This window comes from Eurypyga helias, unplaced genomic scaffold (genome assembly GCF_000690775.1).
Source record: "Eurypyga helias isolate BGI_N326 unplaced genomic scaffold, ASM69077v1 scaffold15948, whole genome shotgun sequence".
Classification (NCBI taxonomy): Eukaryota; Metazoa; Chordata; class Aves; order Eurypygiformes; family Eurypygidae; genus Eurypyga; species Eurypyga helias.
In genome coordinates, this window is record NW_010266468.1 from 19,496 (window position 1) to 75,335 (window position 55,840).

The following is a 55,840-nucleotide window of genomic DNA, read 5'->3' on the forward strand; positions in this document are numbered from 1 at the left end:
GGTGAGCCGGGGGTCATTGTTTCTGCTTGCTGAATACTGTGTGACCTTGTCTGCTCTGCCAGCCTTCCGTAGGATCCCAGATGCTCCTTGACTTAGTGATTAACTCAGCTTCTCCCTAGAAGCAGACAGCTTGGCCCAATTTAAGATCAACTCAGTAAGACATTGATGATTATTCCTAATTCAATGAACCAACGGCATTTGGGAGAGTACAGCAACCAGCAAGATCCAGACCTTCCTTCAGGGTGCTGACAGACAAGTTGGGTCTTGGTCTACCTGAGAAGAATGAGAATCTCTCCTAAAAAAAAATGCTGAGGAGACCAGGCTGGACCTAGAACAGACCCTGTGATCAGCTTGTGTTATTGCTTTTTCTGGAACAGTTTTAAATAAATGTAATCTGGACCACCACTCTCATGGAATTACTGTCTGAAGCAGTACGCATATTTGTATGTTTTATGAGAATGTAATGTTTTGGAGACTGTAACCTGGGGTGATTGTTTCACCTGTATTTTCTGGAGGATCTTACAAGGAATGTTTGAGAGAAAGGACATGTGGCCGTCACGTCTAACTCCCTTGCTGTTTTAAACCCTTGCCACAACATCAGTTCCAAAATTAACATAATTTCTGCACCATGTTTTTCATTTGACACGTCTTCTGTGCATCCTTTGCCAATAACAACAACAGCCTCTGCACTAAGCAGTCTGAAGCCTGTTGCCTGGAATATTGTTAGGAGACAATTGCCAAGTGTCTCTTTAGCCCACAGAAACAACCCTGGGCAGGGACAGAGGTCAGTGTATCATCCCCATTAGGGCTGGTCCTCATTACTCTTTCTGTAGATGAAGAGATTCAGTTCTCAGCTGTGTTCTGCCTCAGTGTACACAAACACCAGGATATTTTGTAAGCCAAAATTTAATGGGTTTATTTTATGCTATATTAGGCCATTAGCCAACAATTATTTCTTAGCCTTATTAAACAAATCAAGGTTCTGACTTCTCAGGTTGCAAGAGATTTGATTAGTCAAATACAAACCCTTTGGGTAACAACTGGTACTGACTAGTTTTCCTCTGTGGAGGGGAAAAGGATAAAAAAGTGTCAGGAAAAGGATAAAAAGGTGACAGGAAAAGCGCTGCGCCAGTCTGTTCCTTGAGGTACAGCTCCAGCCTTGTGGGTATGGGTGATAAAACTCCCATTCCTTACTGGGAGGGGGCAAAGAACTGTGCAAAGGTGCTTTGGGGTGGTAGCTCTGGGGAATAAGGGATGGAGGGAGGATACAGTCACTGGGAAAGGAAGTAAAGGGAGAGTGAAATTTCTTTGCTGCTACAGGGAAAGTCCCTTCAACGCCTCCAAGACTTTGGCACTTGAATGTTTTCCAGCCGCGAGAAGGAAAAAAGAATTGGCCTATTCCTGTGAACTCACCGCCTCCAAATCACTTTCTATATCCACCACCTCATTTGCAGACTGATTTTCAACAATTTTCCCCTGGCAGCTTATTTCTCGTTATTACTGTGCCACGCTGCATGTGGCATCCACCAACGCCACGCTGACAGCGAGCAGCTGGGACTGTGAGAAATGAGAGGCAAAGCTCAGATTGAAGGAAGATGAGTGTCTTTTGTACAGCACAGAGACTGTACTTGTTATCTTCCCTGCCTCATCCATTTGGAGTAAGATTAGCAACGGCAAGATTTCGAGAACATTGCTCTTCTTGCTCATCTTCCTGCTTTTAAAGTACCAGACTTGCACGGATCTTCACACGGGTCAAATGTGCTGCTGCACGGTTTTTGAAAAGTGGAAATAGAATGAGCAAATCAAAGCAGCCCTCCTGACCTCAATGGGGCTGATTATGGTTAAAGTGGAAGTAAAGCAGAGGCAGTGAAAGCTTTACATACCCCTCAAACAACAGCCACCCTTCAGTTTTGTCAGGATGGTTCCAGCAAGCATTAGGAAGGTTTTACCTGAGCGACAGCTTCAAGGAGTCTCAAACTTTTTATTCAAACTTCTTACTCTACAGACAAGAGGGTTTTGGCCTAACAAGTGGATGGATGAAACCCATTTTCATACATTCTCTGCCACACAAATCCGTGCACTGAATGCTGATGTGAATGTGATTAGTTTTGTGTTTTCCTTCAGAAAAAAAGAAAAGACAATATCAAATTTTAGATCAGAAAAAGTCCACCAAGACTGTCATATGAGAAGATGATTTTTTTTTGTTGTTTTGTTTTCAAAAATAGACATATTTTTAGCTAGTTTTAATATCCCAGATAGAAGATCTAGATTTGCAAAATAACTTTTTTTTTGTGGGGAAGATTTACCATGCCTAATACATAATAAAGCTTTCCCTTTTTCTGTACTGAATTGAAATTCTTGCAAGTCATTTATTTCCCATTAGAAAAATTTTCTCTGTAATTTTGGAATTGGATTTGTCAAGTCAAATAGAATCTGGTATGAATTTAAATGCATCTGTCGGAAAACCCTCAAGCATTTTTTAGACAGAGTGAGGAAAGCCTCACTCTGAAACACCCCTCTAACTCTGACTTTAGCTCAAGAGCAACTTTATTCTGGTACTGAAGCTGAGGCAAGAGGCTGCCTTGTAAACAATGCCGAAGGCATAGCTGTAATTAGTCTGGTGATGGGAAACCAGGGTACGGCTCATAGGCAGTGGAGGCCTTGTACATCAAACAGGTTCCAGGTCTGCTGAGCTAGACCTGAAGTCCTTCAAACTCCCAGAGCAACCCAGGACAGAGAAGGATGCGATAAGGCATTTTCTACTTGTTCTCCAGAGGCTGTAAGTTTTGTACACGGCCTCTGAAAGCCTTGCCTCAGGCAACTGTGTTAGGGTGAGGTCAGCTCTAACGCCCAGATGCTAGTCCATGTCTTAGTGCGTAAATGAGAGTTTTAGCTTGAAATCTAAATTTATTTGCAGTTATTGGTTTACATCTAGCTTCTGTCACCACATACTCAAAAGGCGTGGGGTTTCTTTTTCCTGGCTTAATCAAAAAAAAAAAAATAAAAGCTTAATCACTTTCAGCAACCACATTTTCCTTGCATGAATCAAGACCCCATGCTTCCATTTTACCCACAACAAACAGTAATAAAATGGGTATATTTTGCCTTAAGACTTGAGTTTATTCTTGCTGCTTTTTATCAGCCTCCTCTTCTTAATAACAAGCATCTGGTTCGGGACTGCTGCTGCAGATTGCTAGTAGCACCTTTACCCTAGCTAGCTCAGAGACACAGTTTTCAGCAGCTGAGCCTGCAGGATGAGTTTTTCTGAGCTGAGCCTGTCATACTTCAGCCCTGTATCCAAGACAGATGCAGTGATCTCAGCTGACAGCGTCAAAACAAGGGAGAGAAAAGTCTTCCTGCAAGTGCTGTGGACTACAGCCGTCAATGATATAAGCCTCATAGCAAATCTCTAGGGAAAGCATGTTGGGTTCATTTTATGTTTTGGATCTACTCACTGTTTTGGCTTTGTTCAAGAACTGGCATTGCATGTCTAAATGCTGTCAGTCTGTCTGTACCCTAGCGTGCAACTATGGGGGCTTTGTTGTACTGTAAAACTATTTTACAATCGCCCAAGCAATTAAGCATGCTTTGTTTTGCATCAGGCTCACCAGCGGAGACAAGTTTATAGTTATCAGGTACTTCCCTGCAGTTCCTCAGGGAGAGGGGGGTGAGGCACTGGAACAGGTTGCCCAGAGAAGCTGTGGATGCCCCATCCCTGGAAGTGTTCAAGGCCAGGCTGGATGAGGCTTTGAGCACCCTGGTCTAGTGGAAGGTGTCCCTGCCCATGGCAGGAGGGTTGGAACTAGGTGGTCTTTAAGGTCCCTTCCAACGCAAACCATTCTGTGATTCTGTGATTTGTTTGTGGTTCATTTTCTAGTTAATGTTTCTTTCATTCCTCAAGAGAAAGTCTGAAGTGAACTCTAGGTAAGGATGCTTATTTGTTCAGCTAGTGCCTTAAAAACCAAACTCACCCTTTGTTCAATAATGGTGACTACCCCTGTCCTAGGCAGAGGACAGGTATAAGGCCTATGTGTTGGTTACATGGCAGTCAGAAATGGGAGAAACCAGGTTCAGAGACAGCTCAGTGGGTCAGCCTGCTGCTGCGTATCTGCCAAGGTGTGGATCTTCCTCAGGGAGCCTTTTTTAAAGCAACTTCCATTCATATGGAGTAGTGCCTTCACAAAACATCGCTGAGAAATAAGCTAACAAAGCTTACTTGGTCCTGTTGATTTAAGTAACACTGGTAACCTACGTGAAACTGTGGAATTAATTTTGAGTGAACTTCCTAGTCCAGTCCCACTTCTTTCCCCTTAACAGATTCAGGAGTCAGCTCTTTTTTCTCTCTTGCACACCTCCACAGCAGCATTTCTCAAGTGGTATTTGTGGACCACGGTAGAGTGATTCATGGAGCACCTTCGGGCACTCCAGTAAGGAAACAGCCAAATGGAGGTAGATCAGCCTTAAAACATCTATGGGAAAGGCAAACATATTCTTAGGTCAGTCGCGAGTGAGAATATCTGTGAAAGACAGACCCTAGGTTGCTTTTCTAAATACTCTTCTTGTACTACAGAAGCAGAAGCACCATAAGCAGCCCCTCTGGCTCCCACCCCTGCAAGTTTCAGCGGGTAGCAGTCAGCTTTGTAATTTATCTGTCTATGTTTGCTTATCGCAGCAGAACCTGCCTGCCTTGCTCATGCCGCAAGGACCTGATCTCGCTTGCAATCTCGTTTCCTTCCTGCTCCCGCCGTAGACGCAGAGCCCTTTGGTGGCATGCTGTCTGTGCGAGGTGCAGTGAAGATGCCCCAACGTCGTGCGCCCGCACAGGGCTCTGCACAGCTCGGGGGGGGCTTCAGCAGTGCAGCGGCACTAAACCCTGCTGGGGTATTTGTACATTCTTGCAGTGTAAGTGCTTGCTGTAAATAACTCCTGCTAGCCCCACTAAGTGTCATTTGAATTGTTGTTTTCCTCCTAAAGCACTGTAAGTTGGGGCCACCTGCTTCCTTCATATCCTCGTCCTGTTTACCTGCACTCATAAAAAGGAGAAAACTGTTTAAGGTTTAGCAGCCCTGAAGTGTTATCTCTTTCTTTCAGGCTTGAGAGAGGATACAGACTTATCTCTTAATATGGGTCAATGATTGACGACTCACTGTCTTTTATAGCACCTTGTAACAGATGCTTTCCCGTAGGGAGGGACACATTCCAGATACAAAGACACTCCCGAAATAATCCTCTTCTCTAAGGCCAAGTGCATGGAGAAAGAGGGGCATGCAAGGAGCTGGCAAGGGCTTGGAGAATCAGCCTTTAGGGTATGTATTTTCAAGAGAGACAATGTCATGTAATTGCAGAATTGGGTCCTGCATGGGTTGGGTTTTTCAGGTCATTCTCCCTGTAATGTTGCTTTGAAAAAAAGGAACAAAGTTCAGAGTGTTGAGCCTTCCATTTCAAACTTTTTGGCATGATGTGTAACAAAAGAATGACCACCTTTTACGGAAGGAATCTGAATGTACACAGTGCACATAAAATATGTGAGTGATGGGGAATCCTGAGTGCAACAAACTCTGGGGGGAATTTGACGCCAGCAGTGTGCATTTATTAACAATGTTCGTTGATGAGGCCGGACCAGGAGCTTTCTGTCTCCGGTCGAGAGCAGAAACACGGTAGAGAAATGGCAGCAGGCAGTCAGGGCCTCAGATTTATCTGTTGCCCAAAGATATTCCTAGCACAGGACTCGGTTCGTTACTGACTCAGAGGGCAGATTGCCAGCTGAAGCGCTGCCAAAGCTGCTTTCTGCTGGGCCTGGTTTTTCTATGGAAACTTCTCAAGCGGATGCTGACCTTGGATAGGTTAGTGAGAAGAGCCCAGGGCTGTGTAGACTGTTAAACCTCACTGGGTTTCAGTTATGTGCCTTGATCACACAACAGTCGTTACGCTATTTCCGTGATGTGTGCTACGCTGAGCATCAACATCGGGGAGCTTTTTTAGCAGCCAGGGGAGGGAAGTAGGTTTCTAAAGCAACTGCAACCTTTGCACTGTATCCTCCTACTCTTCTCATCTCTCCTCCCACTTCTCCAGACTCCATTGCCAAGAAATGTAGTTAGTGCATCCTGGCCTTTGTGGCAAATGAGCTCAGTGTCAGCCAGCACCCTGGAATATTTGGAGGAGACAGTGAGGGGTGAGATTTCTAACGCTTGGCAAAGTCAGGTCCATCTTCTACCCTGCCTGCAGTTTACAGAACAGGCAGCCTCCCACATCAGAATGCTTTACCTGAACTCCGACCAAAACATTCCCATACGGAGCCCAGGCAGACATTAAAACTCACAGCCATGAAAATTATGAATCGACATTTATTGATGATATGTACATAAGAGGTACAACACTTAGTGAAATATTATATTCATGACTATTTCCAGTACAGAAAGAATGTCTAGTTTATTTTATACATGAAAGTTACAGAAATCAGTTCACACCGTAAGAAAGCATCAAAAGCAAATGACTACCGATCGTTGTAAGGAGGAAAGGATCTGAACTACAAAATTGGGTTCAGTCTACGAGGCATTCCAACTACAATATACAAGAACAGAGCTCATGCCTAGTCACTTTTAAGAGGGGGCAAGGGATGACGAATAGGCAGCACACGGTACCGCTGTGTGCAATTCATACTGGAGCATCATAATGGGACTCACCAAGCAGGGTACTTCCTGTGCTTTGGGGCCTGATTCAGATCTCTTTCCATTTCCAGGTGATGACTGTATTTATGAGATCTAGGCCCAGGGTATCTAGGAATGAGCCAGCTTCTTCTTGCTGTCCCAAACTCTTTCAGAACCACCTTCAGGTTTTGCCCCAGCAAGGTTTTATTTTCTCACAGATCTGAACTGTAGCCCTGATTTTACCAGATTTTTGCCACTAACTATATAGTCCGGATGTCTGTTTTCAGATCAGACATACTTTTTGTACATAACAGACTTGTACAACAACCACAGTATCTCAAGAAGCATTTAGCTTTGCGTTTAATTTCCAGTAACTATCAATAGCCTTTTTTTAACAATGAAAGAACAGTGCACCTTCACCCATGAGTGTATCCACCTTTCTCCGTGACTGTTCCTGCCAAAGAGATGAAGCAGAGGTTCCTACTTTGACTTCTCGAGGATGCCCCGCGCTGCCTGCAGCCTTGCCCAGTCACAGCTGTGTGACTGTACTTGCTTTGCTGGTGCCTGTGGTCAAGGAGGAACTGGAAGTGACTCAGAGCGATCCTGCGATGCCATGACGTGACTAAGAGCTGACTGATGCGCAGTGCACAAAGAGTCAAAAGCAGGTGCGGCATCCAGCGGGAATGCAGTCAGATGGATTTCCCCTTATTCATTGTGTCAATTTAAACAGTGACTTACTAAACTGGTGATAGAGAGTCTGAACATTTTGAGCAAACAAGAAGACAGCAAAACAGAAACTAGTAATTCTAGGTGAACATTAATAATTAATGCCGTAACCACTTCATTCACAAGGCAGCAAATCTATGCTGGGATCACTTTCACTCACTGCCAGGGAACTACACACATGCTGCCACTAACACATACCACACTGCTTAGATAGCTGAAACCTAAAAATAACATATTTACAGTAAGTTGGCTGCATACACGATTCTGAATGTTATCAGAACAGGATACTCCGTAACAGACAGAAAAAGCAGCTACTAAGCTTGGAACCTAATCAGTTGAATGGCCAAAAGGAAACACACCCAGATACAAATGAAAAACAGAAAGTAGAGCAAAATTTTAAAAGACAGTCTAATTCACTACTATGGCTCAATACACAGAAACTGATTAAATTAAAGCACTGCTACGCATACTGTATACACCATTTCACTGAAATTACATGTTGATAGCTACATTATCTACACTAAGTGCAGAGAGGCACTGGACATCATGCTTCAACAAAATGTCAAAACTGGTATCAATAAGGTTTTACAGCAATTAGAAACTCAGCACTATTCTACCTGCAGTTCCTATTAAAACAATACCTGGTACATCTGATTTAAAATACAAGAAAGAGATTAAAACACAAGGGTATATCAACACACTTCCTACATGTATCGCTACTAGAAATCTAGTCTCCAAAACCTCAGCAGAATAACATGGCCCCACAGATTTCTGAATAGTTGAAGAGATATCCAGTATCAGTCACACTGGGACAATAGTACTTGCTATTCAATGTTTTCTTTCTTTTGAAACACAAAGAACTAGTAGGCCATAAAATATTTTTTTGTGATATAATTGTTATGAATATTTATATTAATTTATTTTTATTCCTCTAAAAACAGTTCCTTGTTAATAAAACAGAAATTATTATAGACACAGCCTTAACACCAACAGGTATTTGCCTAATGGGAACAAATGACCATAACAGAGAAGCAACTTTCATTTTTTCTGGTCAAAAAATATAGTGGTTGTCCTTTTTAAAATACATAAGAAAGCAGGAGGTATTTGTACAGATGCTACCCAATTACATTGGTCCCATGGTGGTTCTCTTGGTCCCTTTTCAAGAAGGCAAAGGTAGGTGGCAAAATCAACTCTTTCCACAAGCTGAAGTCATATACGCTATACTGTAGCGAGATGGACTGAGTACCTGATAACATATTTTCTGCCTACCCAGATCTCCAGTTTTCTCTAAATTGTATTCTGAGCCAGTCAATTATGTATGACCAGATCCTAAGAAAGAACTGCAAGATTTGGCAAAGGTAACACCAGGAAAAATGACAAAAATGAGGGACGATTGCCCAAGACAGTCAATCTAGAAGATTGTTCAGATTATTATAAAATTGTTCCATAATGAACTGCAGCATTTAAGGACATCTGAAATTCCTATTTGCTTCTTGCATTTTGTGCTTTGTTTATAATTCATCACTAAACATAACACAAAAATATTTCATCGATCCTAAATGGTGTAAGAAAACTGGTTTTGTTCTAAGGTACAGATCACCTCTAAAGGATTATCCCCCTACCTTATACAGTCATATAGAAAACATTGTAAGAAAATATTAGTGCGTCTGTAAATTACAGATACTAGGTAATTTAGTTCAGTCTACACTGTAGTTTCCAGAGAACAAGTAGAAACCCCTAAAACCTGTATTTATAACTAAATCGGTATTAAGCATAGAATATTTAACAATATAAATACATATGCAGTTTTTTCTCGTGCATTCTACAAGCTAGAGTTCACACCAGATCATAGGAAATGGGATATATTTAAGTAAGGAGCAGGCTATGTTGGATGGAAGCGTATGCAATTGTCTTTAAGAAGGAAGGACAACCTGTAGTACACAAGAACTCACAATCCCATACAGAACACCAGAATGGAAATGCTATCATCTACAATACGGACTGCAAAATCAATTTGTAAACACAGTTTGCATACAGACTTTGAAAAACTGTAGAAAAAAAAATCTAAAAGAATGATACAAAAATCCCTGCAAACTACACTGTTTATGTACAACTCAATATACAGGTACCAGACACTCCAGGTTGTGTGATGCTGCCTATGACAGGTTCCCTTTCTGCAACGGTGTGTGCCACAGGGCACCATTAAAAACAACTGCAGGACTCCTGAACGGTGAAAAATCAGACTGGAAGGATTGAACACTCTGGCGTCGATGAGCATTGGCTCTGCAGCAGAAGGTAGGTAGAAGTGAAACGGGACCAAAGGTTGGGTGAAGTGAGAAAACCCACATGACTTCTTGCCTCCCCAAATCCTGCACTAGCCTGTTGGCTATTTTCATCCTGGACTAGTAGAGACCTACTCAGTGGCTCATACATATGCTCTAGGTTTTTTCAATGTTTGAGGCCTGGGTTTTATCAGTTAGGTTTTGTATCGGCCCAGCAGCGGGAAGTCACCAGATTTCCCCTGAGCAGGGAAAGATGTGTCTGGAACGGTGGGCACACGCGAGGGATGGTTCCTCAGAGCCTTGTGCCAGGGAGCCCACTCATACAAGAAGCGAAAGAACTACCACCACCTGGGCATCAGCAGCAGTTTGACGCATTCAGAGCAGCAGGCATCACTTCGACATCAAACAGGCTCAGGAGGCAGAAACGCGGGAGACACCCATTGTACGGCCTGTACCCAGGCCCTGTTGCTGGAGTCCTGGACTAGGTGTGCAGAACTACCTGTGCTCTGTCCAAGGCCCATAGAGAGCCACAGCCTGGGTATCTGCGTGGGAAGAAAGATCAATGACTTTGGAAGGAATATGCACATTGCTTCGGGTAAATCGTGAGCAAGAACATAACGCTTTCAAAAACAACGTGGCGAAGCCGACCGATTTGTTTACAGCTGGACTGCCACCTTGGATGCTTCAGTATTGTAATCCCTTTTATTGGCAGTACTTGCAGTTACGGTCTATAGATCATTATTCAAAGGAAATTGGGTAAATATTTTCCCTTCAAAGTCATCAATATGATTGCAGAGAAGAAAACAACTCATCTTCCTGAGAGTGCTTTCTGCTGGGAACAGGCGCTCCTACACAGCATTGTATGGTGAATTACAGCCAAGGTGAATTGTCCCAATGGACTATACACCCATCTTAATTACTAATATGAAAAATATCTTAATTGTGGCCTTAGAAGTCACAGTAATAAAATCAAGGATTCTGGCTCAAAACAGAGTAATATTACAGTACATTTTTATAAAGTGCCCTTATTTATCCTTCTGTAAATTAATGCAAACACAGCAATAAAAATCGATGAATGGAACTTAATGCAATGAGAAACACTTATACTTTTACATCTCCACAAAAGGATTCTTGTGAGTTCGGTACTAAAGCTCAGAGCCTTTTTAAAGATAATTACAGAAGTGAATGTCAGAGGTGAGGTTTAATACTGCCTACAGTTTGGGGGATTTGTGCGATTCCCTGCAACAACACATGTGAAGGCAAGGAAGCAAAGAAAATCCAGGCAGTTGCCAGAATATATTTGATCAAACACTGTTGCTGCAGCTTCTCAGATGACCAGTCTGCTCTTCTCAGTAATCTGCTGCTGGAAAACCAATGACCTTTTGAGTGATGGAAATCATATCCAAAAATCTATGTTACTCGTACATTTTAAAGTGACACAAAGCTTGGAATTCTATGTGCTTTGAGAAAGAAATGGAGAAGGCAGTTGCCAGAATATATTTGATCAAACACTGTTGCTGCAGCTTCTCAGATGACCAGTCTGCTCTTCTCAGTAATCTGCTGCTGGAAAACCAATGACCTTTTGAGTGATGGAAATCATATCCAAAAATCTATGTTACTCGTACATTTTAAAGTGACACAAAGCTTGGAATTCTATGTGCTTTGAGAAAGAAATGGAGATCAGCTCTCTCTCAAGGAAGAAATGGATAAAAACATAATGAGAGTGATCCTTATTTTTGTGCCCAGTTTTAAATTCATTGCTGGACTTGAAGCATAGAAACAATTAGGGAAAAAAGAAGCATCTTGGCAGAAATCTTTTGAATGTGAGAATCAAGGCCATTGCAAAAAGCAGACAAAGACTATTCCCTAGGATGGGATTGTGAAATGTCTTCTAAGTTAACAGAGGCAGGAAGGGACTTGACCTTTCATGAAAGCCTGTGACTCCAATAGATTTCAGTGGGCCTTTCATGTAGCCAGAGCATTGCAGGCACAGGTTTTACTACAGCAAACACAGTTTTCCAAAGACACACTGAGTTCCTCACCGATTCAAATGGAAGGAGCACATCCCATAGTATGGTTCAAATGGCTTATCCTCTACCTATTTGACACTCCTTTGTGTATAAGACCCACGTATGTTTCTGGTGCAAGCTTTGTCTTCTAGGGGAGGGGATGAAGAAATAAATTCAGTAGCAAAGTGTTCCACCCCTTCTGTAGTTTTAACGCGCAGTGTGCGTTTGCTTCAATGAACAGATGTTAAGGGAATGCCGCCACAGCTTCAGCAGTAAATGCATGACGGAAACGCATAAGCATTACTTAATTAAGCATGCAATTAACTGAGTCTTAGCCTGGTCTAGACTCTCCCCTGTGCCAATGTGCTGTCAGCAATCCAAAGAGCAAAGGATATCACAGTTGCACAGACAAGGGTGGCGGGAACTGACAGAGCAGCAAATCAGATGAATGTAGAAAGAACTGTTAATTTGTTTAGGAATTACACAGAGAACAAATCACTTTCCGCTGTGCTTTTCCTTCAACTTTACCATCCCAGTACTGTGAACAAGTATCAAAGATTTGCCAGATGCAAATGAATGTATCAACACTCCTGTGAAACTAAAGAGACTGGCCAGTAACCAGCACTGCCTGCTGAAATGTGAACCTTGTATTAGCTGAAGTGGCCTGTCCCTGGGTTATTTTCTGTTTATTTAGTTAAGTAGCAACCCAGCCTCATGTGGAATGAGCAAATGGAGAAATGCAAGCCAAGAGTGAGTTACATTTTCCCAGAGAAATGGAAAGCTTTTTGATAGTTAAATACAGTGCTGCGTTGGAGTAACACTATATTAAATATTCAGTCAGGCTAAAAGCAGAGGAGTATACCAAAAACAACGTTTATCCTTTTCCCACATCCACATTTAAATAGAGAAATACCATCGTAATTACCTCTGAAATGTCCCTGAGTTACTGTATCTACAGAATTACTATTTTAAAATCACAGTCTGCTATTCTAGGCGTAGCAAAAGACCCAAAATTATTCTCCCTTGTGTGGGTGGGGTTTCTCTAGCATCTCATTCATTCCTCCCCTAGTCTCCATCCAAAGAAGCGCTCTTCAAAGGACAATATGTCCCAAGTGGGTAAGTATAAGGATATGCTAAGTGTTTCTCAATAAGGAATTTTATGGAGCTGCCTAGTCACATGTTGCTGGCATTCCTATTTGTTTCCAACTACTAAACAGTTTCAAATGATAGCTAAAAGAGTATGGACCATTTTTTTTAAGAGACTTTCAGGACAAGCAATTTGTGTGGCTGCTCCAAAGAAACTGCTACAGTGAAGAGGACGGAAAGTCATCTATTAATGCATGAGCTGTGCCATGTAACAGCTCGAGAATGCTGGATGTAAACGGGGTTAAACACTGCATGTTATTCTCAGACAGAACTACCACCCAAGTCGCAGCAAACTTCACTCGATGTGAGCCAGCACCCTCAGAGTAGGGAACATTTTAGAGTACCTGCACACCATCCCAAGCACGTTTCTGACACATAACCCATTGGGAAAAATGTTTTTGACTGCAAACTGGGAGAAGCAGCAGGTAGCTATAGGTTAACTCAGGATATGCTAATACAAGTGACTGAAGAGAAAGACAACCTACCTACCACTTCTCTGAATATCCTACAAATCCATCCCTCACAAAAAATACCCTTAAGGTGCTTCAGGAGGCCTCTGGAAAAGGTCTCCACCTCTAATACATGTTAGAGGCCTACAGAATTCACAAGGGTGCAATATTTGTTAAATTACATAGGACTGTAGCCATGGCATGCAAGGGAGGACAAAAATACAATGGCAAGAAAAATATTCAGTGACAATAAATGCTTAAATGAGGGATACTCTGACAATGGACTTGATCTTGCATATCATTCATCCTGAAAGTAGCCTTGGCTGGCTCATGTCGGTGTACATTTTCTGAGATATTTATATGAATGCAGATGAGCAAAAGCAGACTATATTTATATTCTAATACCTCTTACAGAGCCAAATACCACTCTACAGTTAAACACATTATTCCTGTTTAAACCCATGACAGGTCTGAGCACAAACACTGAATAGCCTATTTCCATAAATGTTTCAACTCTGTGTTCTGACATTTTTAAGTTCACCATATGCTCATATTCTAATTCATCTGAGAACCTGACAGATCCCCAAAAATTGCACAAAGCTTGTTTTGTGGGTAGAGCCTCCCAAGGCCACGTGGCTCAGCTTTGCTACAGAACATATGCTAATGCATAATTGCATTCACCAGTGTCTTAAAATTGCTGAGTATTAACAAGCACCTTTAAAAACACTTCACGGGGTGATTATTGTGATTGTAATTTCTTCTGACAGGGTAAGTCAGCTATACTATGTCGACAAAACACCATCTTGCTAATTCAGATGCCATGTGCTCTAAGAAATATTTCTCTGACATTAAAGAGTTATATGAATTGTTGCGTTGAAAAGGAGAGGAAGATGTATATTCAATGCACTGGTCTAAATCCTGAAAATCTGGTTTATTCTTCATTCAGTCCTAACCCTGGCCGAATTCTATTAACCATATATGGAATCTGGCTTAGCAATGAATTCAGGGTTAGCTGTTCTCGGAAATATGACATATACTTGAAAGATGGCTTCCACTTCCTACCAAATACTATTGATGATCACATTCAAAAACTCTCCATTTCTTAGAGTAATGGATTCAGAATTTGTTTATATCTCATTACCAAGCACCCAATCATGACAACCATGATCAGTCTTAGTAGTACCTTACTTGACTGAAGGAACTACCACCCCTGCAATAATACTGCCTTGAATTATATGATGCATTGTGGTCACAGAGCAACACAGCCCCATCATAAAATAAAGGTTGCACCTGCCCTGGGACAGCTGATAAAAACACATCACAAGCAGAAACAAGTCTAAGGTATTGTCTTGATGCTATGTATTAGTTGTACTCATGTAACAAAATGCCTGGGATAAGGTATTGACTTCCATACATGAATGTTGTCCCTGGATCTAAGCTCAGTTTAAAGTACAACTAGGCACAAAAACACAGTTCTCGTTATTATTAAAACAAATTTTCAAAAGATATTTCAGCCATACAGTGCTAAATAGATCAGTTATGCCACAAGAGTCACCGAAACAACTGAAGGTTTACGTGGTGTTATATTTCTCTTGTATTTGTGACCCCGAGTCCCTGTTATGAACTGTACTGGCACTTTGATCTTCCCATTTTGCAGCATTTACATTCTCTGTGTCTTGAACGGAAGGGGAGACGGGTGAGAGCACATTGCACTGCATGGAGCATTCTCCAGCTGCATCATCCAAACAGTAACACAAGTGAGTCAGATGGTTATGGATCATTGCTTGGCAAAGACACTATAATGACTTGATGAGATCTTTGCTAAGTTTCAGTTAAGAAATTAAGTAAGCAGAAACTGTAGATGTTAAATAGAAAAAAGAGAAATCTTCTTTAATTGTGATATCTTTTGCCAGAAGATAGCTTCAGGGCTTATTAAAGATGGAGCTAGGAATCTCTTCCCTTAGTTTTCACGTTTCCAAGGCTCTTCTTCCACAACACGGAAGTCTGCAGATTTGTCACTGGTTGCCAGTGTTACCTGCAAGTAATTATCATCAACAACCGACTTAAAAGCCAAGGCACTTTGTCAAGAAAACTCATGAGTTTTGTATGGAAGATCATGATATTTACAGGAATTACATACACCATGTCTTATTACATACGTAAAATGTATTTATTCAGAATTCACAACTCTCCCAAATAGTGAGATTCCTGTTCATTTATTATACTGACTAGAAAACATTAGCAGTAAAAAAACAGTTCCATATTTTCTTAGCCTTTGATGTATCTTTTTATTTTTATAAAGGTTTCAGATTCTACTCCTTTCTATCTCCTAAAGATTTCTCTGGATTACTTCAAAAACAGATTCCTTTTTTTAAATGTAGAAAGTAATTTTTTTTTCAGTGGAATCCTTAGCAAAGCAGGATAGCTGATGCAAGGACATGAAAAAGATGCAAGGCCAGAGTAATCATAGACGTGTATGTATACAAACTCACCTACAATTACACCACCCTTAAAGAAATGGAGGAAAAGATACACTGTGAAAGTGTTGTTCATCACACCACTATTTCTAACAATATAGTGAAAGATTTTGATGATAGTTAAGACCAAAATATTTATACTAATGTTATATTTATCTCACACAAAACATCACTCTTGCTTGTAAAAATATGCACTGAAATTTTCAGGTCTTAAGTACGGCAGAAGACCTATCAATTTCTGTCAACTAATCTACCAACGCAATAAACGCTGGCCAGTACATTGCATCCCAGAAATCACTATAAATAAACCCATGCTTCAAGGAAGATAGCACCAGCCAAATTACTTACAAAATCTAAAAAAGGTAAAATGCCAATTTAACTTTACAAAAGTTGATCTTAATCTTGATCTTGATCTTCACAATTGCGAGAGAACCCTTCATTTAATTCTAAATGGATGGCTTACTCTTTCCTAACTTACCTTGTACGTTAACATCCTCAGCTTCAAATGCAAACTTAAAGACAGAGCTGAAATTCCCCATGCTGGATAAACTGGATGCATGGAAGCATTGGGACATGGAAACATGACAAAATGCCCTGATTTTTTTAAACAAAGTCAAGCTTTTCCTTAGATAATCGAAAGGGGGAAACATGCAAATACAGCAATGAACAGCTTATTCAGAAATGAAAACCAGTCATGTGAAATACGATCATAAAAAAATACAAAATCATGCAATAACAACAGCTCTACCCCCATATAAAGTAAATTACTTATTAAAAATATACATTGATCATGCAAATTATAAACTGCTAGTGTTATACATGGACTTTATTACAGAAAATAAATAGAAAGGACATGCTAGTAGATTAGCTTTTCTAAATACTGACCAGAGTTGCAATGAGCTTTTCAACCCACCAGTGACAAGTTGAAGAGAGGTCTCTTCAGATTTAACAGCTGGCTCTTTTGAGGCCCCAAATCCTACACTTTGGTGCTCTTCCTACTGTAAGACCTGGGAGTTGTAGACCACTTCAACATTATCTAACTAGTTTATGCAAATATCAGCATATATTCACAGCTTATAAAGTAGACTGTAACATCACATCCTTTTGGCAGCTTGCAGACAGACACACGGACAAGTGACCTGCTCAAAGTCAGTCTTGTGCTGAATCCAGTAAGCCCTGGCTCTTTCCATGAGTTTAAAAGTGCAAAATGAGATCACAAGCAGAGCAAACCTAAAACAGTGAAAAAGGACAAACACTTCTAGCTCATAAATTACTGGTCCCACATTTGAATTAAAGGCTGTGCTTAGGATGACATACGGCCCACGCCATTAATCCATGTTTTGGCTGTAAGCTAATGGCTCAACTGAGGGAAATGCTAAGAGAAACTGAAGGAGAAATGAAGGTGCAGCAAGTATTGCATCAACGGGTTACTACCTTCTAGCTTGACTTGGATCTCTGTGAAAATCTGAGAGAGTGGAAGGGGATAAATTACCAGTGTTCAGTTTTATGAACCTGATTCAGACTGATGCATGGTAGCTAAATTTCTCTTAAACCCACTGAAATTAGCATAGTCTATTCCACCAAAAAACAGTGTTCCAAAAGATGTTCACCAAAAGGTGTGTGTGTGCACATGTGCTTACTTTTAATGAGATCTTTCTTTCAAGGAGTTTCTTTTTTCCTTCAAATTTTTATCTCTTCTATGTAGTTTCCTTTTTTGAGAAATATAAATTAATGACAATTTTTAATCTTGTATATGCATGTATTCTTTCAATTTCAAAATTTTTCATCTTTAATTTTTCTCAGGGGAAAAGAAGTGAGTCAGAAGAGGAAGGGCAGAGCCATATCAAAACAAAATGCATGTTTTCATTTTAGAAAATAATTTTCTTAAAAAATTGGAATATTGAGGGAAAAACTAAGGATAAGATGAAAGTTTTTTCTTCCTGAATTCCTGAATATTACTTTTTCCCCTGGAAATTCAGGTTTGGCCTGACATTATCTAGAAGTAAGCACTAGGAAAAAAAAAACCATTCTAATGAACATTTCCAGCCAGGCTGGAGACAGGTGAAAGTGATAGAATAGGACTAATATTTCCAGTATGTATGGTGATCTGCTAATGGACTTTGTGTAGGCAGTCACAGTTAGATACTGGCTCAGTTGTGCCAACTGGAAGATGCAAGAGAAAGTGCTTGGATAAGTGTTTAAGGTGGGCTCCCTGGCAAGTTCACGGTGTCAAGACAGTGTACAGGATCAGATCAGAGTATTAATAAATATTAAAAAAAAGACTATGAAAGTTCCAGCTTGTACACTCTCTTTCTCCTCCTTGTCAAAAAGTCCCTCTTGTTTTCAAACTGTCCTGTCCTAGTGGTGGATGCTTAGCAAACTTTTAATCACTAACCTCCCCAGCTGTTTTCTCATTCAGCTGTTGGAGTTTCTCAAGCTCACTTTGCTCTGATCAAGACGATATTATTACTATTAATAATCCACATTAGTTACAGCAAGGATTAGAGAGAGAATACGATGTTTGTGTCTTAATGACTGAGAAACGATGGATGATGGAAGCGAAGCGTAAGCATGCTGTATGAGTGCAGGAGCATTCTGATGCTAAAGTGCATTCAACATGTCCATCTCCGAACAGCATATCATGGAAGGCAGTCAGCAAATGACAACACCTATATCCAAATTGCAGCTATCCTTCATTTGGGTTGGCAATTAAGTTCTCTGTTGTCATAGAAAATTAAGTAAATGTCCACAGAAGGTGATGCCATATTCTCTGCATCTTGGCATATTCCATAATACGCTGCATCTTGCCTTTTGGTATGTAAACAACGTACATGATTTTTTTCTCCTCCAATGAAAATTTTTAAGAAGAGTGCAAAAAAAAAAGCCATCATTTGAACTGCTCAAACTCATTCAAAATGTCTGGGGTTCATGGACTTTGTTGTCACATTATTTGCAGAACGATTTGAAAAATACATGCAGGTTAAAAAATAAGATAAATAAAGCATGCAGTGCTATATACATGTCTCAATATCCATAAATGTGAAAGGTACCTTGCACTCATCTATTATGACTGAGTTGTGAGCTGCAAAAACACATTGGTTTGAGTTGTTTTCCCTATGATTTTTCATGTCGTCATAGATTGACTGAGTCTTGGTCATTTCAATGTCTTCGTGCCCTTTATGATGGGAATCAATGGTGTCAAGTTCTTCCTTGGAAAGGTGGTAGACAATGCCAGCACCAAAAGAATCCCCCACTACGTTGACTGATGTTCTCATCCGGTCCCTACAAAAGAAGGAAAAGGCAGAGGCTGAATGGCATGAGAGGAAGAAAGAGTAGGGCACGGCAGCCTTGATATGTTACAGATTTCAGAAAGTTTTAGGACAGAAAGATAGGGGGTTTGAAATGAAATTGAAACAGCTGGCTTTCCCAAGGGACTGGTTCAGACAGGGAGGATGTGCGAACACCTATGTCTCAGCTGCTCATACTCATGGATTTTGGCAAAGAATTTGCGACAGAGACACAAACTTCAGAGCTGTGCTTGACGGAGGTTTCCCCTGCGCCTGCTTCTGGAGCTGGAGGTTTCAATGTCAGGGTGCCAGGCTCACATCACTGCCCTTTGTTTAATCTGAATTTATCAGAGCACTGAACTTAAGGCAGCCAGAGAAAAAGATTTTGGATCTGATGAAGTGTTCTCATTTCTGGTGTGGATTAATAAATGGTGTCTCCCTTTATTCCCAGAGAGAAAACTACTGAGAAAAATGCCTGAAATATCTCCATGAGGCTTAGGCCACTAAAGCTCCTCTCCTAGCACCGTCTTTACAGATGGTCACCCGTTAGCATGTCAGCATGCCCACTCACACTGCTGTAATGCAAGAGCTTGGCATAGGAGCCAACTAAATACAGGCCATGGCCTACAGAACAATGAGTGTGTGACAGCATTTCGATAATAAGTGCCCCGCACCGTAGGAGGGGGCCTACAGGCTCACGTGCTTCGTTACAAAGAAATGTGTCTGTTGGCACTTTCTGGACAGGATGCCATTGGAGACACACGCCACCTTTCCCCTGCCTTGTTTTTAGAGCATGGCTCTATCTGTCAGCAGTGAACTCATGGTTACGGATTTTCCCTGATTTCAGAATTCTGCCCCAAACCTGCCCAAAATTCTGCAACAATGGGAGATGGTCTTACAGAGCACTGCAGGACTATGGGTCCCCCCTACCTTTCCTACTGCAAGTAGGCTTTATTACACATGTTGAAAATAATTTACAATCTAATTTGCCTCATACCTGAACTAAACATAAACGTCCTAAAACCCTTCAGACTGAGGGTTGCAATTTAAAGCAACTGAGTCTGGCTTTGTCAAATAGGTCAGAGAAGTGATTACACTGACTGACTCTCAGAGGTATATCCACGGAGACTCATTTACAGAGAATGGGAAGGTTGAACAATGTAGACATTTGCCAACTTGCTCTTTTCTTAAAAACAACCGCTCAATTAATTCCAGCTATGCTGGAAAAATGGAAACAAAATCAATATAGGAAAGATACACTCTAGTAATCTATTTGCTGCAACACAGGTACTCGTGCATTGCCTGTAACAGCTTCTGAGAGGAATATTGGGACTGAAAGTCGAAGTTGTCCCTCAAAACCAACTCAACATCTAGTAAGGATGGATTTTGGAATAACTGAAAAGTAATTCTTTAAATCCTGATAATTTCTACAAACTGACATAAATCAGAAAAACTGGAAGCTTAACAGCGTAGATGAAAGGAACAGAAATGAGAAGAACTGAATCAAGCTCCCTTGTCTGACTACTTGCCATAGTACCTATATAGCAAGCTAATATGCAAAACAGTTACTCTTGTTTTCAGAAAGCTTGAAAAGCAGGTGTATCAACCTTACTGTATTTTAGAACGGAAATTAAAATCTTAGATCTTAAGTCAAAGATCAGGTGACATGTCTAACCTGCCTTACCTCTTTGTCATTATAAAAAAGAGCTCCTGTTTTCTATGGTTTAATTTGATTTATATAAGACTCTGTTCATAACAACTGGATTTCAACTGGATCTGAATATTCTGAATTTAGATCTAAGCCAAGTAACAGTCAGAACTCAAGGAATCTTTTTCTGAGTTACCGAACCATGATTTAAGTACTGGATCAGCCATCCAAGCCCTTTTTCTTTAATTTCTCTCTCTTCACTGCAAAATGTCACTGTATTTGAGGCTGTGCTATGATATTTGCTAAGCTTGGCAGTCTCACATCTGGAAAGTAGCCAACTTCTGTCTAGAGCAAAAGAAGCTGTTTTTATTCCAGCTGTTGGCATATAATTACTGTCCTATTAAATGTCACTGCTGTGTTGTGCTTAGTTTTAAACTAAGAAACTATGACAGTTGTAAAATCTTAGGAAACTTCTATAGTGACAGAGCTCACACTGTGTATGGACAAATGGAAGGGGGAAAGGTTGAGTAACCTAATCTCTAGATACTGAAGAGGCTTTAGAAGAAATTGATACAGAAACCTTTTGGCTCCAATTTGAAGGAGAGTGGCCAAGTTTAAGGACAATCAAAAGTCATTTTGTGTTACACCATGACCAAACCGTGCAAAATCCTTTTGGCAAGACCACAGTTTCACATGATGATACTAATGTAAAATCAATTGACGTTCTGATATTTTCTTTCATCAGAAATATTGAAAAACTCATAGAGTAGGACATATTTTTAAAGCTTTCATTATCTGGAATTGAAATGTTATAAAAGAGCTATTCCAAATATTTCTACATGGCTGGCTGCATTTACACGCTGGTTCCAGAAAAGTGGCTGGAATTGCGTCTTAAATATTTTATTAATTTTCTCTTCTACATTCTGTTAGAAATCCTGCTGTAACGTTATTTGACGATCTAAAGAAATGGAAGAAGACAATGTTTGTAAGTAAAGAAAATATCTTTTAATGATCTTTTGTTTCAGATATTCTTTAGGTCTGGCTTGTGTGCCCAAAAGCTTGCTCAGAAGTTGGCTTGTGTGCCTTTTCTCAACATTAGGGAAGTCAGTCATTTTCCATATCTCATTGTGGCTACCATGACACAACCACTGGAAGGTGGAAAATAAAGCTATTAGCTGTTGACATATGTTAATTAACACAACACTTCCACCAACTACCTTTGTCTTAACTTTGCAGCACTAGTGGCATGATACAGAGCTATTCACCTCCATTTTTACCTCTTTTCCTTCTACCTTTCAATTCTGATTCACACTGCAATTGCACTGCAGATTGTTAGGTCAGTAGCATCCAAACCCAACTGTTTATGCCGAAGGGTTCTTTTGCGTGGCATTTGTTTTGGAGAGATTCTTTGAAATATTTCTTTCAGAAATACTATCCTTCCTATACTTACAGTCATCACTGCTACAGCTCCACAGTACAGACATTTTTATTTCCTCAGCAGTGCTGGTTGAGCCAGCGACAGCAGTGCTGCTGAAGCAGAGCCTCAAATGTAACACCTGCTGGTGGATCAGAAATGCTGGTAAACTTACAGCTCTGAGTGTGGGCACAGCTTCTCAGTCCACAGGAATATTTTTAAACGACATTTCCCTAAAAAACCAAACAAACCACAGGGTTCTTTTGCACATCCTCCTACCAGCTGCAGAAACCTACCTATTTGCCTTACTTCAAGAGCCAGCAAAAACATGTATTTAAAATGACTATGCACCTTCCTTTTGCTCTTCTCCTCCCAGCTGCCGATTCCTATACTGCTTTCCTGTTTTCAACCATAAATATATAAATACAATAAACCCACAGAATATCACATTTTTCCCTATGCCAGTTGCACTCTGACTGCTGAACTTTGCCTCATTTTACCATTCTGAGTCATGAGATCATGATATTCAGTTATATATAAAATACGTAAGTCATCTTTCCCCTCTGCTTGCCCAAGCTGTAAACTCCACTTTCATTTTTCCCTGAGGCAGAAATCAGAGCTGCACGCTATTCTTCACAACTCTTATTGACAACATAGGTATTAACAGATACAGCAGTAGATGCAAAATACATGTCAGAGGACTGACTAAGTCCTTGAATTCTTCTCAGAAAGCCAAAAGATAATGACAGAAATTTAATTTTCTATTTTATCTTCACATTCTCAACTCTGCTATTCCTTCCTGCATAATTTTAGTAGTGTTTCTGGGACTGAAAGCTACCACAAGTGGGCAGCTGAGGCTGCTAGTGTAGGAAGAAAAGCACAAATAGCACTGAGTGGTACTTAACATCTCCCCTTCTGGGCACCACGGCTGGCACGACAGAAACATCCTCCTTTACTACGTAAAAGAGTATTAGGGGAGAGATGGCTGCTCACCAGAATATACTGTACTGCAGTGCAAGGATATGGCTTGGCATATGCTCTGTCTGTATTTACAGCTTCTGTATTCAGATGTTGAAGAACAAAAACCTTGGAAAACTAGATGTGGGTTAGCTGTTTCTTGTCAGATGACCTGCAGTGGCACTGAAGGACTTCGACCTCAAGTCCTTTAAAAATGAAAGTTGATCTATCCAGTTTGAGTGATCTGTCTCTAAAATCAAACTAGGGAATGACTTTCTCTATTTTAGTTTGCTTTCTTATTTGTCTGGTCTAGAACAGTTTACTTCTTAAAAGTATTTCACTTTCTTATGTACAAAAAGAAATAGACTTTCCCCACTGCAAGCATAAAACGTTTGATACTACAAATGCCCAAATCACCCTGCAACTTGCTGACAACATACTGATGGAACCTGCATTTTCAGCACTCATCCTTAATTTTAGACCACAGCTGTAAGAAACAGAAATATGAAAGCAAAGGTCAGCAAACTGGTCTTGAGTTCTGTCTGTGATGGAGAGGCATCATTAGGAAGAAGAAAATATGACAGTGTGCGCCCAAGAGTCTTACAAGAGGATCCCTGGCTCATACAAAGTGAATTCGGTAGCTCTATAACAATGTGTACCAGCTGAGAAGCTGTTTTCACTATCTCCTACTTCATCAAACAGCCTATTGTCTCCTTTTCTCCATCTGTAGAAAAGAGTCTCATAGTTCTTTAAGATCAAGGTCGGAAAAGCACTACGGAAAAGCATTACTTCACAACTTTTTCTGCACTGAGCAGCGGAGCCAGCACAACTTACAAAAGCCAGTCAACAGCAACAAGCAAACTGATGTCCTGGGTAGGGAGACCCACTGCAGTAAGGATCAGAAGCATAGTGACGAGTCCCGCACTGGGAATACTGGCAGCTCCAACACTTGCAAGGGTGGCGGTCAAACTGCAAAAACAAAAATCAAATGGGGTAGCATGAAGAGGAACATACACTTTCACTGCAAACTCATGTGATCATTAGGAAGGTCTTATTTTTAATGAGTTCTTCCCAGAAAACTAGCAACTATACAATAAATCCTGGTAAGCTCAAGCCACAGTTTTCACGTTTGTATAAAAAAATATTTATTAGGGGAGGTCAGATGTATGGAGTTTGTTCTGAGAGTTATAAGAGTTGTTTGAAAGTTTTAAGTTCTGTAAGTTGGTTATGACATTCCAATCTTTGGCCTGGTGGTGTTTTCTGATCTCTACCAGCACAACCAGGGTGTTAAATCTTGTGTTTTGAACATCCAGACTTGCTGAAGTCTTGTGGCTACAGGTTGAATTTTCAGAGTGGCCCATTTCTGTTTATTTATGGTGCTTGAAGACTGAATTGTGAGGCAATGGCTGACAGAAAGTGGTTATTATCCAGTGCACAGAAGTCTTGATATTCAAAACTTCCACAGCATAAGCCAGTGGCATACCAAGCCTACATACAAGTCACCCTAGATGAAAAAGCAAAATTTATCTGACTGTTTCATAAATCCAAACCTGTCTTTGGTGTTGCCTCTCTTATTTTTTGATGAAGACCAGTAGAGTGAATGTCTGTGCTCCAAATGTTTGTAAAAATGCAACACAGACCATAAAAATACCAGTATCGTTGGGCAATCCTATAAAGAATGGAAAATAAATTCCATTTATTTCCTCTGCTATGGGGACAAGCTGAGAGAACCAGCCATGGGGAAGAAAACAGAGAAGGAAAGGAGAGAGAGAGGGAGGAAAAGGATAACAGAACAAGATAAAAGAAACAAGGACCAAGAAAAAAGAAAAGAAAAATTTCACTCTGTCTTTTTGAACACAGCGATAAGTAATATGGTTGTACTTCTGTGGGTGTACCCACAAAATCTGACAGTGCTTCCAGCACAGAAGTAAGGGAAAAAGATCTCTTGGGGGGAAATCCTTGGCCGTTAGCCACAGATATAATCTGTGAGCCTGATTTAGAGCTGGCAGATGGCTGGGTATGACCCAGACAATCCAGGTTGCAGTGTGTTTGTCAGGTGTCTGGGCTAGAGAGCAACCCGGACTACTAAACAACCAGATCAGTCCAGCAGGTATGCAGGCAGGATGCTCTGCTCTGCTGACAGGCTCTGCAGCTCCACGGGCACTTCCAGCCAGAACTGGTACGGGATTGCTTCCAAGCTCTGTGAGGAAATGCTCCTGCCAGCCTTCCCACAGCAGCACTTACAAGGCTGGAGCGGAATGAAGCCAGCACTGTTCAGGTTTAAGCAGAATCTGGCTTAGCTACCATTTCCAAGATCACCCTCACCCGAAGAAGATAGGAAATCAGAGGATCTACATAACCAATATGAAGTAAGTAGGGCTGGTGAAAGGCTAATTAAGTCTTCGTGAGTTTATATCTGGGTCATTTGAATATCCTCAGCAACACAAACTGGATTTGACAGACAAAACCTAATAACCTTTCAATCATTTGTATCGCAACCTCAAGAGATAGTTCTTATCATACTGTTGTAGCAAAAATTCTATACTGCATGAAGAGGAGAACCAATGGTTTTCTTACAGATAGCCAAAAGTTGCTGCCTGCTTAGTAAATGTGAGTCACAAAGCTGGCTACACCAGCCTTGAAATGATGAGATCAGGAAGAGGAGGCTCAGTCCCTCAGAGGAGGAGAAAAGGAGTAACTCGGGTTCATGCCTACCAAATCTCGTGGAAAATAGCTGATTCCTGACTTGAATTTGCCTGGTCTCAATTTATTTTAAAATAAAATGTGGAGCTAGTTTAGCTGGGCAAGAAACACAGAATTAGACATCCCTTTGCTGGAGTTTCTTCAGCGTTAAGAAGTTTTAATAAAAGAAAGGTGGGTGGATGAAAACTACAGGAAGAAGGCAAACTTGGCAGCTATCACTTGTGGTTTCTATTTTAACTATTCAAAATGTTAGGCCTGGTGTCTTCATCAAGTTTTCCATTGTAAATTTGCTTTAGCTGCAGCATTCATAACTCTGCCATTACTTTTTATTAGTCACCCTGCCTAATTGGTCTTAAAACTCCGTTACAGTAAACAGTCTTCAATCACTCATTTTTAACGTGTACTTTCCTTTGTCAATCCACATACTCAACTTAGTCTTAGATATGACCATTTTATATGAAAAGACTAAAGCTAATATTTGCTGGATTAGGGAGAAACAGTCTGGGAGTTTATCCATACCATGCTGCAGGCAATCTCACCCTCAGGCTGGGCTATTCTCAGTCCATTTTGTTTGCTGTTCACCAAAGTCACAAGCAAAGTACAGGCAAACATAAATACATGGATACATTTTCTAGGTAGGCATTTTTCTTCCAATGTATACAAACAGATTCTGAAAAGTCAGTGCCCCATATATCATTTTTAGTATCCCTCTAGACTAAAAAAGGCATTGCATTGGACAGAGAATGCTGTATTTCACACTGTATTGTCAACTGCAAATCGGTGTAAAACAGCACCAGCCCACCCTAAGGCTGCAAATGATAGAAACCACATGTCACCTATATACATGATGTTCCTTTGCATGTCGTTATTAGAAATCCATGGGGTTTACAGTGAATCCCAGAGCTACTGAGAAGACATCCAACCCAAAGCTTCATATTTTACAGTCTGCAGAAAAAAAGCTTGCAAGTATTTTGAACTGACCTCACAGTAACTATCTGGCCTCCATCCAGCTCAATTCCATTCATCTGTGCTATGAAGATGGCAGCCACAGCTTCATAAAGGGCAGTTCCATCCATGTTAATAGTTGCTCCAACAGGAAGAACGAACCTTGTTACACGCTTATCAATGCCTAGATTCTCTTCAAGACACCGGAATGTGACAGGTAATGTTCCAGCACTGGAGAAAGCAAAAAAGTAGAGAAAACATAATTACAGTATAATATATACACATAAGGGAGCAAAGTCAGAAATTCTGCTATCATCGTTTACATTTTCTGCTTTCACTTTCTGCTGTGATTCAAGATTTTTTAGCCAACTTTTAAATTACGCCTACATTTAGCTGGAGGTGGGACTGAGGCCAAGACATGAACATGACTTGACGTAGGGATGAGAGCTTGAGACAGTGCAGATTAATTTTTCAGACTCATTTATGAATTATTTCTTGCATTTTGTTCAAAAAGAAAAGTTCCAGATGATTTCTGATGAACAGACCTATGAGCATAGTTACAAATCCTAAATTTCTTTGATTGTGAATTTGCTCTGAATGGAGAAATAGGTGCTGCATTAAGGAATGAAAAAGCCAGGCAAAAAGATAACCCCCATGGAGTTCCCAGGCACTGGAGGACAGGAAAGGATATGAAACACAGCTGGAAGATAGAAAAAGATGTGAAAGATGGATGGAAGAGGGGCACAGCTCCTTGCAGAGATTCACAGTGCCTTGACTTTTTGTGAATAGTTCAGATTATTACATTCACTTGCTAAAGATAAAACACCTTCATCCAAAGCTACTGCTGAAAACACAACATATTCTTTTTCCCTCTAGATGCAAATACCTTCTACTTCTTCCCTTCCCTAGCAGGTCTGCCTGCTCAGGCAAAGGACTTGCTGCAACAAGCTTGAAATCCAACACAGGAACATGTTTTATTTCCTTACTTTTCTGTGTTATCTCTGAGGTCAGGTCCACCACTAAATAAAGTTGGTTGTTTCCTGAGAAACTGTTCTGAAAAGAAAGCTGACCTGGGGAAATTCCTTTTAATTGGTGTTTCACGTAGAAGCAGGTGGAGCACAGCTCTTGTGGTTTATTTGCTTTTTTTCAGCTGAGTTGGCAGAATTTCTCGAAGGTCTTCACTACTGTATCCTACTAATTCTAGTGTCATTGCCCCTACAAAAATACTAATTTGCTCATAGAAGAAAAAAGGACCAGACTTGCCAGATTTTCTCAGATAAATACTTGCAGCATATTGTTGCTAGTACCTTGCAACTTCACGGTCATTCTCATTCATTCATTCATCCACGACCACAGAGATGCTATTGGGTACAAAAAATGGAACCTTCCCATTTTACAGATAAATAAACCATGGGAAATGGAGATTAAGGAATGATTGAGATATCTAACGATAAAAATGCAGCATCATAATAAACGTCCTAGGTTATCTGGAACAAGTACATGTGGCTGACCTATCTTGCATGGGATCTATGGAAAACCCAAATCCTTCTGAATTGGCAGATGCCTGATCCTAAATAGTTCCTCTTGTCCCACATCTATGGAAACCTGAATTAGAAGATAGATGCTTCTAGATCCCTGCGCCGTGCTCAAGTGACCAGACCATTCTTTGTTCACAGAGGTGATTTTTTTAACAGATGTCAATGAGCCAGATGCAGTGTCCATTATTTGTGTTCTAGCACCATTACAGATATATTTGTAATTATGATTTATTCTACTGTGTTTTTAATCAAATATAATTAAATGCTTAATATTTTGTGGGTTTAGCCAAATCAGAGAGAATTCACACTTTCTAACAACAACATAGTATATTCTCTAGTAAGTTACTCTTAGCAGCTATATTTACAGCAGATAGCAGAAAATATCTAGTTAGTCATTAACCAATAACTACTAGTCCATTTTCAAGCCAATTCCAGGATCCCTTTGCCTCCTACAGCAAAGATATTCCTATATCTTATTGAAAGAAAAATAGAATAGAAAATGTAGTTCACTGACACACACCGAAACGCAGTCAGATAAGGTTTTTTTTCTTCAAATGCAAGTCCCACCTTACCTTTACTCTTACAAACCAGCTCATCAGCACAAGGTGCATACCAGCCATGGCCTACCATTGTTGCAATGAACCCCAGCGGGCTCAGCAAGCAGGGACTATGCAAACAACTTCCCCCTTCAGTTCTGCCACCATGAGCAACGACAGCTGGACAGGCCATGGAGACACGGTTTCTTTAATTAGAAGAGCACAATACGTAGATACCTACCATGGTTCCTCAGTCTAGCCAAAGAACTTTAAAAGGACCATGAATAAGGAACATTTGCAACTCCCAGAGGCACCACATTAGACCGTATGATGGTGACTGTTGTCATGTGGTCACTTGTCTGTCGTGCTACAAACTGGTCCGCTTCTGTCTAGCCAGTAATTCAGACCTGGAGAGCAGTCAGGTGGTAAAGCTAGTATCCAAGTAAATGCATATGCTGGAATCACTTAGAATCCCCTACATTTTCCCACTTCGGTGCTCTGGCAGAAAAACACCACACGCAAAAAAAGCCCACAAATGTTGTGTATGGACACTGAAATTTGTATTGAAAATCTAACTGGAAACTTGAATGCTTCAATGAACAAAAGCCTTAGGGAAATCGTGATTTTGGGAAACTGTTGGCCAGACTGTATCTCCTATAATCCCACATTGTTTATCACAGAGCCAAAGAATCGTTGAGGTTGGCAGGCACCTCCGGAGGTCAGCTATTCCAACCACGCTGCTGAAGGTAGGGGCAGGTAGGGGCAGGCTGCCCAGGACCATGCCCAGACAGGTTTTGTGTTATCTCCAGGGATGGAGACTGGTCCACTCCTCTGGGCAACCTGTGCCAGCATTCAACCATTGTCCCAATAAATCACAGTAAAAAGATTTCTCCTGTGTTCAGATAGAATTTCTTCTCTTTCAGTTCATGCCCACTGCCTCATCCTGTCATTGGGCAGCACTGAGAATAGTCTTGCTTCACCTTCTCTACACTGTCCCGTCAGGTATTTATGGACGAGTAAGGTCCCCCAAGAGCCTCTTGTTCATCAGGGGAGTTGTTCTTCAGCAAAGTGGTTTGTGTTGACCCAGAGAAGCAGATGTATTACAGTTCTTTCAAGGAATTCCTGAAATCAAGGCTGCCTAGTTTTCTTATGGTCAGTTTTGAAGTAGGCTTTTTTGTTTTCACCTTTTAAATTAAAATGGAATATTAAATCTTTCTTTCTTGAAGAAAAACACTTTAAAATTTGGTATTTAACAGAAAAATATTTCAACACAAGATCTACTGACTGCTCCAATGCAAAGCATCGATTTATTACTGAGAGCTGAGCTGCCTACATCCTTGTTGAGTCTTTGCTGTGCGCTAGCTACGAGTTTAAAATGCTCAGCTCTTCAATGAAGTCCCCTTACTCTGCCAAAATGTATGAGAGAACAAAATGAGAGCTTTTCCATGTCTTTCTCAAAACCTAGCACTGTTTACTTTTTCCCCCAATGCAATGAGAGTGGTCTTAACATGCTTTCAAAATAAATAGAGTAAGCACTGTTTCCCAGTTGAGGAATCAAGTACAGATGAAACACAATTTGCGTAAGTCATTTGGCCAGAAAAGAAAACAAAAAGTGGGTCTCCCAACTCTCTGCAGTTGGCTATACAACCTCTCTAAAAAATCCCAAAGGTTTGGGATTATATTTATGTATTTCAACATTAAAATGAGGTTTTATTCAGTGGTCTAAAATGATTTTTGCAGTGGTCAGAACAGCAGATGTATTATCTCTTACCAGCAGCTAATAACCTGCTAAAAAATAAAGCAAGCTCTTATTTCTCAAGTGTACCTGGAAGCAGTGCCTAGTGCTGTGATCCATGCCTGGAAAATCCCAGCAAGGAATGAAAACGGGCTTTTCCTTGTTATCACAAAGTAGAGCAGAGGCAGGAAGATCCCTCCATGGATGAGAAGGCCCACAATCACGGTAACCATGTACATGCCAAGTTGTCTAGCAACCACTTCTAAGTCCTTGATTGCAATGATTTTTCCACAGATGAGGCAAGCAATGCCCAGAGGGGAATACCTGGGGAAAGAGAACAAGCATAGACAGAACTAGTCTTTGCAGAGTAGTCATAAAAGTTGTGCTCAATGGAGTATAGACTGGAGAAAGAATAGGGGGCTCTCAGGCTCAACACTGAGATGCAGACTGGGAATTGATGGAAGTTCAATGGATAGCTTTCACATTTTTTAAAAAAATAATGGCCATTTCCAGCGAATTCTCCATCTACTCAATTTTTTTCCATCCCATTGAACAGAATATGCATTTCCTGAATAATTTTTGATCCTGGAATAACATTGTACAAGAAAACAATCACGTTACACAGGTTTGGATCTTTATGAAGCATGGTGTAGTATTTGTTCTTAATACATAACTTTTACAACCCATTGCTTATCTAGTTTCAGGGAGTTGCATTATTTGCTTCAGTTAAACTAAGTGTTGAATTGCTTTTACCTTGAAGGCTATAAATGTTTTCATTATGTTCTGTCAAGAATTTGGACAAATGTTTTTTAGTTCATGGATTCTTCATTAATTATGTGCTTTTCTTATTTTTGGGGGTTTTGTCACCTCAGTTATGTGATTCCCCAATGGCATAAATGAACTTTTACATAGAATGATAAGAGTAGCACAGTTTCATAATTAAAAAAAAATGAAATCTGAATGGATATTGTTTTTAAAATGCAATAACCAGCTACAGTGAAAATGCCTAAAAGTGCATGGATACAAGACAATATTTATACCTGCACTGGTAAAGGTTAGTATATTGTATAATTTTAAGTGACATTCACTTTCTCCATCTGTTCTATAAAACTTAAGCTTGGAGAAAGTAATGTGTGCAACGTGTGGAGAAACCATAACCAAAATGCCTCTCTGAAAATAAAATGGTAATGTGTATTTTCAAGTGTGATTAGCGATTTGGATGCTTTCAGAATAAAAAGTGCATGATGTTTTCTGTAAGAAACATCTCATGGTCTCTCAAGCAATGTACCCAAACCCAAGAATTACATGGTGTCAGAGCCAGCCATCTAATTTGTTTCATGTTTGTGTAGCAATGCCATGCTCCTTAAGAGTCTGGAGTTGCCACAGGAGTTACAGTTCCCTGTGCAGAGAAATCATAAACCAAACAAAATGTAACTCTACATACAAAAGTGCATTTCTTTATAAACACTCATTAAAAAAATGTGCTTCTGGACACAACAATTCTTTAAAAATTCTAAACAGACATAAACAAAAAGAATTCCCAACATGAGTCCTCTTTCTCATGAAAAGAGAAATAAAAAGCACAGGAGTAAAGAAATAAACATTTACAGTGAATTTCTTCAAACTTGAATGATATCTGCCATCCCAACACTGACACTAATGAAAGTTTTTACTGTAGGCAAAGTCTTGGGTGTACTAAGTGGTGCTAAGTGAAGTAAGAGTAAATTCTAGCTCTTGGAGTGTTATGAGCACACAGTTACCATCGTGCTACGGAGTCAAGAACAGAAGGTTACGATAACTACCGAAAGCGGTAGAGCTCTGTGAATAAAAACAACTGTGTTTTTACACAGCAAGACCATATACAGAAAAGCAGAAGCAAATCAGGAACGCCAAGTCACTGCTTCAAGTTTTTTCCTTTGTTCTACACATTTCCACACCGCTGTTGCTGTGTGACTCTTGCATAACTCTCCCTTTGAAACAACGATGATGCTGAAGACTCGGGCTTCAGGCACCCTGCCCCCTTTTCTATAAACTGTACATCTAGAGCCTCGGGTAAGAGGCATGCTGCAGTCTTGTAACTCAGAAAATCATTTCCAAGGACACCAGGGGATTATGGGAAGAAACGAGCCATATACGTGTGCTATATTGGAGCGGATATTTCTTCTTTCAAAGACCCAGGAGATACGAAACACAGTAGTACAATGCCAAATGTAGCAATGCATTTTTATGTTCTAAAAATACGGTTTGATGTGACATGGTCGCGCGTGGCGCTGCATGCAGATAGCTATGGGGAAGCCCTCAGAAGAAACATCTCAAAAAAAAAAAAAAAAAAGAGAGAAACCCTTTCTAGAAATGTAAACAAGGGCTCAGTATTAATTTGATAAAGTCACTCCCTTGAAGGCAAGCCAGGTCCCATTGTTACAAATGTGTATGCTTCAAAAACAGGACAGACACCTTCCAGTGGCCCCATTGTGGCAAGGTTGTAAGACACCGATTCTGCAGAACTTGTGGGTGGAGGGACTACAGATCACTGAAAACCACTGGAATTTTTTTCTGGTGGTACTTTTACTACTGAAGACAGTGTATAAAGTGTGTCTCCAGGCTTCTTTATAATTACAACTCCTAGCTAATACCCTGGGATTATGCTAACCTCCCAGGAAGATCTGGATGTTCTTACATGGGGCATTCTTGCTTGCTTAGGTGTCCTTCTGTGTAATGAACTTCCATAATCAATGTGGCATTTGAAGGCCTTTGTTGATACCTGCATGTCTTGGATTTCAGCAAGCAAAGAATAGAATACCTTCAGAAATATTTCAAATTAGGTCCTAAATAATCCCCACTGAGCAGAAAATGATGCTGTGGTTCTAACATAGCTGTCAAGGCTTTAAAAATGGACTATTGATTGACATTGTTTACTAACAAACTGTGGTCAATATTTGCTATATTAGGGTATTATGAGGGTTTTTTAAATCTTTTTTTGTTCTAGAAGTTAGAACTTAAAACTTACCACATGATCATAGTTACTAACTTCATTACAATCTCATTCAGGATGTTGAAGAAATCCACCATCATCTTGGCCTGTTCTCCCATTTTCCCCATAGCAATGCCAAAAGCAATAAAGAATCCTATCAAACCTATTGGGAAAAAAATTGCAAGACAAAAAAAAGCAAGTAAACCAATTTTTTTTTTTAGGAAGTTTTTGCACCTAGTCAATGTCTTGATACTACCTGCTAATCTGATTTTCAGAAATATAGTGCATTACTATTACTCTTTGGACTTTTTAATATAGACTCACTGATCTCAACTTTCATGATCATATTCAGAACATATTTTATTCTTCAATTTTTACTAAATGCCAATTTCACAGCCCAACTATGTTTTTTTTCTTTTTTGCTGACTTGATCTGATCATCAAAAAAATACCTATACCATAACCTTCTCCATCTCATGCAACTGTTAGACACCTCACAGCCCCTCGCAAATGGGAGCGGCAACACAGTGCGATATCATGACTCTCTGTTGCTAAAACAGACACTAGAGACCAAGGTTGTTTTTCTCAAGCTTTAGAAAAGCTCCCTGACAGATTCAACCCACAGACTAGTCAGTCCTGGAGTACAAGGAAGGCAAAAGCAGCCTCTGAATACACTTTCACAGGCCAGAAGTATTCTGGTTAATTGAAGAGGGTGAGGGCGGGAGAAGGTTGGTACTGCACTTGAAACTGAACCACGGAATTCCCAGTAAACAGATTAACCTCACTGAAAGTGGCTTACAGTGGATACATAATCTTTGAATTCAATATGAGTAACATTTGGCTCCTAAATTTCAATGCTAGAGGTGTGAAAGTCTGGATTATTGGACTATCAGTGTGAAAAACCAAGTGAGTGCATCTGTCATGTGTTACTTTGGAGCTGTGTCTCCAACGCTAACCTTTACCATCCAGCAATTTTCAGTGTCCCCAGTGGGATTATTAACTGATACCAATAGATGGTTTGAATCTTCAGCCATGCTTTGAGGACAGACTTTCAGCCACTACATGAGTTCAGTATTTCACAAATATGTGAACTCAGCTGGGAAATTCCTGAGGAAAAACCCACCAGGAGACAAAAGCATTAAAGAGAAGGGAATTTCAGCTACCAGTACACTGGGAAAAGACAGGCTGTCCCATATTCTCACACTGGGCATGGCAATCAAACCTTTCTTTTTGGGAGGGGGGGTTTGTTGGTTTTGTGTTTGGTTGGCTTTTTTTTTAATCCAATCTCTTGGATATGAAGTAATTCTTTAGCACCAAGCTATCTTTGTTGAGTCACTTGAAAAGGGAAGTGAAGTGTATGCTTGTGTGCTGCAGAGCACAGAGAAATGATGAAAAGCTTTTCAGTCACAGACCAAGTAACTTCCTGGAATTCAGACTCTGCATCAGAAAATGTTAGTAGGTGGTTGCGTTCATTAATTCCAAATGAGCTGCGACATTAGTCATAAGAGTCACGTTGGTTCATATCTGCAGGAATTTGCCTGACTTGTAGTTTATGCAAGCTGAATGGCAATTCCTCAACATTTTCACTTCTTCATTCAAAACCAAACCATACCGCATCAAATCACACCAAACCAAAAGACTGAGTTTTGGATAGTCATTGGTCAAAATACTACAGCAAATTCCCCACCTGAACTCTGCATTTCCTTTGCGTAGGAACTGTGTTCAGCCTTCTAGCTCTTCTCTTACCCATGACAGAGTGTGCACAAAATAAGCCCAGCACTAAATGTAATGCATCTCTCACATCAGAAATACTGTTTCATTTTACTGAATAAGCAGAGCTCCACAAAATGAAAAAGCAGGTGAGGGTACCAGTATGAGCAATGAGCTGCTGCCTCACACAGGGTGCAAAATGCCAATTTGCAGCTCCTCTGCTCACAGATGTTGAATGGAAGGAGGAGTTGTGGAGGCAGGCAGAATACAGTGGCTCATGGCTATTGCAGAGCAGGCTGCTTCACAGAGAAATCATCTCCGATCAGCTTAGTGATGCTACATCTGAGCAAAGCAGCCACTGCCAACCCACCCACCAATACCTGGAGAAGCTCTGCAGGCACAGTAGCCACTGTGCCAGCAGGAGCAGCTGATCTGCTGCAAGGAGTTTGTAAGGGGCCATTTGCCCCTAAAAAGTGAGGGCCTAGTGGTGAGGAAAAGCAATGGATTAGGTAGTGCCACATACTGTCCCACTTTGAGGAAGATAACCGTGAACAGAGGTGTCATCCTCAGCCCTAGGGACATGTTCCCACAGAGCATGTGTATCTTCAAGTGTAGGCAAGTCGTACTCAATGAGGCTACGAACTGAGGGTTAATTTGTGACCAACTTCACTCACACTCAGAAAGTAAGAAGGTGAAGGAGAAGCACTGCTCTCTAGGCTAACAAAATGGTGAGTGCAGACACAGAACAGAAAATAGAAGTGGTGTGGTGGCTCTTCATCTCCCTCTGCCTGTGCCTTAGCCTGAGCAGGTGCTTCAAGAAGGGGTGGAAGACAGGCAAAGCCTGCGTACCACCCCCCCTTGCCAGCTTGCCCAGACAAGATGGCATGATGGCAGTTGTTCATAACTTGCAGCTGGTAAAGGTCAGCAGCCTAGATGAAAGGAGGAGGGAGTTGTGACTCAGAGATGTGTCAAACCTCCCTGGGATTTTTCTTGGGTGGTGTGGTTCACACCCCACCTCTCACTTCAGGCTCTGCCGCAAGCCAAATTCTAGCTCAGCCTGCCTGAGACACCTACTGGAAACAATCGCGCTCATATTCATCAGAGTAGGTAAAGCACTGGCTCTTGAAGCTCTCCCCATACTGTTTTGCCAATATACATGAGTATTAGTCTAGGCAGGCTACTTCCAGGATAAAAGGATATTTTGGGTACCTCCTACATGCTTCCCCACTATACTCCAGTTAATATCTGCAGAGCTGCCAATCCAGAATAATTCACTTGGTTGTTTCTGTTGTACAGACGTATTTTTTAGTGAGAACTAATATTAGATTTTCATCTGAGAAACCAATAGGTAGCCACCTTTGATGATTACTTGGGGAGACTAAACTTGCACTGAAGGGCACATCAGACATCACTGGCTACCCAGTCACAGCCAAAAGCTGTGTTATACACATGATGTACATATTTGACAGGCAACAAGTTTTCCTACCCAGGACATTCATGCCATCCTTAAATTCAAGTCCCTTCTTAATGACGAGCTGGGCTTCTGGTGGTGCTTCATGCACTGTCTCATTCATCATAGCAAAAGCAGAGTCAGTCACGTTAGGTGGTTCTTCAATGGGTGGTGGCACCAGCACTTTCTTGGTGACAGTTTGGATCTGAAGGCAATAAAAAGGGAGGATGAGAATGGAAACAGACTGAATGTAATCCATATGGGAGATCAGGAAATAATAATAAAGACTCTTCACTTGAAATTCCAGTGTACTATATTTTTTAAGGATTAGACATGCATTCCACAACCTCTTACCCCTTCTGCCAAAAATAAATTTGTTTTTCATTAGTTCCAAGTGTCACAAAGTCCTGGGAGTTTTCCTTATGACTCTAGCGTGAAAAGTACAGCAAATACTTGTTCCTTACCACTACGACCTAACATTTTACAAACAGTTAGCCCCCTTGTCCAGATGGTTCACAAATGATGCTTCACAGATTGCATGGTTACATGTTGATACCACTCATTTAGCACCAAAAGGCAGGCACCCCTAAGATCAGTCGCAGCAGCAACTCTGCAGTAAGGCTTGTTATTCAGGATGGTCTGCCCAGCTCAAGTCATCACAGTTTGATGGTTACTTGCATCAAAAACTTAGGACATTGTCAACACTTCACTTGGCGACTGAGAGAGCTCTAAATGGAATACACACAATCCCCTGAGCCATCTAATTAAAATATTGCGAGTGGCAGATAACAGAAAAGTTATCAAAGCTGCTAGATACCTATTAAATTAAATCTGAACGTCTCAAAAAATAAGACATCAGCATCTGAATGGATCTGGACCCCTCTTGGCACATGAAAGGCAGGGTCAAGGGAAAGCTGAGAAGGAATGGTAGGGAGAGAAATGGCTAGGAAAAAGGGAGGAGAGAGTAGAAAAAGAGAGATCTGTGACTTGCTGCTTTTAGAAGGGGCATTTTCCTCCCACTTCACACCTTGAGCCTTTCCTGCCTCTTCTTGGCTCTGGGACAGGCAAAATGGTTAGGAAGCTATGACCAGTTTGCCATGATTTCCCATCTGCTCCCTACTTCCCTTGTTCCTAGAAACATGTTTGAGCAAGGCATCAGAAATGGTGCATTAGCCTTTCAAAGAACCATTTGCATCTCTTTCCTTTTGAGATGGACATTGTATACTATGGATGATGCCAGATTAGAGCCATATACCTCAAAACTGTAAGGTTTTATAATACCTTACATCTCTCCTTTCTAAACCTGCTGTCTAAATCTAGAGGGGGATGTAGACATAAAACCTACATAGGTTTGTATGAGATACCCTTCAGTTGTCCTGAAACAACTCAACATTCCTGCATGTTTACATTTTTTTCAGTTGAATTTTACCTGAGGGATGTTGTCAACGCAATATTTTTTGTGAGATATCCAGAATGTAAGAACAGTCACAGAGATAAAACTTAAAACATTAATTTTTACACACTCACGAATTACACTACAGTCACTTAAGTCATAGGTCCTCAGCCCTTCTTAGCACAAGGCCACAGTCACTAAAAATGCTAAGCCTAACATCAAGTTTAGATTCTGTCAACAACGTCTGAGGACAGAAAACCACCTAAATGTCATAGTAATACTAATAGATGATAGTCCCATTCTCATTCATGGCACATAAGATTTTAGGTCTCTGCTGGAATAGCACTTTTCATTACAAATTAAGACTTTCTTGTGGACCATACAAAAATTCAAGAGAAATTGAAGTCACATGATAGTTCAGAGTTCAGTTTGCAAATGAAGTGTCTCAAAATTATAAGTGAATCCTTTCATTGTTTTCTGACTGTTTGCAAGAGAAGATGTGTAAAACTCCCCAACAGACCACTGCTGCACAGTACCATTGCTGTGCACCCTTCAAAAACATTCTTTACAGGACTTCTGCAAATAATTTCTTCCTCCTAAGGCAACCTGGAAACACTGAATGCTCATGGCATGAGTCTGTATAAATGTAGAAGAGAAAAAATATGTTGACACCATTAAAAGAAGTTAACATTCTTCCTAAATATAGAGTGAGACATGTAAAGTCTAGCTCCTTATTAAGGAGTTAGGGGCTAATCGAAGGCACAAATTCCATCTGGAAAGGAGCCTGACTTGCTTTGCAAATGAAAGGCGGCTTTGTGGCCAAGGCCTTCACTGGCAATTAGTTTGGAATCCAATAAAATTAAACTTTGGAAAGCCAAAAAGCACAGTAGCTTTTTTGACTAAGTTTAAAAAACAGGCAATGGAATTGATAATCCATAACTAGTAAAGGGACCTGAATATTACACACACTGAAAAGCACTATTAACGTTCCAAGAAAACTATCTGACATGGGTAGCTTAATTCTTTTTCCCACTTCTTCCCATTTGTTCAGATATTTGACCGTTTTCAAAGCACCAGAAATTTACTTCTCCACTCTTTCACCATTCAAACAAGGGAAAGGAAGAAAACAACATAAGCACCCTGTTCTCCCCTCACTCAATTTTGCAAAAGTGCATTTCACATTACATGCGATATCTAGCCACCCACAGTTTGACCACATGACTGATATTCCCATGATGATTTGGAAATATTGTGCAGTGAGTTCTCTCTTTAAACCCCCAAGGACTGTGTGTTTTTATGTGAAAGTCCATGGAAGAAGTGAAGCAATCCAGGCTCTTCTGGCAGACTAGGTTGCCCTCCGTTCTTCCACCCTCACATGGCCTCTTCTCCCTTCCCCCTCTTCTTTTTACTTTATTCTTTGGCCATAACCACAGCTCCAGCTATCATGCCATTTCACACAGGAACACTTAAGAACAGGTTTGGCAACAAACCCTGTTCCATTAAAAAAAAAAAAAAGGAAAAAAAGTCTGCATTATTGCCAAAAAATTTAATTGTAGGAAAAAGCAGCTTACATACAAGAAATATGCTTAAGCAGAAATTAGGAAGCATGCATTTTCCATTTAGTTTACCCCTCGAAGTGAAGCTGTTTTGATTACGCATCGGTGAAAGGCTTTTAGACAAAATTTACAGAGCAAGCAACACACCGTGCAAGAATTCTCCTTTCCAGCACGATTCAAACCTGGCCTGATGGAGCCACCTGTGGGTGGGTCACTCATTGACCGTATTATCCCCACCTAGTCTGGACACTAATACAGCAATAGAAGTTATGAGAGACTGGGGTTTGGGGTACATTTCCACTGGCAACCAGCTGGAACGAAGATCATCCATATGTTACAAACAGGGCACTGCAGAACCATCAGCTCTGTATCTAACAACCAAGACCAAATTCAATCTGGGTTGAAGATCCCATAATTCATCAACTGCTGAGCCCCAAGGCAGCATTCATGACTGTGTATATTGTATAAAAAATAAGGAAAAAAAATCAGTTTACTTAATATCAAACTAAAAATCATCCTCTTTATAAAATATAAAATTTAAATAATAACTACAACATAAACCAAAGCAACTATAATTAATACAAATGAAGTTTCTTATTTTATTTGCTCAGGACTTAAGACTTCTATTTCTCTTCGTGTCATCATTTCTGTCCTTCACCTTAACAACTGGCATTAACTTCACAGATATTCCTGGTAAGTAAAAGATGTAAAAATATTACCAGAGAGTAGAATTTACCTGCTGAAAGCATGCTTGGACTAGATTTTCAGGGAACAGGTTTCGGATCAGATCCAAGAAAGCATCCAGACTAGATACTTCATCATTCTTCTTCCCTTGACCAAGCTGTTTCTTGAGTTTAGGATTCCCCGGATGGATGGCTAAAACCAAAATCACGCCCAGCACAGCCGCAATGATAGTGGTGGACATGTAGTAGACCATGGCTCTTGTACCCAATCGGCCACTTGCTTTAGCATCTAAACCAGACAGTCCTGCAGGTGTTTTATGTTAGTAAACAAACATATATATTGAGACTCAATATCCAGTTCAATAACCATCAAATAAAATCCTTTATAATTTGCAAGGTTTAGTGACTGCCTACAGATGCCTATTCTGTCCTTGTGAAATTCCCACCACTAGAGAGATTGCTGAAGCTTCTCCCTCCAATTCTTATGTGAACTGCTGCTACTAATTTGAAGAGGACTATCTAAGATTCCATCTAATGGCAGAGGAGGCATTGAATAATAGAGAAGATATCATACCACCTTTTGCCCTCGATTGCTGCAAAGTGCTCATGCTCTGTCTGACACCACAGCTTTAACAAAGCTAGGGTCGCTAGTGTCATGCCATCTTATTTGCAAGGCCCATTCCAGGAATTCGGTCAAATAGCATAGTAATAAATTATTGATGTTCAGGAAGGTAGTATGTGTGCATGTGTTTGAAAACAAATTCACTGGACCATCTATGCATTAAAGCCAATGAAGTAAATCAGAAGCTAACTTCGAAATACACCCTGTGACTGCAAAATCCCTGACAGGATCACACTGTTATTCTTCCTACATCACAAAAAGCAAACCAGGTGATACCTGTAGCAAGCATCTTAAAGTATTTATGGCTAATAGATCTTACCTGTGATTAAACTGGAGATAATTAAAGGGAGGATCAACATTTTTAGCATCCTCATAAGTATATCTCCTGGGAAGGCTATTAGCATGATGATGTCAGGGTCAATAGGTGTTGCTAGACGAAGAAGACCCCCACATAGCGCACCCAGGATAACACCTGGAAGAAGAATAAAAGACACCAGGTAGGTAACATAAATATACTTGAATGTGCATTGATTACCAAGAACAGCCTAGAAGAAAAATGGTTACACGAAGCCACTGATTTTTGGTACAGAAACAGATTTTTGGAAGGCTTAGCCGTCTGATTAATATGAGGCTCTAACATGCTTACCATGTATCTCATGATTAAAGAGAAGCAGTCCCGATGTGGAATCTTGTGTCAGCTGAGCTTACACCTAATGTCCTACTCTGCTTCTGCAAATACAAATTTGCTGTAAACCACAGTGTTATTGAGGTTTACTAATACTGTGAAGGCCTTGCAATACAATGAGGGATAGTCAAATATAATTCATATCATTGTTCTACAGCTGGCAAAATTGAAGCATCAAGAGGTGAAGTGATTTATATAAGGCCAAACAGAACTGACAAAAGAGCCAGCTCTTCAGTATGATATCTAGCTGTCAACATAAGAATGGTACCACTTGAAAACAAGGTCAGCATGAGGAGCTGTTTTACAGCCTAAGAAAAACCCTGCAGGAAAGCTAGAAAAATATTGTGAGGAAAATATACTCAAGTTTCGTTTGGGAGGTTTTGAAATGGTGTGCATGATCTGCAATACTGCACATATCATTGAAGAAAACTTGATTCTTAGCTCTCATTTGTTACTCCTTCCCTTTGATGGTTTGCATCCTTCCCTTCTCTGTGCTAACCTTCCCAAATCACAGACAATTCCCTTATCACTTATTTAGATTTCTACAGTGATAACACATAAACCCTTCTCTCAGGATTGAGGCTGTTAAAGGACACTTTAGGGGTAAAAAAGGCCGTGCTTACTTTCATAACATGGTCTTCGTGAATTAATATTTTATGTTTACATCCAGGATGCCTTTGTTTTCCTGATCCCAAGTCTCAAGTGTAATAAAACTTGATAGAAAAGCCAGAGTTGTGATTTGCAGCAACTATGAAATATCTCTGAAGTATCAGTTTGATACAATGGAAAATACATGCGTATTTAAAACTTCTTCTGTGGCTGCATGATGCACCTTCTAAAGATGATTCAAAGCAAATACTGTCTAAACGCTCCAGCAGTATGGGTTTTGAAGGCTGAAAAATATGGGTGTGAAATCTGCAGCTCAAGACCAGCTGCAGCTGGTCTTTAAAACAATAACAAAATAGAGTATGTCTATGAATTTGCTGCTGTTAGGCTTTCAGTGAAAAAGAAACAGGCAAAGAGCCAGTGAAACACAATAAAATGTCAAACTGTTCCATATTTGGAAGCTGCTAAAGCCAGAGATGAGATCATGGAGTGCTGGCTTACAGCTACAGAGAGGGGGACAAAACTTAAAAAGCATTCAGATCATGAACTGAGAGATAAAAGACGAAGGGAAGGAAATTTTGAAGGGCGTTTGTCTTTTTTCAAATAACTGAGAGAAAAATTGTGTCGTGCACTTAATTCTACTGAATGACACCGATCTGATTGGCCCTGGGACTCAGATCACACCTCATTCAAAACCAGATACAGAATGTATATCAGTGGTGCGGATTGGCCCCGTGTTGCGCCAGTAATACCCTGGATCCCTGAACTGAGGTGGCAGTGCCTCCAGGCACCCTATTTACCCTCAGGCTGTTCAACTGGAACAGCTGACGGCTGCAGACAGTCTGTGGTACTACATGGACACCGATACACACAGAATGTCCAGACCAGCAGAGGCAGCTTACCGAACACAGTAAGAGTCAGGAGCAGATTCCTGTGGAGCGACTGGCAGAACTGCACACATATGTTCCTGGATCTGTGCTCCACTGGACTTAAATGACTTTCATGCATCCGCACTTCCACTTGCTTAGGCATATTGTTGGCACTAGAATAAAAAATGAAAATCAAGTAAAAGTTATAGCACAAGATGCCAAAAGTGAGAGGAAAGTCTGGATTACTCCCATCACATATAACTGGGGAATCTGATGCATATTCCATTGCTTCCCACATTTCACAAACACCTTTTATTTACTGCTCTAAAGAAGCTTCTGAAATGTCAATGGCTTCTCCTTCTAAAGATTTAGCCTTTAAGGTATTTTTTGTGGTTATCTCTCAAAGGGTAGAGACGTAAACAGAATTAATTCACTGGACATATCATCTCAACTATTTAATGGACCAATCTATTGGTCTTGAGCTGGAAAATCCAGTTTCCCCAAAGATCATGGCTGTCTACTTAAGCTGGAAAATCCAGTTTCCCCAAAGATCATGGCTGTCTACTTAAGTACAAGAGATGGCTGGAGAACAAAGTTTTTTATTAGCAGGAAAATGAAGATTTTAACATCTTATTTAATTCCAATTCAGGAAAAGAGTTTAAAAATGAGTATTTATTTGAAAACTAAAGCATTCCAGAATATTTTGTTGAAACAAAACATTTTGGAAAAAATAAGCATTCGCATTTTATTGTAATATAATCAGAATGCTGAGGTCTCAAAAGAATCTTTTTCAACTTGGTTCTAATGAGACTTGAACAACTGCCACTTAAAATTAGTTAGAAAACTACACATTCCCCAAGAAACCCTTTGGTTTCATTGAATTGGCAGTGTTTAGAGGAAAAGTTTTTTGACTAACTCTGGTTTATATTTGAGTAAGTGATATGCACATGAGTGTAGGACTTCAAAAGCTGTGCCTCTGACTTCCTTAATATCTGAGAAAGCATCAGCAATAGACTCCTTTTTTTTATACAAAATATTAAAATGCACTTGAAAAAATAATAAAAATACTAACACAAATAAAACACAGCTTCACTAAAAGTTAAGGCTTTAAATACTTAAATATGAGAAACGGATAAAGAACAATTTTTTTATTATTATCAAGAAACATCTATTTTGTGATACGGTCTTATGCATGATTAGGACAAGATTTTAGTAAGAGGAAACCAAATCTTCCTCTACAACAACAGACTGAGGTCTGCAGACCCAAAACAGGTCTGAAAAGATGTAAAGTTGTGATTCCCTGGAAATGGTTTAGTACTGAAAACATCAAAACACATTTTTGTTTTATATATATATATATATTAGCTTGTTGTCTTCATAAAGTTTCTCATTTTGATGCAAATAGTTTCATGGTTTTCCCTTTTAAAGTGAAATGGCATTTCTTTCCAATACATCTCGTTGTTAATGAAAAGTAGCACCAGCAGATAATGCATTAGAGGATACTCTAGGTGTTGTAACTTTTATTTTGTACCTTTTAAGATATTTTATGCTGGTGTTTGCAATGAAATGTACTGCCGATGATGGAATAACAAACAAGAATACCAAAGCACATTCTGACAGCTTGAACGTGAGGCATGTCTACTTCTCCAAGACTTATGAACGCAAGTATCAGATACATAAGGATTAGCCAGGGGATAATGTGTATAGCAGTTACTTGAGGAATTGCAACAAAGATGAGACAGTGTCTGCAGTTTTCATGCACATGGGCCACAAAGCCATGAAATCACTGGTGGAAGTGTGCCATAAAACCAAGGAACTGAGAATCCAAACTTAGCAACTGGGGATTATGTTTATTTTCGCTTGCACTCTGAACACGACTGTACGACTTGTTTAGACCTATTATTCCCTACAGATTTATTATATATTCCTCAGAAACTCTGAACTATGAACAGTTGAAAGTAATTCAAAAGAAAACATTACATGTTCTTTCATTAGCAATTATGGAGAAGTGGAATGATCAGTAAACAAAAGCATTTGATGATGTTATGTGTCTTTCTAGGATTTTGGTTTCGGCTAGGTTTAGTCTGTTTTCCTGGACCCTTTCCCACCTGATGCCATGTTGCGAGGGATGAAATAATAGACTTCACGCCATGATCAATATGATCGATGTGAGCCAATTTATTGCAGAGTTACATGCCTTTTTATACACTTGTTAAATGCTCAGCGCATATGTCATTGATTATGATTGGTTCCTAGCTAATATTATTTGTTAAAACATGTAGCATCTTTGCTATAAGCAAGCTTTGTTCATGCAACATCTTTGCTAAAGGCAAGCTTTGTTCATGTAGCCGCTTTGCTGTAAGCAAGCTTTGTTCATGTAGCATTTTGCTCTTTCTGCTTGGTCAGGTGCAGCGGTTTTGTGAACTTGTGAGTGTTCACAGTTCTTCATTCCCAAGACCTTCAGATCTTCTTGCTGTAACATTGTTTCTTCTCTTTTATGTATTGTTCATTCTCTTCTAGGCCCTGTAGTGTACTGGTTGCTCTAGGCCGAAGCCAGAGTTGCTCAGATTCAAAGATTCTACATGACCACAGTCCTGCAGAAAATCCTCAACAATGCCATGCCTATAGCTTCATAGCATCCAAAGGAAAGCCACCTCAAAAATATCTGCTTCCTCAGCTCCAGCCCTTTTCTCTGATTCACAGACAATGGAAGCACATCACTACCCTGACACCACTGCTGAAATAAATCCCGTCATGGAGAAGCAGGCCTCTCGTCCCACCTTATTCAAGCTTTATTTCTATTCCCATCCGTTTCTAAGTGACAGTATGGTGTTTGCTGGCCAGATGCCCCTTGCACTCCAGGTCTGGTCAGCAGACAAAGGTTCACGAAGGGAGGGGATGGGGGACCTACTCCCACAGCTGCAGCGATTACTTCAGGATTACACCACAACTGAACCAAAGCCAGCCCTGCTGGAGGTGGTCAAACAACACAGAGCTTTTACATGATAGCAACCATCTTTTTCAGAAGTTCAGCGATGTAAAATGTAGATATCCAAATGCCCTCTGAGAAGAGAAGGAAATGAGGACACAAAGGTCTTCAAGCAAATTCCTAAATTTCCAGGAACTTAATACCATATTTTGTGTTTCCCTCAAGTGCAGAATATGGGTTTTACACTCTCCAGCTCTTCAACATTGTACGTGAACCTTCAGCAGGGCCTGAAATTTTGATTGGTATGGGTTTTTACAGAAAAAGACACAATACTAAAATATTGCAACCATGCAGATCTGTTAGAAAAAGTGCTGACAGATGACTATCATCATATGAAAAATGGTACCACAAAGGATAATAAACTAAGCATTTGCACTGTTAGCACCCCTCTTAGCAAAGAGATTTTTACCACCAGACCAAAGTATTGTTCCAGCCTTTTGAGTATGTTGTGTGGGAAGAGGAGGGGAAACAATAATGAAATAAAACCCTTCTGCAAAGGAGAAGAGAAGCTTCATGTGTAGCACATGACAAAATCAGTATTTTATTTTATACTATCCAATTACTAGAAGATGAAAATCTGTCTGACCACTGAATCATGGAAATGAACTTTTGTCTTATGGACTGAGTCTTCCTCCTTGTGCTGTTTCTGTGCCTCTATTTGCATTTTGGAAATGATATTTAGCTCCAGAACTTTTTGCACCTGAAACCTGCAGTCACATAAGACATAACTGCAAGAAGTTCTATTGAAGTCAATGGAAGATGCACAGATGTAAGTTAGAGCAGAATCTGGGCCCTTACGGACCAGATGTCCCTGGATCCGTCCTGCTCCACTGCTGTCTGTCACTGACATTAGAGCACGCTCATATGCACAGCTCTTCATACCACGAAGGCCACAGTGCCACGTTAAAGCATTCGGGGAAGGGGCTTTAAATATGTATAAGGCTTTCTTGCTTCAGATTTTCTTGCTGAAGGAAAGAATGAATGCATGACAGAGTGGAGGCTGCCTGCACCCCAACTCATGGGCACTGCTGGGACTCAAACACAAAGACAGAAGTGTACCCACAACACGAGCCCATCCTACGCAACTGAACACCGCTAATAGAATCTCCATGGTAACGGTATCCCTGTACATAGGTGAGCATCACAAAACAGTGCAGAATGCATTTTAGCAGCTGTGATCTTTCAAACATGCAAATGATTGTCTTGGTTAAATAAATCATTGTTCCACTGTACTGAGCAACTATGGCAATTCAAACAAACGAAGCATTCTGAATACTCGTATGAATCCCATCAGACCAAAACCTTTTTTAGCCTAACTTCACTGAAGCGAGAACATGATAATATAAATTAATTCTGCTCATTATTTTCATATGTCATAGGAGCAAACAGCCAAACAGCTAAGATCCAAAATAGGCCCACAGAGAACTGTAAAAACCAAGACCTTCAAAGACGATAATATTTTCTGCCAACTACAGGCCCTTGAAAACACTGACAGGGCTTATAAAAGAATGAACCAAACATTGGAAAATGTGTAGTCATATGAAACAGCACATACCAAGAGCTAGACGTATATGGTGGGTTTTGCATGATTATGACCCTCTGCCTAGCCTAGTGCCACCCATCCTTCTCCCTTTTGAGGTAGCACTTATCTCTAGAAAAGGAGAGGAACTAATTTGAGCCCAGAAGATTTGATTTTTGTTCATCTTAGGAGAGTACAGAAGTATCCCAATCTGTATTTTCACCAATTTCAAATATGCTCTACTCTGTCAAAGCAATATGCAGTTGCATTAATAGAAAGGAGTTTCAGAATTAAACAGCAATTTTACTGCCTTTTAAACAAAGAAACAACCTCTTGCCTGAATAATCAAGAAGGTAGCTACTTGCACTTTCCACTGTCCCTCATCCCCTCAGTACACACAAACTACAGGAAAATCAGTTCATCAGCATTTGATTTTATTTATCTAAATATTTAGTTAGTTGTGCATGTGAGATATACAGTACTATATGAAATAATCTATTTATCTGCAATTTTTAAGCTGTAGTCTGTTTCTGGCTACTTCGCATAATGGTGTCAGAATGCAGGAAAACTATTTATTAAAACACCAAGGTCCCTGAGTTCCTATTCCTTGTTCATATTTCCTCTAAGCATTTTCATTAGGTTTTATTTTACCTCCCTCTGGGAACGTCTGCTGTTCTATTGCTTTGCAACTGCTTTTTCTTTCTTGTATTCCCACTGAAGGCCTAAAAGGTTGGAAAAACTGTTTGCTTATTTTCCTTGGTTATCAAATATAACTCCTTTCCTCACAAAAGTTAAGGGTTAGCAATTTACACAGCGTTTGAGTGACAATGCCCTTTTATTTTCAGTCAGTTATGGGGAAAGAACTCTGCATCTCCCAAATACTCAGCTTGTCATAAACCTAGAGTGAAAAAAAGAAGTCTTTCATCTAAATGAAAAACGTAGACAAAGATCATAACAAGGCTCGTGAAAACAGATGCTGTGGACAGGATAAATTAGCAGAGACCGTGTTTAATGTGTATGAGGTATTTCAGCTGTGTCATTTATTCAAGCAGGTAATTCTCAGTATAAAAGTCTGCTTTAGTTAGCACTCCTGGAAGATTAATATGGTCTTTAGTTTTGGGAGATGGTGACCTGCTTAGAGGAGAGGTTCTTATTAGTATAGCAAATGTCCTGTTTTAGAGTAGGACAACAGAATGAGGATGATAGTTTTGGCAAAACAGTTCTTGTTTTATTAAGGGTTATTTAGTAGACACTCAGAGTTTCGGCAAAATTTTTAGGAAGGAATTAGGGAAATAGGATTTTCTTTCTGGAATATGATGAATAAAGCACCAGTTTATGTTTTGTAGCAATTATTTCAACCCAGGTAGCAAGAGTTATTCTTGAGAAAACAACCTTGGACAGGCTGGCTTAACTTTAACTTCAGAGTCTTAGAACATCTCTTGAGCCAGATGTTTGCTGTCAAATCAAACACCGCTCTCTTCTGAAGCAATGAGTAAACAGCAGGCATAAATGTCAGCACCTGTTCAGTTCTTCCTAGGAGGAATGGCCTTCTTAAGGAGGGGAAAAAAAGAAGGGGTATGTGTGTATAGAAAGTCGAACTAGCTTTCTTGACCTCAGAATAAAAAAAGTGAACCAAGTGCAAATGTCTTCCTGCCAACCACCTAATATTCAGAGAGGTGGTTCAAATGTAGTCACTGCTGTAAAGTCACAGCAAAAATGGTTATCTGAGCTTGTTTTGGGAGGCACTCTAGGGCTATATCGTTCCACTGTGCTGTGGGATGCTGCTGTAGTGTGGGCATTTATTTTCATAGATTAGATACATTTTTCAAACCAGAGTGGAACCGGTAAAGCTCATCACATACAGCCACAATATACCAGACCATGCAGGGGAAACAACTAAAATAACTTTTTTTGTATAAAGTATATATTAGCTTTGGCAACACTCCTGCTATGCAATGTCCAGTTGTTAAACATTGTATTTTACATCAATAAAATATTCTGGGCAGGTGTCAGCCTCTTCACAAAAATAATTTAAAAAAAGCAAAACCAAGCACACAAAACTACTCCAAGCAACAGTAACATAAGCTTTAGTCTGCATTAACAAGGGGTTTATTTTAAGCCTCTTGCTGCCATTAAGACCTTCTACTGAATTTTAAATGCATTATGTAGTTTTTTTCTTGTTATTTCTAAGACATTAATGAATTCTGAGTGGAGATTTAGTCATTTAGTATCAAGTCTAATTTGGCCTATGTACTAGTATTACAAGCAACACCCTGAAGCATGACTTGCTTTTTTTTGCAGTGGGAGAAGAACTCTTCTCCCTGGATCATTTTACAACCATGTTGTTTCCTCTGAGTTAGCATTTAGTATACATTCTGTGAGTTTAACATAACCATATGAGTTAGTTTAATCATAATCATATCAGGAAAACCTGGTAATCAGGGCCAGTCAGCATAGGTCTATGAAAGGGAGGTCCTGCTTGACGAACCTGGTCTCCTTCTATGACAAGGTCACCCTCTTAGTGGATGAAAGACTGTTTATATTGTTTACCTGGACTTCAGTAAAGCCTTTGGCACTGTTTCCCACAGCATTCTCCTGAAGAAACTGGCAGTTCATGGCTTGGATGTGTATATGCACCGCTGGATAAAAAACTTGCTGGATGGCCAGGCCCAAAGAATTGTGGGTAATGGAGTTAAATCCAGTTGGCAGCTGGTCACAAGTGGTGTTCCCCAGGGCTCAGTGTTGGGAACAGTTCTGTTTAATACCTCTATCAATGCCCTGGACAAGGGGACCGAGTGCACCCCCAGTAAGTTTGCAGACAACCCCAAAGTGGGCACGAGTGTTGACCTGCTTGAGGGTAGGAATGCTCTTCAGAGGGATCTGGACAGGTTGGATCGATGGGCCAAGCACAACTGTGTGAGGTTCAACAAGGACAAGCCCCAGGTCCTGCACTTGGGTCGCAACAACCCCCTGCAATGCTACAGGCTTGGGGATGAGCTGCTGAAAGGCTGCCTGGTGGAAAAGGACCTGGCGGTGTTGGTCAATAACTGGCCGAATATAAGCCAACAATTTGTCCAGGTGGCCAAGGAAGCAAATAGCATCCTGCCCTGCATCAGGAACAGTGTGGCCACCAGGACTAGGGCAGTGATCATCCCCCTGTACTCAGCACTGGGAGGCCGCACCTTGAATCCTGTGTTCAATTTTGGGCCCCTCACTGCAAGAAAGACACTGAGATGCTGGAGCATGTCCAGAGAAGGGCAACGGAGCTGGGGAAGGGTCTGGAGCACAAGTCCTGTGAGGAGCAGCTGAGGGAGCTGGGGCTGTTTAGCCTGGAGAAGAGGAGGCTGAGGGGAGACCTTATCGCTCTCTACAGCTACCTGACAGGAGGGTGCAGAGAGGTGGGGATTGGTCTCCTCTCCCAAGTGAAAAGTGACAGGACAAGAGGAAATGGACTCAGGTTGTGCCAGGGGAAGTTGACATTGGATATTAGAAAATATTTCTTCACTGAAAGGGTTATCAAGCACTGGAACGGGCTGCCCAGGGAAGTGGTTGAGTCACCATCCCTGGAGGTATTTTAAAAAACGTAGATGTGGTGCTTAGGGTGGACTTGGCAGTGTTAGGATTATGCTTGGATTCAATAATCTTAAGGGTCATTTCCAACCCAAATGATTCTATGATGCTTTGATTCTATATTTAAATAACTGGCCAGCAGCATTCTTACTGAACCTGCAGGGAACAGTGGTCTGCATGAACCCACTCCCGTCTCCAATTTAGTTAGCAATTACATGTATCCCTCTCTTCTGATTTTCAAAAAATATTATTCCATGAGGTTCCATTAGGAAAACAGATCTTCATGATTCAGACTGAGTTTGCAGTCTTTGAACATGGGCTCTACTTGTTTGCATTTTTTAAATCCTATTAATATTGGCAGGAGGTTTCTGCTCACTAAAGGCTTCCTTTAACAGTTTCTCCAGCTTTTGAATCTGGCTCAGGAAGCTTAATTGTACAGTGGAGAAAGGGTAGTTCAGAGGCCATTTGAAAGCAGGAGCCATGGAAAATTAAGTATAACGTGACACGATTTTTTTACAAGCACATGGTCCTTTTTTACATATCTATCCAGGTCTTTCCACAAATACTTATCACTGTGGATCAGAGATTACTTTTTTTCTCCTGGGGCTTCTTTATGTCTGACTGATTAATGTATTGACTTATGTATTAATTGGGCTGCAGCAATGCATCCAAACAATAAGAAAGAGAAGTAAAGGTGATGGATGTGCCAGGCAGGAAGGAATTGTTTTCTACTCACAATCACACATCCTGAGTATGTCCACATACACGGCTTTGAAAAATGCCTTTAGACAGACTGCAGTGCATGGATAAAACCTCTTCCAGGGCAAGGCTTTTCCTATTAACTTGCAACTTAGATTTTTATACAGCATTTTATGGCCTATTATATGGAAAAGAAAATGAGTCCTTATGGAGAGGTTGTGAACTAACGTTCACTTTTCATGGACCCCTGCACCATCAACCACATGAATCACACTGGTTTTGTTAGAAAGATTATAATTGCATTTTACACAAGTATATAGCTGCATACCTAGAAATGCTTCAGGAGTATCAAGTAGGCAGGGGAGAAAGCAATCAGGATAACATCTAGGTGTTTGAAAGGAAGAGAGATGGAAATTTCTGCAGTAAATTGCAAAAAGGAGATATGTAACTCCAACTCTCTACCCACCAGGTGGTGGGACTGATGGGTGGGAGCCATGGGAAGCTTTACAGGTATCCCTCTATGAACCTGCTGGCTTTATGACTCCACAAAGCAATGCCTTCAGGCGCCTCTTGCCTAGTCATAAGAAAACCTGATTTTAACACCTCAAAGAGAGTGTGTGTTGGAGTGTCAGTGTGTTAACTAACTTTTTAATTTAGTGGCATGACAAAGCCTGACAGAAAGAGATTAAGTTCCTAAGAACAAAGCCAAGGTGGTTACCCAGACCTCACATAAGTCAGGTGTCTCGTGCACTTCCATGGTCCTTGGCAAGGAAGATCCCCGGTGCTTTACTAGGCCAAAAGTTTTAGTGATCGGAAATCCACTTCTTGCAACAATATCTGAAAAACCCAAAGGTACTTCTTGTGTCTGCACCAGTCTAGAAAGGACTGAGCAACCAAAGACTTAGGTTATGCTCCTCTCCTTGTGAGCTTCTCCAGGGTGAAATACACTGCCTTGGTAGACCTTAGCTGTTGTTTGTAGAAAAACAGAATTTGTAATATAGCTCACATTTTAGCAGACAAAAAAAAGCAAGCTTCTATAATTCTTCCTATTTGCCAAGACCCCTGATTCATACCAGCTGAGGATCTGGATATGAACTGGGTTTGTTTTAACAAGTCTTTAAATCTGGCACTGACATATTTATGTGAAGCTCTGGCTCTGTCTTTTTACTGTCTTTGCTCTTCTTCTGATCCCAAATCTCAAGCCTAATCAACCTAAAAAGGCAAATCCTACTAAGACATGGTAAAGATTCAGATTTACTCTAAATTTCAGACCTTAAAGGGATATCAGTTCTTTGTGGAAGGAAGGCTGCTGGTTTGTTTCTTCAAAATCAACAAGGTGCATTTCTATCTACAGGGACTGTATTCTATACATCATCCAGGGTCTAAAGCAAGAAAGTGTGTTTTAAACCACAAAGTAGAATACCTACCATAAAGATGATCATTTATTTATGTGAGGATGCATGTGTTGAATAACTTTTTTAACTGACACATTTCTGACAGGGCTTTATAGTGGTGTAACAACCCGGGAAATTGCATGCTTCATTACCCCAGAATTATGTACTGAGGCTGAGATGAAGAGTAATAGAATTAAGGATTAATCATATTATTATTGTGGCAAAGGATAAAATAATGATGTGTCTTGTGCAAAAATTATCTCTACTTACATGCTCAGAAATTCAGAAACAACTAAAATAATGATCCTGCATTTTCTTCTACCTGGGGTGTGCCAAGTAGAACAAAGAAAAAGGCAGTGAAATGACTGGGGATTAATGTAGTTTTCAAGGGCACCGAACGACGATTAAGCCACTAAAAATGTGAGAAGATCAGAAATGTAGCAGCTCCCAGACATGCTGCCAAGGAACAAAAAAAGAGTAGAAGTGTTGGGGTTTTTTTTACATAATTCAGTGTAGTACACAGAAAGGCAGACTGAACAAGGAGCGGTGATTGAGATAGAGTAAGAATTAATTTTGTCATGATATGGGAAACAAAATGCAAGAGCTCCTATGAATTTATTTCTTGAGTGATGGGTCTTGAAACAATTTTTCCTGCTGTAAATTCTCACAGGTTTATCACTGAAAGCAGCTACACCAGTGATTTTGGACCACATCACTCGCACAGTTTCTAGTTGTCACTAGTGGTAAATCCCCCCAGCTGAACTGGTACACCAGAGCTCTACAATTAAGTAAGTCTTAACTAAATAGGAACAGAGTTATTAGCATTCATCTAGACACCATTAGGTATAAAAAGACACAATTTTAATTGCTTAATTTTTTTCTCAACAAATCTGTATATTAACCATTTATTAACAAAAATATTATATGTATCAATGAGCAGAAAAAATATGAAAAATGAGGAAAACCCTCCATGCCTCTTCCATGGACTCTTGCTCTTGGTATCCACTTTGAAAGTTCCCTATAGCTTTGATAACAGCACAAAGTACCCATCAGATGCATTAGATGCACAGTCATATTAATGATGTGATGTAATTAAATGCTGTAAACTTCCAGATGATTTCCAGAAACACAGCTCCAAAGTAGAGATGATACTGCTTTAACATGCAAACAGAAGCTTCCTTCCATACCAAAGCTTCATCTTTCTTTTCCAATATGCTGTAGAAGCTATACATCCAACTAGCTGTTTCTCAGACTACTAAAAAACCTTTAGTTTGCCATTGTTTTCTGAGAAGTGACTGGACAGTGCTAGGTTTGCTATACACATTCAACCAGAAAATCTAGAAAAATAAAGATGGGGGAAAAAAACCCATCAGAGATCCTCTCCGAATGCCAGTGGCTCAAGTCTGAGACAGCTGACCCTTCACATTTTCAGCATTTTCCTCTGAACCCTGGAAAGGGCACAAAGAGATCCAAGTTTGACTGGACTTCAGATAACCTTAACAAAAAGCAACCAATTCACTAAAAAATGCACTCGGTTCCATGGGATGTTTGTCAATGAGCCAGCACAAAATATTGAATCCAGCACTAATTCTGTTGTAAAATATTTCTTAGTGCTTCCTGTGGGGGAAAAATCTGTCTTCCAGAAAGTACTGTGGATGAAGTCAGAAACTGTTCGCACAAAGAGCAACTACTAAGGAGACTACAAGAAAACCATTGAACGTCTATACAGAAAATGTCAGAATTTGGATTAGTGTATGGAAACTCAAAGCCCTGGTTTGCTCCTACATACCCTAAAGATGTTAATTCTGCTTTGACTGTAGAGAAATACTGTTTCTCAGCTGTTCTCCAAAATCTGTCTCACAATGAAATTTTTATCATATGTAAAGCTAATTTACCACTGCAGTCTCTGAGTGCCAGAAACCTCTGTGAAAGTGCAGAGGTCTTGTAGCACAACATTATAAACAGACTATACTTGTTCACCAGTATGTCACCTCACAAGCTGAAAACAACAACAAAAAAAAGACATTTTAAGCTTTTTCTCTGATTCGTTTTGTTTTGGTTTGTTTTTTCCAGAGTCCCTGCTTCTCTTTTTATGCTAATATGCTTTTATTGCAGCTAGACATTCAAACTGCTTTAATCACAACTACTGCTCCACCAAAACTGCGTTGGCCCAACTCTGCTCATGTTCCTTGAAAACAAGTCGCAACAGAAATTACTTGGGCTAGGCCCTGAAAAAGCAAAGAAACTTATTTTTGAAGACATAACTTTCTGTTATGTATGCTAAAGAGATTATAGAAATCGAGTGTAGCATAACAATTACTTGTGAGACGTTACTTTAGCTGTACAGCTCAGCATGCTCCTTGGAGCAGTATTCATGATCACACACAGCAAGTTTTGATGAGTGCGTGCCACCTGCTGGAACCAAAAAGGCTTCTTTTGGAGGAAATCCTAAAAGGCAGCAATAATTTTCACCCAGTGTAAAGCATCTTCTTCATTTTCTTGTGTGCCTTCATGATTAGGCTTTGGAGCCTTTTATTCATACTGTTCCTTTAAAACAAATGAAAACCGGTAGTAAACACACTGCGACCACATTCTTGGGAAAGAAGGGGAAAGTTCACTAGGAATT

General features: G+C 40.3%; 1 protein-coding gene across 1 annotated transcript; it reads right to left on the reverse strand.

Moving 5' to 3' along the window:
• Positions 1-15,219: 15,219 nt before the first annotated feature.
• SLC1A2 (solute carrier family 1 (glial high affinity glutamate transporter), member 2) lies at positions 15,220-43,206 on the reverse strand. The gene is made up of 10 exons (XM_010157105.1): positions 43,077-43,206; positions 41,203-41,355; positions 40,315-40,565; positions 36,666-36,834; positions 33,507-33,633; positions 30,590-30,823; positions 26,727-26,921; positions 23,877-24,011; positions 18,787-19,018; positions 15,220-15,294 (listed from the first exon to the last, which is right to left on the reverse strand). The coding sequence occupies exons 1-10, from the start codon at positions 43,204-43,206 to the stop codon at positions 15,220-15,222; spliced, it is 1,701 nt and encodes a 566-aa protein (XP_010155407.1).
• Between the last annotated feature and the right edge of the window lie 12,634 nt (positions 43,207-55,840).

Coding starts and splice junctions, on each gene's coding strand:
- SLC1A2 (XM_010157105.1), bottom strand. CDS start 43,206: ATGCCTAAGCAAGTGGAAGTGCGGATGCATGAAAGTCATTTAAGTCCA. Junction 33,634..36,665: donor GGATGGCATGAATGTCCTGG/GTAGGAAAACTT, acceptor TTTTCCCAATAG/GTTTGATAGGATTCTTTATT. Junction 15,295..18,786: donor TCATAATAGATGAGTGCAAG/GTACCTTTCACA, acceptor AATTACTTGCAG/GTAACACTGGCAACCAGTGA.